The sequence below is a fragment of the Mobula hypostoma genome, chromosome 4 (assembly GCF_963921235.1).
Source record: "Mobula hypostoma chromosome 4, sMobHyp1.1, whole genome shotgun sequence".
NCBI classification, from domain to species: Eukaryota; Metazoa; Chordata; class Chondrichthyes; order Myliobatiformes; family Myliobatidae; genus Mobula; species Mobula hypostoma.
Window position 1 is genome coordinate 168900482 of NC_086100.1, and position 53915 is coordinate 168954396.

Consider the following 53915-nt stretch of genomic DNA (forward strand, 5'->3'; position numbering starts at 1 on the left):
TGGAGGGCACTGGTGCTTTTTTGCTGGTGGGGGGATTCATTGCCTTGCTGCTGCTTATGAATGGGAGAGGGAGTGGGGGGGGCTTTGGGGTTCTGACGTTTAACTGTCATTCATCCTTTGGGGCACTCCTCTGTTTTCATGGATGCTTGTGAAGAAAGTGAATTTCAGGATGTATATCCTATACATTTCTCTGACATTAAATGTACCTATTGAACATATTGAAGTCATCGACATAAATTACAGTTAATGAAGGTTCCAGCACTGATCTCTCTGGTAAACTACTGGTTACAATCTTCAAGTCAGAGGAGCAGCCCTCCAACACTACCCTCTGTCTCCCATCACCAAGATCATTTTAGATCCAGTTTGCCAACACATGTCTAATCCTTTGTTTTTAACATTCTGGCCCATTCTACCACGTGTGACTTCATCAAGTTATACTGAGAATGGACCCACACACACAAAATGGTGGAAGAACTCAATGGATCAGGCAGCATCTATGGAGGGAAATGAATAGTTGATGTTTTGGGCTGAGACCCTTAATCAGGGCTGGAAAGCAAGTGGACCTCTTGGTCAACCTCATGGCTTGGATTGTGAATTTAATGTGAGCAGCTGAGTCTGGGGATTGAGTCCCACAGATCTTTCCTAAACCCCATCCCACTCGCTCACCAAAGACCTCATTGAAGTTGAGAAAAGCCCAGTACGGTGGTTGCTGCTCCTCCTATTGCTGCTGATGTAGGCCTTGTCCTCCTCTGTCTTCTGGTGGGCAGAATTCACACTGCGATTTGTTCAGTCACTGGGAGGAGGGGAATGGGGAAGAATTTGGGAAAGAGCTGCTGACAGCACGGAGCCACAGCTGGACTTGTCTCCTATCAGCAAAATGGTCACAATTACCTTTATGTTTCGATGGAACATTCTCACTTTCCCAGATGTAAAGGTCACGATGGCCAATGTTGCACTTAAATAGGATTAACTTAAACAGAATTGTGGAAATGACTGATTTGACTTTGATAAGATTCACTTAATTTTCTTGCAATTGAAGACTGATTTGATTAAACTTTGCAAATAATTCTAAAATAAATAAGTAAGGCCATGCCAAATATTCCTGTGGTGATTACTGAATGAAGCATTCAAGTTTTCAAAGAATTTTATCACAGCTTCAAACAGCGTGTAAAAGCATCTCAGGCAGTTTCCTTTTGAGAGCCATCTGACTTCTGTGTGCAACAGCAAGCATTCAAACTGTTCATCATTCAAGGAAGTGATAACTCCAAGGTGGCATCCTAGCCTGTCATTGATGGTATCCCATGTGTTGAACAAGTAAGAATGTTGGTGAGTTTGAAACATTTCTTAACATCCCAAAGTACTGACTCCCCTTCCAGTCCTCTTGCAAATAACAACTTTTGAACCATGCTTTCAAATTTTATGAAGTGAATATAACCAAGAAGCAAAGACTCATTGCCTGTAAGTTGACACAGATCAAATTCTGTTGTCCTAAGTATGTTGCGCAATGCGTCTTCCACATTCTTAGATATTTCATCTATTCATCTTTGAACAGAGTTGTCGCTGGAGCAGAATTGCCTTAATTATTTGGACTGGTGACTTATGCAAAATCTCGCTTACTACTGACAGAATCAGTTCTTCTCCAGTTGTATGGGTTTTTCCAGATTTAGCGGTGAGCAATGAAATGTTGTATGAAACATGCAAACCATCACTGTTTTGTTGTGAAGTGCTGCAAACATGTGTTTGAAGTGTTTTGTGTTTCTGAAAAGTTTTACAAAGTGGCTGAAAATAAGCCAAGTTCATGTTTTCTTTATCAAAGTATATTTTCTTCAGATGTTCATCGAGTCTGGATGGTTTCATCACTTCACTTGAAAAAAATCTTTTCACACAACAGACACACTAGCAGCTGTTGGTTGCTTGGGCTAGTATAAATCCATATTTCAGATACTCCACACTATAGCTACACTTCTTATTTTTGTTTGGTCTGCTTCTGGCATTTTCATTATCGATTAACGACCACAATCAATCACCTACTGTTTAAGCTTAACCTCCAGCACTGCAATCAATAAAGAGGAAAGTTACAATATCATCACAGCTCAAGCAAAACCAGACTCTCTGCCTGAAAGTATATAAAGTGGAGCAGTGATATTGTGATTGGGCCATAGGGCAGAGAAATACAGTTAAGACCATTTGAAAGAGCAGGTTCTGAACTTTATCCCACTAATCATCATAACCTAATTCAAAGTTCAAAGTAAATTTATTATCAAAGTACAAATATGTCACCATATACAACCCTGAGATTTGTTTTCTTGTGGGCATACTCAATAAATCCAATAACTTTAATAGAATCAATGAAAGATTCACAGGATCTGCATCACTGCTAACAGTGCACTACAGTAGTGAACAGCAATATTGTGGAGTCCGGGCCCAGAGATAACACGATTTCTTCTGTCCAGATTTCTCAAGATATGCCAAATACAGAAGTGCCACATTGTTTTCCAACAACTATAACACACTTCAAGAAAAATTAAAAAGAGTAGGGGCTAGCAAGAGATAAGGTGATTATATGATCATTGTAATTCATTACGAGGAACTGAGGATCAAATGCTTATAATAAGTAACTTACTTCTTAAATTAAGCCTGTAATCTCTCAACCGCCCCCTTGCAACTAAGCACCATCCACTTTATCTTTATTGCTCCCACTGCCCCCAAGGGGGCAATATCACCCACTTTGGGAACCAAGGTTCTAGAGCAATATAATCATTCATTTGAAATATATTCAGATCAATTTATTCGAAGAGATAAGCTTGTATTTGGTTTAAAAATAAACCAATGAACTTTGACCACAGCAGAATGTTTGTAGCAGAATGTATAGGTTTATGGTATGGAGTAAGAGTTTCGAGGTAATATAAGGAAGGCCTAATGAAAGGCCTAGATAGAGTAGATGTGCAGAGGACGTTTCCAGTTGTGGGAGGGTCTATTACCAAAAGGCACAGCTTTCATTAAGACATCCCTTTAGAACAGAGATGAAGAGGAATTCCTTTAGCCAGAGTTTGTAATTCATTGCCACAGGTGGCTGTAGAGACCAAGTCAGTGGGTATATTTAAAGCAGAGGTTGATAGGTACTTAATTAGTAAGAGTGTCAAATGTTATGGGGAGAAGGAAGGAGCTTGGAGTTGACAGGGGAAGTAAATCAGCTATGATTCAATGGTGGACCAGACATGATGGGCCAAATGGCCTAATTCTGCTGCTATATCTTTTGGTCTTAGGGAAGAATTGTTTTCACCCAGAGGATGGAGGGAGTCCGGTCACGCTGCCTGAGGGAGGGGACAGAGACTCTTACAGCATTTGACAGGCATCTAGAAGGGTGAAGGCATTGAGGGAGTTGTTAAGTGGGGACAGGCGGATATGTACACTGGGCTGAAGGGCTGAAGGGCCCATTCCCTGCTATACACGTCTGTGACTCATACACGTACTGTATATGTTCAACTTATTAAAGGAATTCTTTCTAATGATGACCACAAGTACTCTTGTTACACAACTGAAAGCCAGTGGAAAATTCAGGGGGTTTTAGATCAAGTCCTTAAATTGCTTCACTAATACTGGGAAATTAATCATCTGTGTAAATTGTTGCAGAGGGAAATAGGAACAGTCATAAATCAGATCACATGCAGTGAGTTATCAGAGCGCAGTGTGGACCTGAACCGTCTAGGGTCAATCACCAGTACGACGTTGGGTTGGACAACCTGACCTCATCCCATCACAGACATTCCCTTTGTCTGCTTCATCCCTCCCCCACCCCTGCTGCAAATTAAAACCAACTCATTTGACTCTCTTTCCCAATTCCACCGGCGGGTCTTTGACCTGAAATGACAAGTCTGTTTCAAACATACAAAAAGTTGAGAGAATGTACTACCTGTTTCAAGGGCAGCTTCAATCCCATGGTTACTAGATTCTTGAAGGAATCTCTTGTAAATAAAAGATAAACTCTTTTTCTCTCAACCTACCTCGTTGTAGCCTTGCACTTCATTTATCTACCTGCACTGCACTTTGTCTGTCCCCGTAACTCTATACCTTACATTCTGTTTTCCCTTTCCTCCCTGAATGTACTCATGTATGGAATGATCTGCTAGATGTCGGTCAAACAAAAGCTGTTCACTCTGTCTCTGTACACAGCCAGTTAAACATTCCACAGGTGTTGCCCAATCAGGTTCTGTTGCATGTCTGGACGATTCTGGAATATTCCAATGACTTTTTATAGCATACTGCCCTCTGGAGGAAAACATGATGCAGGGAAACTCCACATCCCTGATCCAAGGATCCAAGCTCACACTCCGTGCAAAGTCTTGCATATTTTGGATTTATGATGCCCACTTCAGGTCCCAGACACCAGGGTGGGTAGTCTGAGTGCCTGCGAAGGGAGATTTATTAGGGTTGTCCCTCCTCTGGTCTCTGTGCATCTATGGCTGTGTCACCACCCACAGCTCCAATCTGCTAATTAAATTTGCAGATGATACTACATTGATTGACCTTATCTCAAAAATAATGAGGCACCCTACAGAAAAGAAGTCATCACCCTGACACAGTGGTGTCAAGAAAACAATCTCTCCCTCAATGTTGCAAAACAAAGGAGCTGGTTGTGGATTACAGGAGGAATGGAGACGGGCAAACCCCTATTGACCTCAATGGATCTGGGGTTGAGAGGGTGAACAGCTTCAAGTTCCTCGGTATACACATCACCGAGGATCTCACGTGGTCTGTACATACCGGCTGTGTGGTGAAAAAAGCACAACAGCGCCTCTTTCACCTCAGATGGTTGAAGAAGTTCGGCATGCATCCCCAAATCCTAAGGACTTTCTACAAGGGCACAATTGAGAGCAACACAAAGTTGCTGGTGAACGCAGCAGGCCAGGCGGCATCTCTAGGAAGAGGTACAGTCGATGTTTCGGGCCGAGACCCTTCGTCAGGACTAACTGAAAGAAGAGCTAGTAATAGATTTGAAAGTGGGAGGGGGAGGGGGAGATCCGAAATGATAGGAGAAGACAGAAGGGGGAGGGATGGAGCCAAGAGCTGGACAGGTGATTGGCAAAAGGGATATGAGAGGATCATGGGACAGGAGGCCCAAGGAGAAAGAACAGTGGGAGGGGGGGAAACCCATACCCCTTGCCCATCCTCTGGGTTTTTCTCCCCTCCCCCTTTTCAAACAGAAACATCCAGTGGGGAGCTGCTCTTTGGGTGAAAACACCTTGTTAATGAGAGAGGTCAGAGGAGAATGGGCAGACTGGTTCAAGCTGACAGGAAGGTGACAGTAACTCAAATAGCCACGCGTTACAACAGTGGTGTGCAGAAGAGCATCTCTGAACACGTGAAATATTGAACCTACAGCAGCGGAAGTCTGCAAACAACATTCAATTACCACTTTATTAGGTACAGGAGGTACTTTAAGGAAATAAGAACAAAACAGAATGCAGAATATAACGCAGCAAGTGTCATACAGGTAAATAAACAGATTGCAAGGGCCATGACTCATTTGATCAGAAGATCAAGAGTTCATCTTTTAGCATATGAGAGGTCTATTCAAGAGTATGATAACAGCAGGAGAGAAGCTGTTCTTGGAGCCTGGTGGTATGTACTCTCAAACTTTCGGATTTTCTCCCAAAACGAAGAGGGAAAAAGAAAGGATGACCAGGGTGGGAGAGGTCTTTCATTATGTTGGCTGCTTTTCCAAGACAATGGGAAGTGTAGATGGAGTCAATGGAACAGAAGCTGTTTTGCATGATGGACTGGGCTGTGTCTGCAACTCTTTATGATTTCTTCTGATCTCAGGAAGAGCAAATGCCATTCTAAGCTGTGATGCATCCAGATAGAAAGTTTTCAATGGTGTATGTATTTACAAGATTGTTAAGTCATCAGAGACATGCAAATTTCCTTAGCCTTCTGAGGAAGTAAAGGCGTCAGTGTGCTTTCCTGGACATACCTTTCATGTGGTTGGGCCAGGACAAGCTTTTGGTGGAGCTGATTGGGTCTCAAGAGCTGGGACCTTGGAATGAGAGAGGTCACATATCATCAGGTACCTGGTGTCAGTTGTCCACGTGTCTGAAACACAGAGGAGAGCAGGGATCACTGGAGTCCGACAGACCATGACATTTGAGCCAGGTCCGAGGTCTTGATCTTCAAACTCTTCTTTCCTCAATCATATGGTGAAGACCACATTCCCTCAGTAGCAGCCTTCAGCCACTTGGAGGAGAGAGTTCTGAACAGGCCTGGTAGTGACCTTCCCTGTGTCAGGGAGGCCCCTGTATTGAAGATGGTCACAATGATGGCGTCTCTGAGACTCTCTGGAATATTCTCCCTTTCCCATGCATGGGTGATGAGGTTGTGGAGTTGTGGATCCTAATCACAAAGCTGAGGCGGGTTTTCTCAGCTCCTTGTTGGTCAGGTGTGGCAGCAGGACCAGTCTGAATAGGTTGTTGTTGAATGGAGTCACAGCTGTGGAGGTCTCTGAAGCTTTCATTCCTTCTTCTCTGTGGGTTAGACCTGGGCATTACAGTGGCAGTAGCCTTTTCCAGTACAGCATGGCTGTCAGCAGGCTCTCTCCACCCCTCGTCTGTTCTTTACATCTTGGGTTTCTGTTGGACCCCAGCGCTAAGAAGCCTGCAGTGTTCATTCCTTTCTCTCGAGAACAGATGGAGCATCCAGTCCAGGAACACCTCACGTTGTGGCTAATTCTCTCCTCGGTATCTTAGTCATTCTGTTAAACCAGTCTAGGTCCTTGCTATAGATTAGTCAAGATCACACACCTTGACAAGTTACAAGTAATGAGCTGAAACACAGGACCATAAGATATAGGAACAGAATTAGGCTATTTGGCCCATTGAGTCTGCTCTACAATTTCTTCAGAACTGATCCAATTTTCCTCTCAGCCCCAATCCCCTGCCTTCTCCCTGTTTCCCTTCATGCCCTGACCAATCAAGAGTCTATTAACCTCTGCCTTAAATATACATAAAGACTTGGCCTCCACAGCTGCCTGTGGCAAAGAATTCCACAGATTCACCACTCTCTGGCTACAGAAATTCCTCCTCATCTCCATTCTAAAAGTCACACCTTTATTCTGAGGCTGTGTCCTCTGGTTTTAGACTCTCCCACCATAAGAAACATCCTCTCCACATTCCCTCTATCAAAGCCTTTCACTATTGGATAGATTTTAATGAGGTTGCCCCTCATTCTTCTGAATGCTAGTGAATATGGGTCCAGAGCCATCAAACACTCTTCATATGACAAGCCATTCAATCCTGGAATCATTTTTGTGAACCTCCTTTGAACCCTCTCTAGTCTCAACATACCCTTTCTAAGATAAGGGGCCCAAAACTGTTTACAATACTCCAAGTGAGGCCTCAGCAGTGCTTCATAAAGCTTCAACATTAATTCCTTGCTTTTATATTTTAGTCCTCTAGAAATGAAAGTTAACATTGCATTCACCTTCCTCATCACAGATTCAACCTGCAAATTAACCTTTAGGGAATCCTGCATAAAGACTCCCAAGTCCCTTTGGACCTCAGTTTGTATTTTCTCTCCACTTAGAAAATGGTCAACTCTTCCATTTCTTCTGCCAAAGTGCATAGTCATAGTCATTGTCATACTTTATTGATCCCGGGGGAAATTGGTTTTCGTTACAGTTGCACCATAAATAATTAAATAGTAATAATAAAACCATAAATAGTTAAATAGTAATATGTAAATTATGCCAGGAAATAAATCCAGGACCAGCCTATTGGCTCAGGGTGTCTGACCCTCCAAGGGAGGAGTTGTAAAATTTGATGGCCACAGGCAGTAATGACTTCCTATGATGCTCTGTGTTGCATCTCGGTGGAATGAGTCTCTGGCTGAATGTACTCCTGTGTCCAACCAGTACATTATGTAGTGGATGGGAGACATTGTCCAAGATGGCATGCAACTTAGACAGCATCCTCTTTTCAGACACCACCGTCAGAGAGTCCAGTTGGCATGACCATACACTCCCCAACTGTATTCCATCTGCCATTTCTTTGCCCATTCTCCTAATCTATCTAAGTCCTTCTGTAGCCTCTATGCTTCCTCAAAATTACCTGCCCTTCTTCCTATCTTCATATCATCTGCAAACTTTGTAAGAAAGCCATCAATTTCATCATCCAATCATTGACATATAACATAAAAAGAATTGGTCGCAACACAGACCCCTGTGGAACACTACGTAATAGGCAGAAAAAGCTCCCTTTATTCCCATTCTTTGCCTCCTGCTAATCAGCCACTGCTTTATTCATGCTAGAATCTTTCCTGGAATACCACAGGCTCATAGCTTGTTAAGCAGCCTCATGTGTGGCACCTTGTCAAAGGCCTTTTGAAAACCTGAGTACACAACTGCTTCTCTATTGTCTATCCTGCGTGGTATTTCTTCAAAAAAATTCCAACAGATTTGTCAGGTAAGATTTTCCCTTGAGGAAACTGTGCTGAGTACAGCCTATTTTATCAAGTACCTCCAAGTACCCTGAGACCTCATCCTTAATAACCAACTCTAGTATCTTCCCAACCACTGAGGTTAGTCTAATTGGCCTTTAGTTCCCTTTCTTCTGTCTCTCTCCCTTCTTGAAGAATGGAGTGACATTTGCAATTTTCCAATGTTCCAGAACCATTCCAGAACCTAGTGATTCTTGAAAGATCGTTACTAATGCTTCCATGGTCTCTTCAGTTCTTTCAGAACTTTGGGGTGTACACCATCAGGTCCAGGTGACTTCTCCACCTTGAGACCTTTCAGTTTTTCAAGAACCTTCTCTCCAGTTATGGTAGCTTCACACACTTCATGCCCCCGACACCTGAAACTTCCATATTACTACTAGTGTCTTCCACAGTGAAAACTGATGCAAAATACTCATTCAGTCCATTGGCTATTTCATTGTTCCCCATTACTACCTCTCCAGCATCATTTTTCAATGGTCCGATATCCACTCTTGCTTCTCTTTTACATTTTATTTAGCTGAAGAAACTTTTGGCTTTTTAAAATATTATTGGCTAGCTTACATTCATATTCCATCTTTACTTTCTTAATAACTTTCTAGTTGTCTACTGTTGGTTTTTAAAGCTTCCCAATCCTCTAACTTCCCACTAATTTTTGCTCTATTACAATACCCTCTCTTTGGCTTTTATGTTGGCTTTGACTTCTTGTCTTACCCATGGTTGTGTCATCTTGCCTTTCAAATACTTCTTCCTCTCTGGGATGTATATATCCTGTGCCTTCTATATTGCTTCCAAAAATTCCAGCCATTGCTCATCTGCCGTCATCCCTGCCAGTGTTCTTTTCCAGTCAATTCTGGCCAACTCCTCTCTCATGCCTCTGTAATTCCCTTTACTCCACTGAAATGCTGATACATCTGACTTTAGCATCTCCTCAAATTTCAGGGTGAATTCTATCATATTATGATCACTTGCCCCTAAGGGCTATTTCATCAATTCTGGTTCATTGCACAACATCCAATCCAGTATAGCTTATCCTCCAGAGGGCTCAATCATGAGCTGCTCTGAAAGCCATCTCATAGGCACTCTGGGAATTCCCCCTCCTGTAATCCAGCACCAACCTGATCTTCCCAATCTATCTGCGTTTTGAAATCCCCAATGACTGTTGTAACATTGGCCTTTTTGCATGCATTTTCTACCTCCGTTGTAATTTATAGACCATATCCTTACTACTGTTTGAAGGTCTGTCTACAACTCTCATGAGGGTCTTCTTACCCTTGCAGTTCCTTAACTCTATCCACAATGATTCAACACTTCCCAACAGTATGTCAACATCCAAACATCCGGCTAGACACAGAGATTCTCCCCACCCTCTTCTGTCAGACAGGATAGAGTTTGACTCTTGGCAGCTTAAGGCTACATTATTTTCTTAAGTTTGTTGTCAATTTCGCTGGCAGTTAGAAATATAGACTGTGGTCATTGGAGAATTAACTGCAGCAATACACAAAGCACTGGAGGGACTCTGCAGGTCAAGCAACATTACAGAGGGAAATAGAAAGATAGATACTTCATTGATCCTCTTCTTCTTCTTCTTCTTGCGCCCTTAACTCCTGGTGGAGTCATCGGGGTGCAGTCATGACAAGCTTTGCACCAGTTTGGTGTACTCATCATGCGGCATGTCCTGGGCATCTGAAACCTGGCGGAGCCCATCCCTCTCCACATTTGACCACAGCCAATTTCCTCCAACTAGGTGGCTCGCCTTGGTCATGAACATGTGGCCGTTGTAGTTCATCTGAGAACCTTTCCATCTGTGCCAGTGACTTCATCATGGAAGTTATTCGCCCAGTGGTGCCGTGTTAACACCACCCCCTCACGTGGTTTAGCCCGCCAGCTGAAGCGGTTTACCGGGGTATGGCGCTTGGAGCCAACACGTGAGAGATTTAGGAGATGGATGAGGACCGGTGATGCCCGTCCACCTTGTCTGGTAGGGAGCAGCGTGCCAGACATCAAAGGTACTACCTCTATCCAGAGCCCCCTATACCCCCACTTTATTGATCCCAAAGGAAATTACAGAGTCACAGTAGCATTTCAAGTGCACAAATATACAAATATTAGAAGAGAAGTAAGAAAGAATGAAAAATAAGTTACCTCAAACAGTCTAACAGGAGGGTGGGGGGGGGTCATCACTTCCTCGGCTATAGATTGACTCATTATGTGGATATTTTGGGTCAAGAACTTTCAGCTGGAGTGGAACGAGAGAGCGGAGATAGCCAGTATATAATGGTCGGAGAAGGGGGTGGAGCAGGAGCTGGCAGGTGATGTCGATTTAGGTGAATAAAAGTATTAAAGTGAAATTTATTTTCAAAGTATGCATATGTCACTATATGCTGCCTTGAAATTCATTTTCTTACAGGCATTTTGTCCTGGGTATGACTCTAAATTGCAACCGGTGATGAGGCTCTGACTGGGGACTTTCAGAGCTTTGGGGAAAGTGGAGTTACCCCTTAGTCATTCATTGCACCCAGGGCCGCTGTGACCCAGAACGGTAGCACTTGCAAGGGTTCCTGCTCAGGATACGAGCGAAGGCCAACGGCAGATCCGGCAGGTTCAGTAACTGAACTTATGACAGAGAAGGCGGATGAGCTATGACCTCAAATGACAACGGTTATAGTACAGGAGGATGAACATTTGGGAAGAGAAATGGTGATTTCTTCAGTTTACCCAACAGTAGGCAATAGCAAACCACCGTTGCTAGATATTAGGTTTCCTAGAATCTATTTGCTAAGAAAACCATGGCCAAACTCACAAAATGTATCACACAACAGTGTCAAGAGGATCTTCAAGACAATTCTGAAGATGCTTCACTCGGTAGAGATGATTCTGGTCAGTAGGAGATCCCCCACCGTCATCAAGCTACTGCTCATAAAATTCAAGTAACACAAAAGAAAATTATTGCCACTTGCAATGTAAGAACCTTATATCAAGCAGGAAGACTGGACAATGTGATAAATGAAATGGAAAGACAAAAGATTAACATCATGGGAATTAATGAAGTTCTTTGGATAGGTGCTGGGACATGTCAGAATAGAAATAAATCACTAATTTATTCTTGTGGAACATCCCATACTAATGGAGTAGGAATTCTTATGGATGAAAACATGGCAAAAAGTGTTTTAGGACATTGGGCAATATCAGAAAGAGTGCTCCTTGTTAGATTCAGAGGACAACCATTTGATTTAGCAATTATACAGGTATATGCACCAACAACAGATGGAACAAATGAGGATATAGATAAATTCTATGAAGAGCTTGAACAAGCAAAGAATGGATGCAAATCTCAAGATATTGTTATCGTCATGGGAGATCTAAATGCTAAAGTAGGACAAGGTGCTGATGGAAATACCATAGGAAAATTTGGACTGGGGGAAAGAAATGAAAGAGGTGAGAAATGGGTAGAATGGTGCAAGATGAATAATCAGGTCATTATGAATACCTACTTTAAAAACCATCCAAGACGCTTGTGGACCTGGAAAAGTCGAGGTGATAAAACCAGAAATCAAACTGACTTTATTACTATAAAGCAAAGATTTAAAAACTCCGTGACTCAATGCAAAACATATCCAGGTGCAGACTGTAATAGTGACCGTAACCCAGTAGTATGTCATGTAAAAGTAAAACTTTAAAAACTAAAGAAGCAAAAACCTGAACAATCCCTTGACTACTCACAATTAATTAAAGAAGAAAACTTAAGACAAAAATTTACAATTGAAGTAAGGATGGAACTTATCCTTGTAAGCGGAACAAGTGCTACACATGCCCTTACACTTCCTCCCTTACCACCATTCAGGGCCCCAGACAGTCCTTCCAGGTGAGGCGACACTTCACCCGTGAGTCGGCTGGGGTGATATACTGCGTCCAGTGCTCCCGATGTGGCCTTCTATATATTGGTGAGACCCGACGCAGACCGGGAGATCGCTTTGCTGAACACCTACGCTCTGTCCGCCAGAGAAAGCAGGATCTCCCAGTGGCCGCACATTTTAATTCCACATCCCATTCCCATTCTGATATGTCTATCCACAGATCTCTTCTATTGTAAAGATGAAGCCACACTCAGGTTGGAGGAACAACACCTTACATTCCGTCTGGGTAGCCTCCAACCTGATGGCATGAACATTGACTTCTCTAACTTCCGCTAATGCTCCACCTCCCCCTCGTACCCCATCCATTATTTATTTATATACACACATTCTTTCTCTCTCTCTCCTTTTTCTCCCTCTGACTATACCCCTTGCCCATCCTCTGGGCTTTTTTACCCCCTCCCCCTTTTCCTTCTCCCTGGGCCTCCTGTCCCATGATCCTCTCATATCCCTTTTGCCAATCACCTGTCCATCTCTTGGCTCCATCCCTCCCCCTCCTGTCTTCTCCTATCATTTTGGATCTCCCCCTCACCCTCCCACTTTCAAATTTCTTACTATCTCTTCTTTCAGTTAGTCCTGACGAAGGGTCTCGGCCCGAAATGTCGACTGTACCTCTTCCTAGAGATGCTGCCTGGCCTGCTGCATTCACCAGCAACTTTGATGTGTGTTAATTGAAGTAAGGAATAGATTTCAAAGTCTAGAAATAGAATCTGTTGAAGATGATGGCAATCATGTAGAAATGAAATTTAACTCTCTAAAGGATGCCTCAGCGGGAGGAGGAGATGGCAGCGCGATGCAGCACGCGCAGCTCTCCGGTGAAATGATATCATATCTGTTAAATAGGGGCAATGGACAATTCTGATTTGATGAAGACCGACGTGAAAGCACAGAGGAACATCTGGAGAAATTTCTGAAATGCCAGTTCGCTGCCATTGTTACTGTGCGATCGAGAATCTTCTGGAGGGAAGGCCTCAAAATCCCCGGCTTTGCCTGCTGCTGGCAACCGAGGCTGAGGTCGAAGCCTTCGGATAGAGATGGTGCTCGGTACTCGGTGTTGGAGAGCTGATCAGAGGCTCGAAGTTTTCGGATGACTCAGAGTCGGACTGTGGTCGGGTAGGGCAGGGAGAGTTTTCTTCCTTCTCCTGTCTGTGTGAGATGTGGGACATTCAAGAGACTTTGAACTTTTTTACTGTGCCATGTCCTGTTCTTCATGAAGTTATGGTATTGTTGCACTGTTGTAACTATATGTTATAATTATATGGTTTTTGTTAGTTTTTCAGTCTTGGTCTGTGTGTTTCTGTGATATCACACCAGAGGAATATTGTATCATTTCTTAATGCATGCATTACCAAATGACAATAAAAGAGGACTGCGTGTCCTCATAATCTAATAATCTAATCTAATCTAATCAGCAATGTCAGTGATTCCTAAAAAAGCACAAAGAATAAATGGATGACAGATGAAATCAAAAATCTAATGGAAGAAAGGAGACGGAAGAAAGCAAATCCTACAGAATATACGTCCTTAGATAAAAAAGTTAAAAGCTTATGTCAAAAAGCCAAAGAAGAACGGTTAAACCAGGAATGTGAGCAAATAGAAAGAATCCCTATTACTGATCCAAAAAGGTTACATCAACAAATCAAGAATATCACTGGTAAAAAGCTTCTCTGTTCTTCAGGTGGATGTTTAAAAGCAAAGGACAGTACCATTATCATGGAAAAAGATGAGATTATGAACAGATAGACTGAGTATATTCAGGAATTGTTTATAGATGATCGAGGCGACAAACCAGAAATTAAGAAAAACATTGAAGGTCCAAGTATTTTAAAATCTGAAGTTCGTAATGCTATAAATAAGATGAAGAAAGGAAAGGCAGCAGGTCCTGGTGAATTAGTAATAAAACAAATTATTGCCCTTGAAGATTATGGGATTGAAAAACTTACTGATTTAATCAATGACATTTATGAGACTGGAATAATACCAGAAGAGATGAAAAAATCAGTATTTATCACTCTTCCTAAGAAACCTGGAGCAATAGAATGTGAATTACATAGGACCATAAGCTTACTGAGTCATATCACCATGATACTTCGAAGAATTTTGATAATGAGAGCTAAAAGTAAGATACAAGCTGAAATAGGTAAAGAACAATGTGGTTTTGTGAAAGACAAGGGTACAAGAAACACAATATTGATGTTAAGGATACTATCCAGAACGAGCTATTCAAGTGCAAAATGATTTGTTTGTTTGTTTTATCAGCTACACAAAAGCATTTGATAAAGTGAAGCACAATAAGTCATTTGAAAATAGAAAACTCTAGATCTAGATTCGAAAGACCTCCGCCTAATCAGAAATCTGTTCCGGGAACAAACTGCAGCTGTAAGAATAGATGGAGAAGTGAGTCAGTTTACGAAAATCAAGGGGGGCGTTAGTCAAGGGTTTGTTTTCTCCCCTGATTTGTTTAATGTGTACAGTGAAACAATATTACAAAAAATTAAGAGACGTCTTGGGAATCAAAGTTGGCGGTAAAAACATCAATAATTTCAGATATGCAAATGACACTGTATCAATTGCAAGTACAGAGGAAGAACTACAAAACTTAATTGATATAATTGAATTGAAGAAAGTGCAAAAGTGAGTCTATCTATCAATTACAAAAAGACAGAATGTATGGTGATATCTAAAAAGAAGGAGAATCCTATCTGCAGGCTGAGAATAAACAGGAAAGACATAAAACAAGTACAGAACTTTTGCTACTTAGGAAGCTGGGTGACATCAGATGGCAGGTGCTACTTGGACATCAAAAGAAGAATAGGGATGGCAAAAGACACCTTTACGAGAATGAAGAGTATACTGACCAATACTAAACTAGGCATGACAATCCGTCTCAGAGTACTGAAATGTTACGTTTATCCAGTTATGTTATATGGCTCAGAACGTTGGACAATATCTAGTAACATAAGGAAACTAATTGTAGCAGCAGAGTTGTGGCTTTTGAGGAGGATGCAAAGAATATCATGGATGAAACAAATACCTAATGAGGATGTCATGAACAGAGCAAACACAAAAAGAGAAATAATGTATGAGATCATGAAAAGGCAACGTAACTTCATTGGACATGTGATTAGGAAAGAGCAGTTAGAATGCACGGTAACTATGGGAAAGATTGAAGGGAAGAAAGCAAGAGGAAGACAAAGACAAATGATGATGTAGACAGCAGCCAGAGAACTGGAAATGAATACCAATGAATTGATCCGCTTGACCCGAAACAGGAGTGTGTGGGCCATGGCAGTCAAAGCTCAAACTGGGCATGGCACCTGATGATAATGACAGGCATTTACAAGAAAATAAAGAAATACAATAGAATTTAAGACAAAAGTATACACAAAACAAAGACACAAGAGATTCTGCAGATGCTGGAAATCTACAGCAACGCACACAAAATGCCAGAGAAAGTCAGCAATTCAGGCAGCATCTATGGAGAGGAATAAAGGGTCAATGTTTTCATCAGAACATACATAAACAAAGACTGGCAAACAACCAATGTGCAAAAGAGGACAAATTGTGCAAATAAAAAAAAGAATACTGAGAACGTGAGTCGTAAAGAATCTCTGAAAGTCAGCCTGCAGGTTGTGTTTGGTTTTGTAGCTCCAAATTATAAAAACTACTTGCAAGGTAAAGAAGGACCCAGGAATGCGAGACTACCTTCGTTTTTACTTTGAGCAAGACGCGCATGTGGTAGAGTGATTACATATGCCATTCACGTCTTCGTACGTACAGTATAACCTCAATGAATTATGTAAACAACAAGAATGCTGAATCAAACAATATATTTACAAGATTATTCGAATAATACAGGTTTCCCCTGCCATCCGAAGGTGGAGCATTCCTTTGAAACGGTTTGTAAGCCGGAATGTCGTAAAGCAAAGAAGCAATTACCATTTATTTATATGGGAAAAATCTGTGAGCGTTCGCAGACCCAAAAACAACCCACCAAATCATGCCAAATAACACATAAAACCTAAAATAACAGTTAACATATAGTAAAAGCAGGAATGATATGATAAATACACAGCCTATATAGATTAGGAATACTTCTCTACAATGATTGCCTGCACTGTTCTCTGTAGCAAAAATCTCACGCAAGCGCTCTTGGCAGAAACACTCTCTCCAGTAACCTTTAAGCTATGAAGTTGCCAAATCATACCAAGTAACACATAAAAATACATAGCCTATAAAGTAGAAATAATGTATGTACAGATAGTATCACTTACCGGAATTGGGAACAGAGCACCGAGCACACTGATGATGGTGTGTTAAGCTGAGTTGTCGGAGGTTGGGGTGGTGCAGTGGCCCCCACCCTCTGGGCAGCGACCCGATACCGATCTGCAAAGCATGCAGGGGTACAGTGGCAGACAGGACACATCCAGCGTATCTTTAAGAAAAAAGCCGAAATAATCAAGCTAATTAATTAGGTGCCACCTGGCACGTAATTAATTAGCTTGTTTATTTCGGCTTTTTTCTTAAAGATGTGCTGGGTGCGTCCCGGCTACCGCTGCATTCTCCGGGAATCGGTATCTGTCCGCAGCCTGGGGGTTGGGACCACTGGGGTGCGGGACACGAGGGTGTCATCTCATCGTCAATCAGGACAGGCAGGTCATCTTCTTCTATGTCTGTCTGCCTCGATGTCGAAGGTCAGGGTTCATCTGCTGTGGCTGATGTGGAAGGCTTGAAAAACGACAGTATGTTTGACTACTAGCCTCGCGCATTGTTAGATCATATAGTTCTTTGTAAACCATCCTGCAAATATGCCCTAAACTGATATGCCCTTTCAAAATTAAAGTCGTACTTTATCATTGCAGCGAAAATCTCACGCAGTTGCTTCACGTTCAGTTCCTGGACAACTTCACTTCCGGACCGTTCGCTACTGCATTCGGTTTCGATTGTTATCCTTTCCACGTCCAATTGCATCAGCTCTTCATCTATCAGTTCTTGGTCATGGGATGCCAAAACCTCTTCAACATCATCTTCGTCAGCTTCCACAAGCCAAACTCACTTTGTCCTTACTTCGTTTATCACAATCGAAACGCTTAATTATGACTAGTTTTACACTAAGTGTAACACCCTTACGAGCTCTTTTAGGCTTTTCCGATACCTTAGAACTCACCTTGCAAACGGCTGCTCACAGGCTCGTGTTTAAGCAATGGCGGCGAGAATTGCCGTTCCGAATCCGCGGGAGAGCGGCTGCTCGGGGCGCGCTGCCTTTTTTTTCACGCGCTGCTTTTTATCGCGCGCTGCTTTTTTTGTAACAGTGAAAACACCTTCTGTTAGCGAAAACAGGTAACTAATATAGGTCTTTCGTAACAGTGAGGTTTCATAAAGCAAACGTTTGAAATCGGGAGACACCTGTACTGAAATATTAAGTGACACAACAGATTATAGAACCAGCCCAGAGTTGTGGTGAGGGAAGTTATCCATGCTAGTTTAGGATCCTGATGGCTGTGAGATTAGATTTATTTGTCACATATATGTAAACAACAAAACATCAAGACATACAGTGAAATGAGTCATTTTATGTCAAATCAAATCAGTAAGGATTGTGTCAGGCAGCCTGCAAGGGCCAACATAGTTTGTCCACAATTTACTAACTCCAACCCGTACGTCTTTAGAATGTGGGAGGAAACCAGAGCACCCAGAGGAAACCCACAGAGTCACGGAGAGAACGTACAAACTCCTTTCAGACAGTGGTGGGAGCTGAACCCTGATTGGTGATTGCTGGCACTGTAACGATGTAACACTTACTGCTTTGCTACATGCAACACCCCCCCCCACCCTGTCCCACCACATGGTAGATTAATAATTGTTCCTGAACCTAAGGCTTCTGTACCTTCCCCCGATGGTAGTAGTCAGAAGAAAGCGTAGCCTGGACGCTGGTGGTGGGGATGGGTTGATAGACAGGTGAGGGAGTGGGAATAAAGATAAAAATCTGGAACATAATTAGTACAATTAATTAACAGCTTTAATTGTCAAATGATTAATAGACATTTTTCAGTAAAGCCTTTGCCAATGTCCCACAAGAAAGCCTGGTTTGCAGATGGCAGAAAGATTAGTGGTGTTGTAGATAGTGAGGACAGTAGTCATCAGCTACAGGATGGTAATGATAAGATGGACATAGAATCAGCAGAATGTCCAGGGAATATTGGAGAATGGAGAAAACTCGATGTACAAATCCAAGAATTCCTGAAGGTGGCAGCACAGCTAAATAAAATGACTAGGAAGATGATTTTGCCCACCCCCAGGAAGAAACATGGGGACTTGTCTTCAGAAGTTAGGATACTGAATATGAGAGGAAAGAGTTTATGGCATGACTTTATCGAAGTAATATTAGGGCGCAGCTGAAGAACTGCGTACAAAGATTGCACTGAAGAGGGTGCAGAGGAGATTCACTCAGTTGTTGCCAGGCACGGAGCATTCAGTGATGAGGAGACACTGTAAGACCGGTTGTCTTCTTAAGTAGGTGGCCTGATGGGGAGTGACAAAATATTGAGGGGTGTAGATCGGCTGGATGGTGGACAACTTCTGTCCATCAGAAGGGTGCAAAACCAGAGGGTATAATTTTAAGGTAAGAGTAGGAATATTTTTCACCCAGAGGGTGGTTAGAAACTGGAACACACTGCCTGAGGGGGTGGTGTATGCAGAGACTCCCTCAACATATAAGAGTATTGTGATGACACAGAAAACTTTGGTGATGATGAATGGGATGGCTTCCTAGATGCGGTGGGTCGATTTCCATGCAGTGTGACCGGGTGTTGTGTGAGGGGACGATCACCATAGAAACCATGTGCTAAGCGTCTAACTACTCACGTCCCTCAGGGAAGGTCTGAGGCAAAACCCAATGACCACCTGATGAGGGTATATGGTCTGGGTAGCAGCAGCTGGGGATTTGGGCTCAGATTCAAACTGCGAAAGCAGCTTCTGCTCAGAGAGGAGACAGCTTTTGGCTGGCCTATCGAGGTTCAATGTATGAGATGAGACATGTGAGTCTCACAACCCAAGTTAAATTACCATCTCCCCACACGACTCTTGAATTAAGAAGAATGAGGGGGGATCTTGCTGAAACCTATCGAATATTGAAAGGCCTGAGTAGATGTGTTCTTTTTTATATAATTTTGAATAAGTTATGCTTAGGTTTTTCTTATAAGTGCATCTGTGATGCTAAGTACCTGGGATGCTGTTGCAAGTACGTTTTTCACTCTTCCTAAGTTTATATGTACTCGCGTATAGGACAGTAAACTCAACTTTCGACTTTGACTTTGAAATCAGGATGATGTGCAGTTTTCAGGGGAGCCTGAAGGTGGTGGTGTTCCCCTCTAGTTGCTACCCTGGTCCTTACTGGGAAGGGTCACAGGTTTAAGAGGTGCTGCTGGACTTGTCTGTGTGAGTTACTGCAGTGCATTTTGTCCATGGTGCACACAGCAGCCCTTGTGTACCCATGGTGGAGGAGGTGAATATTTAGGATGGTGGATGAGTGGGCTGTTTGCCCTGGATAGTGTCAACATTCTCAAGTGGTTTTGAAATCGAACCATCCAGGCGAGTGGAGAGTGTTCCATCACACTCCTGACTTGTGCCCTGTCAGTGGTGGAAAGGGTTTGAGGTATCAGAAGGTGAGTCATTACCACAGGGAACCCAGTCTATGACCAACAGAATTACAATTCAAAAGCATTATATTACTTCCTGGTAGGCTCAATTGCATTCAACAAAGTATTTTGGTGCATCAAATACTAACAGATACTGTATGTACGTCAATGGCTGAAACCTCAGGAGATTCACACTCAATGTTTTAGGAACAGCTTCTGCCCCTCCATCGTCAGGTTTCTGAATGGCCAATGAACTAACCAACTGGCTCTATCTGTCCATCTATCTCCATCACAACATATACAAAATGCCGGAGGAACTCAGCAGGTCAGTTCTGATGAAAGATCTCAATCCAAAACGTCGACTGTACTTCTTTCCACAGATACTGCCTGACCTGCTGAGTTCCCCCAGCATTTTGTGTGTGTTGCTCAGATTTCCAGCATCTGCAGACTTTCTTGTGTTTGTTCTCTATATCTATCTATTTGCTTGTTTATTTGTCTTTCTAGATATTCAGTTATTTATCTATTTATTTGTTTGTTTAAGTATTTATTAATCTATTTATTTATTTATTGCAACTTACAGTAATTTTTATATCTTGCACTGTACTGCTGCCACAACCCAACAAATTTCACAACATATATCCACAATAATGAACCTGATTCTGATTTTGAGAGTTGATATGCAGAAGGGGTAGAGTTCACAGCTCCCTGAAAATGGCCACACAAAAGAGATAAGGTAGTAAAAGAGGCATTTTTTTAAATGCCTGCCTTCATTAAATATAAGACTTGGGACGTCACGATGCAGTTCTACAAAACACTGGTCACTCAGCACTTGGAGTTTTGTGTACAGTTCTGGGTGCTGCACTATAGAGGGAGTGCAGAGAAAGCTTGCCAGGGTGTTGCCAGGAATGGAGTTGTAAGGAGAGATTGGATAGGTTGTGTTTATTCGCTCTGGAACAAAGGAGGCTCGGGGTGACTATATAAAGGTTTATGAAACTGTGAGGAGCATAGGTGGGATACGTAGTCAGAGTCTTTTTCTTAGGGTGGGCGTGTCTAAAATTAAAGGGCACAGGTTTAAGGTGAGGGGGGAAGAATTAAAGGCTAACACTCACAAAATGCTGCAGGAACTCAGCAGGTCGGGCAGCATCTATGGAGAGGAATAAACAACTGATGTTTCGGCCCGAGGCCCTTCATCAAGAGTAAAGGGGATCTGAGGGGCATGTGATTCACACAGTCAGTGATTGGTATATGGAATGAGCTGACAGAGGAGGTGATAGGCAGGCACAATTATTGTGTTTAAAAGGCATTTCGACAGTTACATGGATAGGAAAACAAAGGAGGGATACGGACTGAATGTGGCGAATGGGAATAGTGTAGACAGGCATCACGGTCAGCATAGCCAAGGTGGCTGTAAGGGCGGGGTTCTGCGCTGTACCCATCGCTGACTCAGAGGGTCTCTACCGAGAACATCTTGTACATTGCAGGTTCTACCAGATCACTGATTTCTGCAGGTACACAGGGTGAACATCACATGGTTCAGCTGCACCAGTAGTGACAATGTGGTTTCCTCCTTAATCTGCACTGCTGCACAGAAATAGGGAGGCCCTTCAGCCCATCAAATCAATGTCAGTCCTTCACCACCTTGTAACATTCCCAAATCTCCTGCCACCCACCTGCAATCAGAGTGATCCTCAGCCGTGATATTCTATCTTTGAAGTTCCTCCAGAGGAAGGCCTGACAGTCACTGGGAGAACACAGAGACTCCTAGTGTTCGTCACCCCTGGTCAGAATCAAACCATGTCTTTGGGGCTGGGAGGCAGCAACACCCAGTGTTGCTCCCGATAGTGCTGGTTTCATCGTGGATCGTTGAAGAATGCTGATAAGTTCAGTGTCGTAACAGGTGCAGATTCTGGGGCAAAACATGCAACAAAACAAAGTTTTATTGACTTCACAGATTTGTGAATGAGAATCTACAGCTATAAGTGTCTTCCTATCTGCACTCTTTCCCTCCTTTGTGCTTCATTTCCTGTGGAGTGAATACTGCTCTGCCTGGTCTGGAGGATCTGACTTAAGGAGAAATTAAATATGATAGGGCTTCCTTGGAACACAGAAGACTGGAGGGAGATTTGAGAGAGGTATACAAAATTGTGAGGGATATAGGTAAGGTAAATGCAAGCAGTCTTTTTCTCCAGAGGATGGCTGGGAGTACAGCCGGAGGGTTTGGGTTAAGGGTGAAAGGTGAAAAGTTTAAGGGGAACATGAGGGGGGAGCTTCTTCACTCAAAGGGTCGAGAGAGTGTGGAACGAGGTGCCGGGGCAAGAGGTGCATGCCAGTTCGATGTCAGCGTTTACGAGAAGTTTGGGTAGGTATATGAATGATAGGGGCATGGAAGGTTATGGTCACTGTGAGGGTCGCTGGGAGTAGGCAGTTTAAATAGATTAGCATGGACTAGATGGGCCGAAGGGCCTGTTTCTGTTCTATGACTCAATGACTCTATTCCTCTTTCGGAATTCAGTCAGTGTTCTGGTCCCAACTGGCTGAAGAACAACCTGGTGCATTGCTCAGAAGCCAATATCTATAAAGCGTTTGTGTCTCTGCACGTGTACATTATACAGGGAGAAGCCACAAGGACTCTGGCTGATGAATTTGGTGATTAACACTCCAGGCATTAGTCAGCTGGGACTTACTTTCATTCCAGCTTTGCTGACTACACAGTAGGGTTTATGTACAGTATGTAAACTTATAATTCATCAGATTTACTAAGTTTCCAGTTTAAGGGAATTTAGACTCTGACAGTACCTTCCAATGTTTAGGAAGATCACTCAGCCCTTCTCAACAATTTTGTCCATAAGACCATAAGATACAAGAGCAGAAATAGCCCATTTGGCCCATTGAGTCAGTTCTGCCATTTCATCATGGCTGATCAATTTCCCTCTCAGCCTCAATCTCCCACTTTTGCCCCGTATCCCTTCATGCCCTGACCAGTCACGAATCCATCAACCTCTGCCTTAAATATACAAACAGACTTGGCTCCACAGCTGCTTGTAACAATGAATTCCATAGATTCACCACTGGCTTAAGAAATTCCTCCTCATCTCCATTTTTAGTTTATGTCTCTCTATTCTGAGGCTTTATCCTCTGGTCTTAGACTCCTACGCCATAGGAAATACCCCTACTTCTTTAACATTCGATAGGTTTCAAGGAGATTCCCCCACCTCCTGAATTCCAGTGAGTACAGGTCCAGAACCATCAAACAATTCTCTTATGATAAGCCTTTCAATCCTGGAATCATCTTCGTGAACCTCCTTTGAACCCTCTCCAATGTCAACACCTCTCCTTTCTTAGATAAGAGGCTCAAAACTGCTCACAATACTGAAAAATCATTACTAATGCCGCTCCAATCTCTTTAGCCACCTCTTTCAGAGCCCTAAGGTGTAGGACATCTGGTCCAGGTGACTCATCCACATTCATACCTTTCCGTTTCCCAAACATCTACTCCGTAGTAACGGCAATTTAACTCATTCTGCCCCCTACACTCTCAAACTTCCAGCATACTGCTAGTCTCTTCCATGGTGAAGACTGCTGCAAAATATGTATTTGATTCATCTGCTATTTCCTTGTCCCCAATTACTACCTCTCCAGTATAATTTTCCAGCTGCCCAATATCTACTCTTGCAACACACATCAAAGTTGCTGGTGAACGCAGCAGGCCAAGCAGCATCTATAGGAAGAGGCGCAGTCGACGTTTCAGGCCGAGACCCTTCGTCAGGACTCTTGCATCTCTTTTACACTTTATATATCTGAAGAAACTTTTGGTATCCCTTTTAATATTATTGGCTAGTGTACCTTTGTATTCCAGCTTTTCTTTCTGTAGTACTCTTTTAGTTGTCTTCCCAATCCTCTAACTCCCTACTAATTTTTGCTCTATAATATGCCCTCTGTTTGACTATTATGCAGGCTTTGACTTCCCTTGTCAGCCACGACGTATCATCCTGCCTTTAGAATACTTGTTCTTCTTTTGGATGTATCTACCCTGCACCTTCCAAACAGCTCTCAGAAACTCCAGTTATCGCTGCTCTACCATCATCCCTGCTAGTGTCCCCTTCCAATAAACTTTGGCCAGTTTTTCTCTCTCATGCCTCTGCAATTCCCTTTAATCCGCTGTAATACTGATACATCTGACTTTAGGTTCTCCTTCTCAGATTTGCAGAGTGAATTCTTTCATATTATGATCACTGTCTGCTAAGGGTTCTTTTACATTAAGCTCTCTGATCAATTTCAGTTCATTGCACAACACCCAATCCAGAGTAGCTGATTGCCTATGGCTCAACCACCAGCTGCTCTAAAAAGCCAACTCATAGGAATTCTAGAAACTCCCCCTCTTAGGATCCAGTACTAACCTGATTCTCCCAATCTACCTACATATTGAAATTCCCCATGACTAGCATAACATGGCCCTTTTGATGTGCATTTTTTACCTCCCGTTGTAACTTGTAGACCACATCTTTGCTACTGTTTGGGGGTCTGTATATAACCCCCATCAGAGTCTTTTTATCCTTGTTCTACCCACAACATTTCTGCACCTTGCAATCATATGTCACCTCTTTCTCATGATTGGTTTCATTTTTCATGAACAGAGCTACCCCACCCCCTCTGCCTACCAGTCTGTCCTTTTGATACAATGTGTACCCTTGGACATTAAGCTCCCAGCTATAATCTTCTTTCAGCCACTATTCAGTGATGCCCACAATGTCATACTTGCCAATCTGTAACTGCGCTACGAGTTAATCTATTTTATTCCGTATACTGCACACATTCAAATATAACACCTTCAGGTCTGTACCCATCACCTTTTTCAATTTTGTCCCTTTTACATTTCAACTCATCTCGTTGACTGCAGTTTTGCCCTATCATTAGCCTCTCCTTGCTAGCAGTCTCACTACACACTGACTCTGTTTATAAACCAACTACCCCATCCTCAGCCCTATCACTCCGGTTCCCATCCAAGTTAGTTTAAATCCTCCCAAAAAGCTCCAGCAAACCTGCCCGCAAGGATATAGGTCGCCCTCGGGTTCAGGTGTAATCCATTCCGTTTGTACAGATCATACCTTCCTCAGAAGATATTGCAATGATCCATAAATCTGCACCCCTGCTTCCTGCACCAGTTCCTCAGCCACACATTCACCTATCCTAACCCTCACTGGCACAGACAGGATTACTGCCCTAGAGGTCCTGCTTTTTAGATTTCTACCAAGTTCCCTAAAATCTGTCTTCAGGACCTCCTCACCTTTCCTACCTATGTCACTGGTACCAATATGTACTGACATCTGGTTGCCCATCCTTCCCTGTGGACCTGATCCGAGATATCCCTGACCCTACCACCCGGGTGTACCTATCTCCAATGGTTTCTAATGGTCCCCAGGTCCTTGCCCATTGATCCAGACCTTACATAAAGTTTGATCAACCTTCATTTCAATTCCAGGTGTGTTTCCATCCTGACCACAAGAAAACAGTTGTCTCCAACTATATCACTGACTCAGATGAGTAAAGGGTGTGGTGTGAGGACAATAGTTTGTAGCTTGCTTTTCTGTTCTGGTTACTGAACCAGCAGAGAGCAGGACCAGACTGTTGCTTAATACACTTTCAGACGGAATAATGTTCCCCATATCCTTGCTTCAGTCTCCTCCTTCTCTGCAATTTCATGACTATAACCACACCATCATTGGAATGAAGCTTGCAAGTTCCACTCCCACTAATAGCACAAGTCCTTCCTCCACAGACAATGAGGTATCCAGATACAGAGAGAGGCTCCCTGTTACCTTCTCCCAGGGATCATTACCACAATCTCATATTCAGGCTAATGGAGTGGTGCTGTCTGAGTTGTGGGGAGCGTGTTCACAGGCAGAGTAATCCCAGTTCTTTTCACAATACTGGTCCGTTTGAGTAAAAGAAAGATGAAAGTGGATATCACACCACTGGAAAGGTAGTAATGGGGAGCAAAGGAATGGCAGATAAACTTAATAAGCCTTCACTCTAGACGTTCTGGAGTTTCAGGGGGCAGAAGTGAGTGTAGTTATTATTACTAAGGAGAAGGTGCTTGGGAAGCTGTAAGGTCTGAAGATAGATAAGTCACCTGGACCAGATGGTCTACATCTCAGGGATTTGAAAGATGTAGTTGAAGAGATAGTGAAGGTATTAGTAGTGGTCTAAATTCTGCAATGGTTCCAGAGGACTTGAAAGTTGCAAATGTCACTCCACCCTTTAAGAAGGTAGGAAGGCAAAAGCAAGAAATTTTAGGCTAGTTAGCCTGATTTCAGTGGTTGGGAAGATGTTGGAGTCCATTATTAAGGATGAGGTTTTGAGTACTTAGAATCACTTGATAAAATAGGCCAAAGTCAGCATGGTTTCCTTAAGGAGAAATCTTGACTAACAGATCTGTTGGAATTCTTTGAGGAAATAACGGACAGCATAGAGAAAAAGGAGTCAGTGAATGTTGTTCACCAGGATTCTCAGAAGACCTTTTACAATGTGACACACATGAGACTGCTAAACAAGATAAGAGTTCATAGTATTACAGCATGGATATAGCATGGATAGAAGATTGGCAAGAGGCAAAGATTGAAAACAAACAGAGCCTTTTCTGATTGACTGGTGGTGTTCTACAGGGCTGGGACTGCTTCTTTTCACAATATATATCAATGTCTGGATGATGGAATTGATGGCTTTGCCACAGAGTTTGTGGATGATGCAAAGATACATGGAGGGGCAGGTAGTGTTGAGGAAACAGGGAGTCTGTAGAAGGACTTAGAGAGGTTCGGAGAATGGTCAAAGGAGTGGCAGATGGAATACAGTATAGGGAAGTGTATGATCATGCATTTTCGTAGAAGGAAAAAAGGCGTAGAATATTTTCTAAATGGGGAGCAAAGTCGGAAATCAGAGGTACAAGGTTTCCTAAAGGTTAATTTGCAAGTTGAGTTGGTGGTGAGGAAGGCAAATGCAATGTTAGCATTCATTTTGAAAGGACTAGAATATAAAAGCAAAAATGTAATGCTGAAGCTTTTTAAAGGATTGATCAGACTGCACAGAGTATTGTGAGCTGTTTTGGGCACCTTATCTAAGAAAAGATATGCTGACATTGAAGAGGTCCAGAGGAGGTTCACAAGAATTACAAATGAGGATTATTTTAGGCTCTGGGCCTGTACTCACTGGAGTTTAGAAGAATGAGGGAGGATCTCATTGAAACCTATTGAATATTAAAAGGTCTAGACAGAGTGGACATGGAGAGGATGTTTCCTATAGTGGGGGAGTCTAGGACCAGAGGGTGCAGCCTCAGACTAGAAGAATATCCCTTCAGAACAGAGAGAGGAGGGTTTTCTCTCACCAGGGGGCTGTGAATCTGTAGAATTCATTGCCACAGACAGTTGTGGAGACCATGTCATTGAGTATATTTAAAGTGGATGTTGCCTGGTTCTTGATTAGTCAGGGTGTCAAAGGTTATGATGAGAAGGCAGCAGAATGGGTTTGAAAGGGATAGTAAATCAGCCATGGTGGAATGCTGGAGCAGACTCAATGGGCTGCGTGGCCGAACTCTACTATGTATTTTGGTCTTACCAAGGGAACAGGTGTTATGAAGAGAAGGAATAGAACTCCTCAAATGGACCTCCAATATGTAAACAGTGGTGAAAGTAACTGAGGTCAGCCCACCCCTACTCCCTGGCTTGGCCATAACAGAAATACCAAACACCAGAAGGAATGTTTTTATTTGAGGGGGTGGAGAATTTGATTTGATTTGAAAGGCCATGTGAGGGACAAGTTTCTTACAGAGTCATAGGGGCCTGAAATGGGTTACCAGGGGCAATAGTGGAAGCAGGTTGTTTGGTGGATTTTAAGACGTTTTTTAGATCCACGAGTTCCCAACATGGGCTCCACCTTGCTTAATGGTGTTGTCCATGGCATGAAAAGGCGGGGAACATGAAGGAAATAGATGGATATTGATGATTCAGGGAAGTGGACATTGAATTGGCGTCAGAGTCGGGGCAGCATCGTGAGTCGAATGGCCTGACCACTGATGAACTGCAATATCAACCCCTCACGTTGCTGAGTTGGCCCATTTGTCCTAAGAGCGGTGAATCTCTACCCTCACCCCGCCGCCTGTCGAATGATCTGCACGGTGTACACCGGGCGATGAATGACAGACGCAGTTTTATCTCAAGTAAAATTGCACTAAACCTTCTCTCGGTTGCAAAAGTGTGAAATGACGAAATAATGGCTAAAACATAATTAATATCTAGATTCTAAGCAAGTTTGGACTGGGGCGCTTTTATCTCCGAGTGACTGCTGTCTGGAGGGGAGTGATGACTGTATCAGCCCATTGCCGCCCCTTCACTGAGCAGCGATTGGCTGTGGTCAGGAGCGTGTGGAGGATAAGTTCCAGGGGCGTGAGGACCCTGCTCACTGTCGGGGAGTTCGAGCCCAGCTGGAATCTAGAGGGAAGTCCGGCTCACACCTCCTTCAGCCCAGCATCTCCACAGCGGACAGGTAATGAGGTTAAACTCCGCCAACTTCTGGCAAATGACCGAGCCTAGACCGAAACTGCAGAGATTGGAATGTCTGTTTTAAAGTGTTGAGGATGCTGGCTGGGTGGGTGATATCTTTGAAAAGGCTGTCGTTTGCTGAAGATGCAAGAGGTGAGCATCAGAGAACAGCCGGTGTGTGGCGCGCTACAGGCGGGGTGAGATTCAGTGACTGCCCCGGGACGGGCTACTGATCACTACAAGTTAGTTTATTTACACTCTTCCAAGCAGTAGATTCTATCTTCCTTCCTTATTCGCGGGCAGAAACTTAATTTTGTCTGTCTAGGTGTGGCGTCTGAGGTACAAAGTGCTGGAAACACGCGCCAGGTCTGGCAGGGGCCGAGGAGAGAGGAAATAAGGTAACAGTTAAGGTGGGAGACTATTATTTGCGTTCTTCTCGCAAACTGCAACGAGAAGTGTTTCATTAAGTTTGCAGGCGGTGGGGGTACTCTGTGACATCGGGCAGCGATCTCCCTGCTCTAACTCCAAATCTGTCCCAACCGGTGAGGGACTGCTTATTTCACCTGTTTCACCTTCCCTTCTCCGTCAGGAGTGTTGTGAATTTGCCGAAGAGATTCTTACAGGTATTGGGGTGTGGTTCAAACTAAGCGGGGCTGGCCCAGTCTCCAGGACACGGGGTTGTTGTCGATCAAAAGGACTCAGTATTTGACTCATTGAATGGAAACGGCAGAAACGTGGCGAGATTAGTGCTTGGGTAAGCGATGCGAGATGGTCCCGTGTTAGCAAATAAACGTCGAATTCCTGCGATTCATAAAAAGTGGAGTTATTCTGCAGCGTTCGGCCCCCATCGCTTCCCCGTGTTAATGAACACAAGGTTCACTGCAGATGCTGGAAATCCAGAGCAACGCACAACATGCTGACTGAAGGGTCCTGCCGAAGGGTTTCAGCCCGAAACGTCGACTGTACTCTTTTCCTAGACGCTGCCTAATCTGTTGAGTTCCTCCGGCATTCTGTGTGTTGCTCGGTGTTGATGAACTGTGTTGTTCGTCCGGGTGCACCGTCTCATCTGTCACTAATCCTCTACCACACCCCGCCACCGCTCCTTCACTCCACCCAGCTGCTCCCACAGTATCGGGAGCGCCGCTGGCCGCTTTTCGCCTGTCACTGGTCCGGGCTTTCCAATTACCGATCTCGAAACCACTGCACTGGGATCAGATGGAAGGAAACATTAACGGGGCGATCCTTGGGGTAAGAGTAGTTGGGATAAATGTGGCTGGGGTCTAGGGACAGTAAACTTCTCACCTAGGTCGGTGAGGATGAGCAAACCCGGCGCTCAGGGAGACGAAACGCGCCTTCCCACTTTCGGACTCTCCCCGGCCCCGACATTACCGGCGCCGCTAGACACAGACCGGGACGGTGCATGGTTTCCCTGAGGCTGCGAAGGTGGGGGTACTTTTATCCACACAGGACGCCCGAGTTCAGTTCGCCGTCTGCGACCCGAGGAGACATTTAGAACCTGGGAGAGCGCGGCCAAGGAACGCGCGCTCCCCAAAAAGGGCGGTAGACAGCTTCACCGTATCCTCCGCAGCGGAGGGTGCATCGCCTACGAGCTGTTTAGCGTTCCTCAGTGGAGTTCAGGAGTCCCGGGAGAGGGGGATTTCAGACCTGGGAAAGGACGAGGAGAATAGAAATTCGGCCCGGCGAGCTGATGCTGACCATCAGCCCCCCATTAATCCCATTTTATTCCCCCCACGCCCACCCACCATCAATCTGGTGCACATGTGTACCACCTCTATCCACCACAATCACCTCTCTGTCCTCTCGACCCCCACCCCCCCCTTCACTGCAACTCAACTCTTGCTTCATTTCCAACTTTACCCAGTTACCATGACAGGCCATTGACAGGAAACATAAACTCTCCTTGTCTCTCCACAGACGCTGCCTGTCCTGTTGAGAACGTCCAGCATTCCCTGTTTACATTTCAGATTTCCAGCATCTGCCTCGGCTTGCTTTTAGCTTTGCCCTTTCTGAGCAAGCAGATATGATAGTGGCATTTAAGAGGCTTTAAGACAACATAAATGACAGGCACAGTAAGGACTATGTTCAAGTGGCCCTAGTGAGATTTAATTGTGGTTGGTGCAAACATGATGGAGCGAAGGGCCTGTCCCTGTGCTGTGTGGTCTGCGTTTCCAGCCTCCATTTTCAAAGTCTGACAAAGCCTCAGCCCTTACCTCAGTGGCCAGCTGTACTGAGGTGTCCCCGACTGTGGCCTGGTGTGGGAATCAGTGATATGTGGTCTTGTTCTCAGCTGGAGCTCCATCTCCAGGCGTGCAAGAACAGCGTGCCTGAGATGTCTTTGCAATGATGTCCTGCACTGGGACAGGGGAGCTTCACTGGGTCACAAGTTGTAATGCTTCTGATGATGCACACCTCCTTCTTAAAAAGAAAGCTCAACATTTCTCTTAACACCTCCAGGATTTTCCACACACTTGCAGCCAACAAAGTACTTAGATTTTAACCACTGTTCCAAATGTTCCAAATCGTGCACAGAAAGCTCCCTTAAAAATTTCCTCCTCTTGACTTTGCAGATCCTCACTAGGGCAAATGGCCCTGTTTTACAATGATGATCATGACAATGATTTTAGCAATATTATTGTTGCCTAAGTGTTGGAGAATGAAGGGAGAGGTACACAGAATTGTGAGGCGTGTAGACAGAGGAAATGCAAGCAGACTTTTCCCACTGAGGGTTATTGAGACTAGTTCTAGAGGTCATGGGTTAAGGGTGAAAGCTGAAATGTTTAAGGCAAACATGAGGAGGGACTCCTTCACTCAGAGTGTGGATGCAAGTTCAGTTTCAAAATTTAAGAGAAATTTAGATAAATACATGGATGGGGGTGGGGGTGGATTTGGAGGGCTATGGTCCAAGTGTAGATAGAATAGACAGAATAATAGTTTGACACAAACTAGATGGGCTAAAGGGCCTTTTGTGTGCAGCAGTGATCTATGACTCAATGACTCAATTAGCATTAGCCTCAGAACCTCAGCCGTAATTACCTGGCAGTAGTCTCAGGGATATTCTCCATCTATGATGGGACCTTGGCTGAATGAGAAGCAGCAGTTGTACAGTCCTCCTTCAGTACGGCACCAGCATGATTTCTGTGGTCCAGGCTTCGAGTGGAGTTTGAATCCGTGACCTGTCTCAGCTGCAGGAGTCCTACTGATAGCCCCTGCTGCCAACGTTCCCAGCCTGAATGGTTCCTCTGTGTGGTTTGATAATGGCCATAACTTTGACTTGTTTATTCTGTTCCCAGTTTGAAACTCTATCTGGTTATTTGCCCATTTATATTCAAGGCCATAATTTAGACCCAGTTACATCTCACAGCTTGCTACAGGCAAACCATGAACTCCTTCATTGCAACTATGAATAAGTGTGGGTGTAGTTTAAGGACAGAGACATTCTTGCCAATGACTTGCCCCAGTGGATTCATACATCTCATCTAGTGTGGCAAAGTCAGTCATTCAGTTCACCAGATCCACACTGGTGCTCCTAAGAGCATATGACATAGGAGCAGAATTAGGCCATTTGGCCCATTGAGTCTGCTCTACCATTCCATCATGGCTGATTGATTCTCCCTCTCAACCCCATTCACATGCCTTCTACCTGTAACCTTTGACATCCTTTCTAATTAGGAACCTATCAACCTCTGCTTTAAATATATCCAATGATTTTGACTTCACAGCCATCTGTGGCAATGAATTCCACAGATTTACCAAAGTTCAAAGTAAATTTATTATCAAAGTACAAATATGTCACTATATACAACACTGATTAATTTTCATTTTCTTGCAGGCATACTCAATAAATCCATAATTGAATCACTGAAAGACTGCACCAACTTGGGCATTCAAACCAGTGTACAAAAGACAACAAACTGCAAATCCAAAAAAAAAGAAATAATAACCACCATCTGGCTAAAGAAATCCCTCCTCATTCTGTTCTAAAGGGACATCCCTGTATTCTGAGGCTGAGACCTCTGGCCCTGGACTTCCCCCACTACTGGAAACATCCCTCTATGTCTACTCTGTCCAGACCTTTCAACATTCGGGAGAGTTCCCCCCCCCATGCCATTCTATTTCACTGATGTTCGACAATGCTCTCTGTGCCCTGATGAAGAGAATTCCTGTTTTGCAGGTGGTTCCTCACAAAGATGAAAGTGGTGGTTCTCAGCAGTTGCCTCTTGGCCGTGGCCTTGGCTGCTCCGGTAAGCAACAGTTTTCAATAAAAACAACTACTTATTGTCAGCACCCCACTGGCCAGTCAGACTGAACTCAGTCATGGCCTCTCCTTGTCTGTGCCTGTCTTGGCCTGACTCATTCTACAGTGAAAGCTATGAGCCTCTATTTCTACATGAAGAGAATTTCACTCAATGATAAGACCATAAGATATAGGAGCAGAAGTAGGCCATTCATCCCATCGAGACTGCTCTGCCATTCAATCGTGGCTGATCCAATTCTTCCAGTCATCCCAATTCCCCTGCCTTCTCCCCTTACCCTTTGATGCCCTGGCTAATCAAGAACCTATCTATCTCTGCCTTAAATGCACCCAAAGATTTGGTCTCCACAGCCGCTCGTGGCAACAAATTCCACAGATTTACCACCTGCTGACTGAAGTAATTTCTCCGCATCTCTGTTCTAAATGAACATCCTTCAACCCTGAAGTCGTGCCGAATTGTCCTAGACTCCCCTACCATGGGAAATAACTTTGCCATATCTAATCTGTTCAGGCCTTTTAACATTCAGATTGTTTTAACATTCCGAATATAGACAGCCCGATTCAGAGTACAAGATTTATTTCACTGCAAAATGAACATTGGGTAGCTTCAATCCACCTACTACCAAAACACAACTTCATTCTCGCTACCAATGGCCAAGCTTGGCCACTAGCTGAAAGTGAACCATATTCCAAAATCACACCCCATCTTAGCCAAGTATTATGTGCAGTTCTGGTCAAACAAGGCTGTACCAATTTGTGAAATGGTGCACCCACATCTAACTACCCAGATTAAATGCAGCCCCATTCTCTCCTAAACAACTTGTAAAGATATTAAAGAGCCACCAAGATTCATTACATTGTGTCAGGCACTCTCCCGACCACAGACCTTTGGGCTTCAGAGCTGTGGGGAGAGGAGGAGAGTGTGGGTTAGTTACCTGATCTGCTCCTTATCAGGAGGACTGGTGGCTTATAGCATTTTCAGTGATAGGACAGGGTCAGGAAGAGAAAAAAGGTAAGAAACAATCATCAGACCTCGGCTACCTCGGATGGGAAGAGAAGAATAACAGCAGCCTTTTAGGAAATCTCTGGGAACAGAGCATGCCCCACCTAGAGCCAAGGAAGTGGAAGGAGTGAGCCAGAGACAGAGGGTGTTCACCAAAGGATAGAGAGCATGTTACTTGTGGCAATGGTGACCAGGTATCAACATCATCATTTCCAAAATGTTCAATAGTTGTTTTACTTTTAATTTCCCAGGTGTGGAAAGCCAGAAGTTGGAATAGTGGCAGCAACGAGGTAAGTCTGATACTACCTGTGATAGTAAAGTCAATTTCAGTTACTCTGGAAAGTGGAAGAGGGGTTACAACAAGATGATGCTGAGCTCCGGGATGGGATGTTCGGGGAACTGTTGTGAAGCCAGAGAACTGGGTTCATGAAGGTGGTGGATAGGAGTTGGGAGAGACATCCAATCAAGATCAGAACTAGAAGGGCTGGGAGTGGAAGCTAACAATCCCATGGGGCCTGGAAAAGGTGAGGTGGAGATTGGTGGATGTGGGGAGGACACTGTTGGTGCTAAGTCCCAAAGTCCCTGAGCATGAGTCGTTTAGAGTGGAATCGCCACCCAGCGCTGATCCATGGTCATCCAGCTGAAGTTGTCTCTGGTATTAGTTGGTCCATAACCCCAGCAGAATGTTCCAAGGGAACACCTCTCCCTGCAATCAACAGGCCCAGGAATAAAGCAACAACTCAGTTGAACATTTGACATAACATCATTCAACATGACAACACCCATTCAGACTGAGATAGAACAAGTTAGGACATGTATTAAACCTCAGGTAATGATAAGGTTTTGATAATGAACCTCTTTGATTTTTAATTACAGCGATACAGTCGTTACTTTCAACCTTTTTACCCATCTTATTACCCCTTTTCACCATACCATAGATTTCCCTTCTACCGACACCCCAAATTTCCTTACTTTCCTGGATTCATCTATCCTGGCTATGGACAGGTACCTGTATTTAACGATTTTGAAAGACATGTCAATCCTGGGGCATCAAATGTGAAAGAGAACGATGTGGAAGAAAGTGCCCCAGAGGAATATTCCATGGTCAATGGAGCTAGTATCAGCTCTGAAGTTTCCCTTGAGGACTCCAGCAGTGTTGAGGATGATTACAGGATGACCTTTGTGAATGTGCCAAGTGAGTTACCAGATGACAGGTATCCTGGTGTGCCAGATTACACATACCCTGGGGTGCCAGATTATGAGGGTCCCGTAACACCTGATGAAGAGTTCCCCAGAGTGCCAGATTACGAGGAGCCTTTCATACCAGGAGTCGATACAGGAGTGGATGTTGACTTTCACCAGCAAAGCTCCAAGGACACAGAAGGTGTAGAGGAGCCCACCGGTGTTCTACCGTACTCAGACTCCTTGCAGAATTTTGATTCACTCGGATTAACCCGGGAAGATAATGAGATGGTTGTAGGCAGTAATGAGGATGATGGTCATCATGAAGCAGTCCGTGAACCCACAGAAAAGGATGCTGATCAAGGGGAAAGCTTGAATAGCCAGGAATATGTGGAGCAGCAAAGGACTAATGAAGACTTGGCCGAGGAACCACAATCCCATGAGGTAGGTTTTCTCTTCATCTGTTTACTGCCCAGCAGACTGTTCAGTGAGCTGACCTCCAGCTGAGGGCACTACCCATCTTTTACGATGCTTTCAAGCCACTTTATCCACGGTCTTTCAGAGGGTGTGAATAATATGCTTTCCAGTACAGAATGAACTTTCTTCCATGTTTCCTCAGCTGTCATTTCCACAATTATTCCCACTCCTTTAGAGCATCTCAGTCCAGGATTCTCTAGTTTTGTTGAAAATATATTAAGAAGTCCAAGAATTGTTTAACACGAGATAGTCTGACTTGGGTAAGTTAGTCCTGAGGTAGCTCACTCGTACGTTGCTAATGACCCAAAACTATTTTTAAAACAATGATTTTTTTGTTGGCTTCTTCTGACATAGAATCTGACTGGTGTATATAGATTTTTAACAGCTCCAACAGTAATTTGTCACCCTATGCTGATGTTTCTATTGACACAGGATGTTGATGCCAATCTAAGGGATACGGATTTTACCCCCCATAATAATGATGAAGATGGTGACAGTTATGAAGGTGATGATAATTATGATGATGATTATGGTTTTGCTGACAATAACCAAAATCACAGTGATGGAACTGAATCTGAATTCAACGAACCAGATTCCAATCAGAAAATTTCATCAGATTCAGATGAGACTGACTTCAATGCCGGTGGAATTGAGTTCAATGAGAACAACAGTGATGATGAGGATTCCAGTGAGGATGTCACCAGCAAGGGCACTGCTGAAGATGACAGTGTACTTGACGACTGTAAGTATCCCCACACTGCAGATTTATCAGTAATAATTTCTAAAATTCACCTACATGGGTGGTAGTTCTCCTAGTTGGTGAATCTGGATGTATCATCTGGTGAATGGCAGGAGGCAACTTGCTTTCATCACCTCTACTTGACTTTAGTGACAATCTGCAGCCCTTATCTTCTTTTACTTGGTTAGTAAGAACGCCAGGTCTAAGTGCCTGCCTATACGGTCAAGCAGTATCAGGGTCAAAAGATTAGCACAGCATTGTGGGCCGAAAGGTAGGTACTGTGTTGTACTGTTCTATGTTCTAAGGCTTACACCACTGTGGTACTGCACAGCCTAGGAATGTATACAGAATTTGAAGGCCGCCTGGTGAATATTGTTGAAACTAACCCGTGGCATTATTTTTTGTTGCAGACAGCGAAGCCAACTTTTTCTTCTAATGTGCTGATGGACGTGCCAAAGATGTTGGATTAAAGTGATTCTTTATACCTTTTACAATCTTTGAACAGTAAAATGGAACTGATGGACAGAATGTGTTAATTTCATCATTGGAGATGTTAAACATGCAAATTATGGACTTTTTGCTTAACTAAACTCACTTCATTCGGGGGGGGGGGTAAGGTTTTCTGACATTATATAGAATATATATTTCACACTATTGGCCAAACCATCAGGGATCTTTACCCTAAGCTGATGATACATCTAGAAGAATCTAAACAACTGTGTACTATAAAGCAATCTCTTTTCAAGCTATTTGTTCTTGGTACATGGGCATTGATTGCAAGATCCATATTATCCCCCCATCCCCAAAAAACCATTGAAAAGGTAATGGAGAACCACTGGAGACACATGTAGTGAAGGTGTTAGCTTTAGGAAGGGAGTCTCCGGATTTAGACCTAGTTATTACAAAGAGGCAAATTCGTACTTCTGAACTAGGATGGTGTTCGATTTGGAGGGTTATAGTGCTCTCATGACCCAGTTACCCCTATCCTCCTTTGGTCCTTAGCGGTTGAGTTGCAGGTTTGGAAGGTGCTGCCAAAGACTCTTGGCAAGTTGCTACATTTACATTCATCGTTCCTTTGGCACGTCCCTTTCGGGAAGTTCCTGTACTGATTCATTAGAGATCAAGGGATCTAAATATTTTTATTCGACACAGCGATGCTGCATTTATCTGTACATGTTTTTATTTTTTATTTATATGTATATGTGAGGGAGAAAGGGTTTTAAGCAGTCATTCCTATATTGAATTCGGTTGTGCAAATTGGTTGTGTTGGCTGTTTTTAAATCTATTTGAAAAACTGCTCAATTCCTATAAATAAAGTACCTTGAAAATAATTTTTCTGAGGAGTGATTTAATTGCATTGTTTCAATTCAGTATCTGGAATATTGTAAAGATTCCCTGCGAGTACCAGGATCACACATTGCTGAGGTTCTGTTTTTGTACATATCATGCCTACTGAGAGGATGAATGCATCAACTCTCCAGCTTTCTGGATTTACGATTCTCAGCCTAGTGCAGTTCCAATGAAAACTGTGAGGTCTGAATGAGAGTGGACTGTGAATTGTAGAGTTGTATCCAGTCAAACCCTACTGGGAGCACAAAGGGGAAAAAGACAGACCACCTCCAGCTTTCACAGTCAAAAGAACTGTCAGTTACCCCTCTCCATTGAGGATGAATGAGCACAGAGTCTTCACCCTTTTACAAATTCTCACAGGACTGACAAAAGTATAACGGGTTATGGGTAAAACACTACAAATGGGACTTGCTTAGGTGGGGCAACTTGCTTGGCGTGGTCCAGTTGATTCACCCTGCTTGGCATGGTCCGGTTGATCCGCCAGGGCCTGTTTTCATGCTGCATGGTTCTATGACTCCGAGAGAAGAGTGTGACAGGTGAAGGCCACCATGACTGGAACATAAAAGGGGTTGCTATTGGAGGGTGAGCATTTGTCATTTTGAAGAAGAGGGTCAAAGTAGGTGAAGGAATTCTAATCTGTAATTAATACAGGGAAAGCAGGGATGGTGATTATCCCAAAGTTGAAAGTCAACATTGAGTCAGGGAAAATGTCAATGTGTCTGGTCAGGGGTTGAGGTGCTATATCTGGAGCTTGGGCTGAGAAATGCAGAAGGGTAGGAGTGGGAAAATTAGGATGAGAACCAGGTTGCTGGGAGCTGCAGAATTATATTAGCTGATGATGTTTTGGACAGATTCCAAAATCACTTTATCTTGCTCCAGATTCGTATTGCCTGATAACTCTATAACCTGGAGTATGACAATCACAGACTAAAACTTGTCTGCTCAGTAACAAGGATTGATTCACACCCAGAGCCATCAGCTAGTTTTTAATGAAGGGTGTTGCATCCCTCCATCTCACCTTTCCCATCCTCAGCTTGGCCCAGTACTTCGTCAGGAACTGTTCAAGCGGGTGAGGACAAGGTTTTCAAGGTTTTCATTGACAGGAAAGATACTGCAGGATGGCTTCAGAAGCAGGAGCTGGGGATTTGCAGAAGAACCGGCTGAGTGGAAGGGAAGAAGCTGAAAGAGCAGTCACTGATCTGGTCCCATCGGCTGCCCCTCATCCGTCTGAGCACTTCAATTCGTGCTTTAGTGAGAAAACCACATGGCTCCACTAATACACATTCATCACTCATCCTAATTTTTTTTGTGGCGTGTGCCTGTGTGCGTGCGAGTCTGTGTGCGCGTCCATGATGATGTCTTTTTCATGGCTTTTACAAAGCGCGGAGCGCGCGAAAGAGTCACTCCTCACATCGACATTTTTCGCAGTGTTTTCGCTTTATTTTACGAGGTCAAGCTGCGACCTCGACACTCAACCCGGCACGGATGGAAAGCGTACTTGGTAGCGGACCCCGTTAGTTTCGAACCCGGGAACTTCCGCTCCCAGGTCCGGCGCCGATGTTGTTGCGCCACCAGCCGGCCCTCAGCATCCAAATTAAATCCCCTCACCAGACATACAGGACAACAGCCAGAAGAAAGATTACTTCCTCCCCATTGAGCCTAGAGTAATACAGCATAGACATCCTTCAGCCCAACTAGTCCATGCTGACCAAGATGTCCATCAAAGCTAGTCCTGTTTGTCCATGTCCTTCCTATCCATGTCCCTGTCCAAATGTCTTTTAAAGCTGTTGCTATACCCGCCTCATCCACTTCCTCTGGCTTCTCGTCCGTATACTGACCACCCACTGGCCAAAACTCTTGTCCCTCAGGCTCCTATTAAATCTTTCCTTTCTGTCCTCTAGTTCTTGATCCCACAACCCTGGGGGAGGAAAACAACAGTGTCCGTTCATGCTATTGTGCCTCTCATTTCATATGGTTGGGCCAAAGGGCTTGTTTCCATGCTGTATAAAGTCAAAGTCCAGTTTACTGTCACATGGACAACTGCATGTATGTAAACGCGCAATGTAAAGATTACTTGCAGCAGAATCATATCCACATGCAACATTCCTTACTACTGTTAGTGGGTCTGTACATAACTCCCATCATGGTCTTTTTTACCCTTACAGTTCCTTAGCTCTATCCACAATGATTCAACACCTTCCAACCCTATGTCACCTCTCTCTAATGATTTGATTTTGCTTTTTACCAACAGAGCCACTACACCCCCTGCCTACCTGCCTGTACTTCCGATACAATGTGTACCCTTGGCCATTAAGCTCCCAGCTACAATCTTTTTTCATCCATGAATCAACGGTGACCACATCATGCATGTCAATCTGCAACTGTGCTACAAGTTCATCTACCTTATTCCGTATACTGCACGCATTCAAATATAACACCTTCAGTCCTATATTCACCCTTTTCGATTTTGTCTGCCTTTTACGTTGCAACTCATCCTGTTGACTGCAATTTTGCCCTATTATCAGCCTCTCCTTGCTCGCTCTAATTACTTCATCCTCAGCATTATCACTCCAGTTCCCAACCCCTACCAAATTAGTTTAAACCTCCTGAACAACTGTAGCAAACCTGCCCGCAAGGATATTGGTCCACTTCTGGTTCAGGTGTAATCGGTCCCTTTTGTACAAGTTGTTCTTAACCCAGAAGAGATCCCAATGATACACAAAATCTGAAGCCCTCCCCGAACCGGTTCCTCAGCCACGCACTCACCTGCTAAATCATCCTATTCTTACGCTCATGGGGTCGTGGCATGGGCAGCAATCCAGAGATCAGTACCTTGAGCTTTCCCTCCTGAGCCACAGTACCAGAGATCCGGTCACTGCCGATCCCCCCGGCACGTCGACAGCTCAACAGTATCGAAAGTGGTATACGTGTTACTGAGGGGAATGGCTACAGGTGTACTCCTTCTCCTGACAGTCTCCAGTTACCTGTCTCCTGCAGTCTAGGGGTAACCCCTACCCTGTAGCGCCTGTCTATCACCTCCTCATTCTCCCACATGAGCTGAAGCTGTAGTTCTTCATGTTTTCTGAGGAGCTTCAGATGTGTTTATCCAGGAGGCTGGAGGTCTCCCAGAATTCCCACATCTCACACACATTACAAAATACTGCTCCTTGAGTCATTCTCACTCCACTACTATGCTCGAACAGATGAGGAATGAAGAAAGCCACTCCAAACAATGACCCACTCACAACAATGTTCTTCTACGTGCTGCTTCTACGTGCGTTATTTTTATTCGCCCTTTCCAATGATCCTGTGCGGTGATTGGTCGCAGTCCAACTCCGAAAAACTCCCTCGAAGTTTTGCCTTTTTAATCTTGAGTACTGATTGAAAAGGTAGCGATCTTCACATACTCCCGCTCAGTGAATGGTCACAGTCCAACTCCTTTTACTGAGGCATATAGCAAAGTCCAAAGACTCAGATGCATGGGGTTCATGGTGACTTGGCCATTTGGATTTCGAATTAGCTCATCCATAGAGACAGGAAGTAGTGATTCTGGCTGGAGGTCCTTGACCCGTGGTGTTCAGCAGGGATTTGTGCTGGGACCTCTGCTGTTTGTGATATATACAGTATTTATAATTTTCCCTCAATCTTGGGTCCTCTACCAGAGGCCTGGGAATCTGAGGGATCAGCACAGTATCCTTTGCTGTTCCTAGTAGTGCGCTCTTCTGGACCGAGATCTCAGATGGTTTTCCTGGGAACTGTTGGAGCCACTCTCCCAGTCCAGCTGTCACACTCCAAGTGCTCCTATCACCACGGGGATTACTCTGGCTTTAACCTTCCACATCCTTTCTATCTGCTCTTTCAAGCCCTAGTATTTCTCCAGCTTCTCGTATTCTTTCTTCCTGATGTTACTGTCCTTCGGGATTGCCACAGCTATCACTATTGTTCTCTTCTGTTCCTTGTCCAGTATTACAATGTCTGGCTGGTTGGCCAGTACCTGCTTATCAGTCTGTGTTTGGTCTGAATCCCACAGGATCTTAGCTCTGTCGTTCTCTGCTGCCTTCTTGAGTGTTTCCCATTTGGATTTGGGATTGTCCAATCCATACTCAGCACAGATGTTCCTGTACACAATTCCTGCAACTTGGTTATGCCGTTCAGTGTATGCTCTTTCTGTATGCATCTTGCACCTTGCTACTATGTGCTAGATGGTTTCAGTAGATTCCTTGCACAGTCTGCATCTTGGGTCTTGTCTGGTGTGATAGACTCCTGCTTTTGTTGCTCTTGTGCTCAGCGTCTGTTCCTGTGCAGCCATGAGCAGTGCCCTCTGTGCTGTCCCTCAGCCCTGCCATTTCCAGCCATCGGTAGGACTTTCTGATGTCAGCCACCTCTGATATCTGGTGATTGTACATCCCGTGCAGTGGCTTGTCCTGCCATGGCCTCTGGTCCTCTGGCTCTGCTTCACCCACTTCCACTTCCATGTCCCCTGCCTGCTGTCTGAGGTATTCTCCTAGCAGGTCGTCACTAGGGGCTACCTTCCTGACATACTCATGGATATATCACTTTTCTTCCAGGACTGTGGCCTTGACACTTCCAAGTCTCTGTCCTTCTTTATTCTGACAAGTGTACAGTCGCTCAGTGTTGGACTTTGGATGGAACCCTCCATGTATTGTTAGTAGTTTCCAGGTATCAATGTCAGCGGTTTCCAGTTCATTCCTTAGCCAGCACACTATTGCGGCTGGGTATCTGAGGACGGGTAGGGTGAATGTGTTGATGGCTCTGATCTTGTCCTTCCCATTCAGCTGGCGTTTTAGGACCTGTCTCACTCTTTGGAGGAACTTGGATGTTGCAGCCTTCCTTGTGTCCTCATCGTGGCTTCCATGCACCCACAGGATCTCCAGGTATTTGTAGCTTCCTGTACCTCTGGTATGTGGTCTTCAGGTAACTTGGCTCCTTCAGTCTGGATGAGTTTGCCTCTTTTCACTACCATCCGGCTGCACTTTTCCAGTCCAAAAGACATCCCGAGGTCTCGGCTGTACACCCTTGTCAGGTGGATAAGTGAGCCAATGTCTCTTTCATTTCTGGCAGACAGCTTGATGTCATCCATTACAGGAGATGACTGATGGTCACTCCACTCTTGAACCTGTACCCATATCCACTCTTTGAAATGATCTGGCAGAGGGGGTTCAAGCCTCTGCAGAACAGCAGTGGGGATAAAGCATCATCCTGGTATATTCCACATCTGATGGTCACTTGTGCTATTGGCTTTGAGTTAACTTCTAGCATTGTCCTCCAATGGCCCATTGAGTTCCTGATGAAGGTCCTTAGTGTCTTGTTGACAGAGACAGGCATTCCAGGATCCACGTGTGGGGCGTTGAGTCGTGTGTTTTCTAGTTGTCGATCTAGTCTGTGCTTAGGTTGGTCTACCTGGTCTTGGAGTCTAGCATGACTGCTTTGTCTACCGGTAGTTGGTGCCTGGAGCCTCTGGGTCCATTACCCATCCCCCTCTGAGCAGGCCAGGAATTTACACACATTTCTTCAGCTTGGTGGCTATGAAGCCTGTTAGGAGCTTCCATGTTGTTGACAGACAGGTGATAGGCTGGTAGCTCGATGTTGTTGCTCCTTTGTGAGGATCCTTCATTATGAGTACTGTCCTTCCTTGAGTTAGCCAGTCAGGGTGGGAATCTGCTTCAAGCAGCTGGTTTATTTGAGCTGCCAGCCGCATATGTAGGCGTGGATCATGTCGGGCCCTGGTGTTGTCCAGCTCTTCATAATTGCTACCCGTTGCTGGACATTTACTGCTGCGATGGTGACTGGTTCTTCCTCCGGGAGATTGCACAGACTTGCTTCAAGATTTTTCAGCCATTGGGCATTGGTGTTATGTGATACTCTTCCAGTACTCCTCAGTTGCTGTTTTGCTTGGTTCAGGAACCGGCAGGTTGTTGCTCTGGAACTGTGTGAATACTTTTCCTCATTCTTTGGGAAGAGTGTACTTACTTGCTTGGCCTCTGTGTCCTTTGTGTACCTCCGTAATCTGGTAGGTGAGTGGGTTAGTAAGTTTCAGATGGTACAAAGACTGGTGGTGTTGCAGATTATATAGAATATTACTAAAAATACAGCAGGATATAGATAAGCTCCAGAAGTAAGTAGAGAAATGCTAAATGGTGGCTAAACAGGCCAGATATGAGGTGTTGAGCTGTTGGTGATCAAACTGGCCAGAATGCTGTTAATTGTAACACTTAACAATTGTGGAAAATTGTTAATAAATTTGGGAATAAACGGGACCTTTTCAGAATGGCAGGCGGTGACTAGTGGGGTACCACAAGGCTCAGTGCTGGGACCCCAGTTGTTTACAATATATATTAATGACTTGGATGAGGGAATTAAATGCAGCATCTCCAAGTTTGCGGATGACACGAAGCTGGGCGGCAGTGTTAGCTGTGAGGAGGATGCTAAGAGGATGCAGGGTGACTTGGATAGGTTGGGTGAGTGGGCAAATTCATGGCAGATGCAATTTAATGTGGATAAATGTGAAGTTATCCACTTTGGTGGCAAAAATAGGAAAACAGATTATTATCTGAATGGTGGCCGATTAGGAAAAGGGGAGGTGCAACGAGACCTGGGTGTCATTATACACCAGTCATTGAAAGTGGGCATGCAGGTACAGCAGGTGGTGAAAAAGGCAAATGGTATGCTGGCATTTATAGCGAGAGGATTCGAGTACAGGAGCAGGGAGGTACTACTGCAGTTGTACAAGGCCTTGGTGAGACCACACCTGGAGTATTGTGTGCAGTTTTGGTCCCCTAATCTGAGGAAAGACATCCTTGCCATAGAGGGAGTACAAAGAAGGTTCACCAGATTGATTCCTGGGATGGCAGGACTTTCATATGAAGCAAGACTGGATGAACTGGGCTTGTACTCGTTGGAATTTAGAAGATTGAGGGGGGATCTGATTGAAACATATAAGATCCTAAAGGGATTGGACAGGCTAGATGCAGGAAGATTGTTCCCGATGTTGGGGAAGTCCAGAACAAGGGGCCACAGTTTGAGGATAGAGGGGAAGCCTTTTAGGACCGAGATTAGGAAAAACTTCTTCACACAGAGAGTGGTGAATCTGTGGAATTCTCTGCCACAGGAAACAGTTGAGGCCAGTTCATTGGCTATATTTAAGAGGGAGTTAGATATGGCCCTTGTGGCTACGGGGGTAAGGGGGTATGGAGGGAAGGCTGGGGCGGGGTTCTGAGTTGGAGGATCAGCCATGATCATAATAAATGGCGGTGCAGGCTCGAAGGGCCGAATGGCCTACTCCTGCACCTATTTTCTAAGTTTCTATGTTTCTATGTTTAACAGTGTTGATGTAAAGAGAGATCTTGGGGTTCAGGCCCATAGCTCCCAGAAAGGGACTACACAGGTAGGTGGGGTGGTAAAGAAGGTTCATGGCATGCTTGTCTCTATTAGTTGAAGTACAGCGTTCAAGAGTCAGCAAGTTATGTTGCAGTATTCTGACTGGCTGCATCACAGGCTGGTATGGGGAGGGGGGCTACTGCACAAGATTGAAATAAGTTGCACAAACTTGTAAAATCAGTCAGCTCTATCATGGGCACTAGCATCAGTAGTATTTAAGACATCTTCAAGGAGCAGTGCCTTAGGAAGGCTGCATCCATCATTAAGGATCCCCATCACCCAGGACATGTCCTCTTCTCACTGTTACCATCAGGCAGGAGGTACAGAAGCCTGAAGGCACACACTCAGCAATTCAGGAATAGCTTCTACCCCTCTGTCATCTGATTTTTAAATGGACATTGAACCTATGAACATGACCTCACTATTTTTTAAATTTCTTTTTCTGCACTACTTATTTAAACTATTTAATAGACATATATATACTTAATATAACTCATTTTTTCCTCTATATTTATTTAATTATCATCTATTTCATCAGTCTGTAAAGTTAACTAATTTCACAACATATGCCGGTGATATTAAATCTGTTTCTGATCTTGACAAAGTTCTAGTTAGACTATACCTGGAGTTTTGTCTTCAATTCCTGTCGCCCCAGTATAGAAAGGAAACGGAGACCTAGGAGAGTTTGCAGGAAAGGTTTACCAGAATACTGCCTAGATTAGAGGTATGGAGATCGGACAAACTTGGGTTGTTTTCTCTGGAATGGTGGAACCTAAAGGGAAGCACAATAGATTTTGAATTAAGATTTTGAATGGCATAGATAGGTATCTTTTTCCCAAGGTTGAAATATCTAATTATCACATGTATTTAAAGTGAGACAGGTAGGAAACTTAAGGTAAGGTATTTATGATGATAAAGATTTAGAGGATTGCTTTGAGTCAGTGGACTGGGCCGTGTTCAAGAACTCATCCGAGGACCTGAATGGCTATAGCAGGGTGGTTACAGACTTCATTAAAACAGCTGTGGATGAGAGTGTCCCCACATAATCGTTCAGGGGTTTCCCCAGTCAGAAGCCCTGGATGAACAATGAAATCTGGAACCTGCTGAGAGCCTGATCAGAGGCACTCAAGTCTGGAGATCAAGAATGCTACAAGAGGTGCAGGTATGATCTCCGGAAAGCCATCTCTCGGGCGAAGTGGAATCAGCAAAGGATGTTTAACAACTGAGGTAGGGTTTGAATGCCATAAGCTCCTACAAAGCTAAATCTAGCAATATAGATTTTGCTTCCAAATGAGCTCAATGCCTTCTATGCTCACTTTGACCACCAGAACAGGGAGGAATTATCCCGCATCTCCATGGATCCCCATGATCCTTTGGTCTCAGTATCTGAAGGTGACGTGCCAGCCTTCAGCAGAGTGAATCCAAGGAAAGTATTCGGTCCAGTCGAAGTATCTGGCCAAGTACTGAAGACCTGTGCCAACCAACTGGCTGGTGTATTCACGGATAACTTCCCCCTCTCGCTCTGGCAGTGTGTGGTACCCACCCTCTTCAAGCAGGCTTCAGTTGTACTGGTGCCCAAGAAGGGCATGGTAACCGGTCTAAATGACTATCACCCAGTTGGCACTTGTATTCACAGAGATGAGAGCCTGGTGTTGAAGCATATCAGCTCCTGTTTGAATGGCAACTTGGGTCTGCTCCAATTTGCCCACTGAAGCAACAGGTCTACAGCAGATGCCATCTTGTATCTTCACACAACCCTGGAACATCTGGACAGCAAAGATGCATACATCTGGATGCTCTTTATCGATTACAGCTCAGCATTTAACACCATCAACCCCTCAAAACTAATCAGCAAATTCCAAGACCTGGGCCTCAATACCTCCTTGTGCAATTGGATCCTGGATTTCTGCACTTGCAAACCCCAGTCAGTTCAGATTAGCAACAACATCTCTTCCACAATTTCCATCAGTACAGGAGCACCACGGGGATGTGTGCCTAGCCCCCTGCTCTACTCACTTTACACCACTGACTGTGTGGCTAAGCACAGCTCCAACTCCATATACAAGTTTGCTGATGGCACCACTGGGGCGCCCAGGCACGACTTGAGTAGCAGCAGTACTCTCAATGGGTGCAATTAAATATCCCCGTTTCAGCCTGTTACAGCTAAAAAGCACAACTGCTTCCAAGGTCAGTACAGTCAACAAACATGTCTTAATACGTTTAAATGAACTATCACTGCTTAAAACCAGCAGAAACACCACCGACTGTGATCAGTGAAAACCAGGTATGATCTGTGGAGGGCTATTTCAAGGGCGAAGAGACAATTTCGAACGAGGTTGGAGGCTACATCGGATGCACGGCAACTCTGGCAGGGTCTGCAAGACATTACTTCCTACAAAGTGAAACCCAATAGCATGAATGGCAGTGATGCTTCACTACCAGATGAACTCAATGCCTTCTATGCACACTTTGAAAGGGAGAACACAACTACAGCTGTGAAGATCCCTGTTGCACCTGATGACCCTGTGATCTCTGTCTCAGAGGCCGATGTGAGGCTGTCTTTAAAGAGAGTGAACTCTCATAAGGCGGAAGGTCCCGATGGAGTACCTGGTAAGGCTCTGAAAACCAGTGCCAACCAACTGGCGGGAGTATTCAAGGACATTTTTAACCTCTCACTGCTACTGGCAGAAGTTCCCACTTGCTTCAAAAAGGCAACAATTATACCTGTGCCTAAGAAGAATAATGTGGGCTGCCTTAATGACTATCGTCCGGTAGCACTCACATCGACAGTGATGAAATGCTTTGGGAGGTTGGTCATGACTAGACTGAACTCCTGCCTCAGCAAGGACCTGGACCCACTGCAATTTGCCTATCCCCACAATATGTCAATGGCATATGCAAGCCCAGAATACTCTGCAGATGCTGGGGTCAAAGCAACACTTACAACACGCTGGAGGAACTTAGCAGGTCGGGCAGCATCCATTGAAACCATCAGTCAATGTTTCAGGCCGGAACCCTTCGTCAGGACCTGCTGAGTTCCTCCAGCGTGTTGTGAGAACGGCTGACACAATCTGAATGGCTCTCCACATGGCTTCAGACCACCTGGACAACACAAACACCTACGTCAGGATGCTGTTCATCGATTATAGTTCAGCATTTAATACCATCATTCCCACAATCCTGATTGCAGAACCTGGACCTCTGTACCTCCTTCTGCAATTGGATCCTCAACTTCCTAACCAGAAGACCACAGTCTGTGCAGATTGGTGATGACATATCCTCCTCGCTGATGATCAACACTGCCACATCTCAGGGGTGTGTGCTTAGCCCACTGCTCTACTCTCTATATACCCACGACTGTGCGGCTAGGCATAGCTCAAATACCATCTATAAATTTGCTGACTATACAACCATTGTTGGTAGAATCTCAGGTGGTGACGTGAGGCCATACAGGAGTGAGATATGCCAACTAGTGGAGTAATGCCGCAGCAACAACTTGGCACTCAATGTCAGTAAGATGAAACAGCTGGTTGTGGACTTCAGGAAGGGTAAGACGAAGGAACACATTCCAATCCTCATAGAGGGATCAGAAATGGAGAGAGTGAACAGCTTCAAGTGCCTGGGTGTCAAGATCTCTGAGGATCTAACCTGGTCCCAACATATCGATGCAGTTATAAAGAAGGCAAGACCGTGGCTATACTTTATTATCAGGACTTTGAAGAGTTTTGGCATGTCAACAAATACACGCAAAAACTTCTGTAGACGTACCGTGGAGTGCATTCTGACAGGCTGCATCACTGTCTGGTATGGAGGGGCTACTGCACAGGACCAAAAGAAGCTGCAGAAGGTTGTAAATTTAGTCAGCTCCATCTTGGGCACCAGCCTACAAAGTACCCAGGACATCTTCAAGGAGCGGTGTCTCAGAAAGGCAGCGTCCATTATTAAGGACCTCCAGCACCCAGGGCATGCCCTTTTCTCACTGTTACCATCAGGTAGGAGGTACAGAAGCCTGAAGGCACACACTCAGCGATTCAGGAACAGCTTCTTCCCCTCTGCCATCCGATTCCTAAATGGACATTGAATCTTTGGGCACTACCTCACTTTTTTTAAGTATACAGTATTTCTGTTTTTGCACATTTTTAAAATCTATTCAATATACGTAATTGATTTACTTGTTTATTTATTATTATTATTTTTATTTTACTTTCTTTTTCTCTCTGCTAGATTATATATTACATTGAAGTGCTGCTGCTAAGTTAACAAATTTCACATCGCATGCTGGTGCTAATAAACCTGATTCTGACTGGGTTGTATCAAAGGAGGTGATGAATCAGCATACAGGAGGGAGATTGCATACTTGGCTGGGTGGTGTAATAACAACAACCTCTCACTCAATGTCAATAGGACCAAGGAACTGATTGAAGACTTCAGGAGAGGGAAACCAGAGGTCCATGAGCCAGTAATCATCGGAGGATCAGAGGTGGAGATGGTCAGTAACTTTAAATTCCTGGATATCACTATCTCAGAGGACCTGTCCTGGACCCATCATATAAATATTATTGTGAAGAAAGCACGACAGCACCTCTACTTCCTCAGGAGTCTGCGGAGGGTCATCATGAAATGGAAAACCTTGACAAACTTCTATAGATGTGGGGTGGAGTGGTGCTGACTGGCTGCATTATGACCTGGTAACAGTTCTTGAACCTGGTGGTGTGAGGCCTGAGGCACCTGGACCTTCTACCTGATGGCAGCAGTGAGAAAAGAGCATGGCCTGGGTGGTGAGGATCTTTGATGATGGATGCTGCTTTTCTACGGCAATGTGTCGTAAAGATGTGCTCAATGGTTGGGAGGGTTTTATCAATGATATACTGGGCCCAATCCACTATCTTCTGAAGAATTTTCTGCTCAACGGCATTGGTGTGCAATACATCACAGTTAAAACTCTGCCAACCATTGAGCACATCTACACGAAACATTGCCGTGGAAAAGCAGCATCCATCATCAAAGATCCTCAGCACCCAGGCCATGCTCTTTTCTCACCGCTGCCATCAGGAGAAGGTACAAGAGCCTCAGGACTCGCACCACCAGGTTCAAGAACAGTTACTACCCCTCAACCATCGGCTCTTGAACAAAGGGGGATATCTACGCTCATTTAAGGACTCTGTTATATTGACGGATGTTATATTGTTATTTCATGCTCATTATTTATTTACAGTTTTCAGTTACTGTTCTAATAGGTTTTGCTAAGTATGCCTGCAGAAAAAGAGAGAGAAAAAGAATTGCAGGGTTGTATGTTGTGACATGCATGTACTTCGATAATAAGTTTTACTTTGAACTTTGAGAGAGGTTGTATTCAAAGGAGCTGTGCGGAGCAAGTTTTGTTTGACAGACTGAGTGTCTGTAACGCGCTGCCAGCAGTAACAGTGCAGGCAAATAGAGTCGATATATATTTAAGAGGCTGTTAGAAAAGTACATGAACGTGCAGAGAATGGAAGGATACTGACATTGTGTAGGTGGATGGGATTTGTTTGGTTAGGCATTTAATTACCAGTTTAATTAGTTCAGCACATCGTACACTGAGGGCCTGGAGCTGTGCTGTTGTGGCCTATGTTCTGCATGCAGCCTCATGTTTCACAGCTGGCTGTGGGCACAGATTGAACTAATCTGTCAGAATAATTCGCCCTCTCAAAGCCATGGTAGCACTTTGCTATCCACAACAGCCACAGAATGTCTGGTAATTATTGGTTTCATATAACGATTCTTCTCCAGGTCAGATCTGTGCTGGTTCAGTCTCCCTGCTGAAATTATTGGTGAGGACTGGGCTGACAGTTAGAATTCAGGGATCAATGCCCCAAAGCCACAGGATCACAATGAGATGGTGAACATGTTGCCCCATCGAAGATTTCACCACTCTCCCTAGCAACCATCCATTTTTCCAACCTCTCAACCAGAACCTTAACCTTCTTGTTCGGTTGTCCCTCCCCAGTAATGTCCCTCCATGCAAGCGGCCAAAGTACTATACCTGCCCATTCACCTCCATTCAGGGCCCAAACAGTCCCTCCAGGTGAGGCAACGCTTCACCTGCTAATCTGCTGGGTCACCTATTGTATACAGTGCTTCTGATGTGGCCTCCTCTACAATGGTGAGACCTGTGGTAAACTGGGTGACTGCTTGGTCAAGCACCTCTGCTCCATCGGCCAAAAGCAAAGCTTCCTGGTGGCCAAACATTTTAATTCTGATTCTCATTCTGACATGTTGGTCCATGCTCTCTTCTTGTGCCACGATGAGAAGCAACACCTTATATTCCAACTGGGTAGCCTCTAACCTGATGGCATGAATATTGATTTCTTCTTCTGGTTAAAAAAATCCCCCCCCCTTCTATTCCTCACTCTGCCCTCTCACCTCTTTCTCTACCTGCTTATCACTTCCCCCAGTGCCCCTCCTCTCTCCTATGGTCAACTCTCCTCTGCTATCAGATCCCTTCTTCCCCAAACCTTGATCTTTCCCACATGCCTGGCTTCACCCATCACCTTCAAGCTATTCTCCTTTCCCTTGGCCACTTTTTTATCCTGACATCTTCCCCCCTTCTTTTCCAGTCCTGAAGAAAGGTCTTGGCCCAAAACATTGCCTGCTTGTTCACTTACATGGATGCTGTCTGATCTGCTGCATTCCTCCTGCATTTAGAGTGTGTTCCTTTGGATTTCTAGCATCTACAGAATTTCTTGTGTTTCATTTATACTCTTTTTTTTTGGTGAGAATCACAAGTTGCTAGTGATTGTGTAACAGGAGAGGAGGGGAATGATAAATTTCTGGAGCGAGAAGGATCCTTTGTACCCTTCTGGTTGATGGAATTATGTGTTTGCTTCAGTTATAGAGGCATGCAACATTAATGAGGATGAGATATTAAACTATTGATACAACTCATTGTTATTAGTCCAGATCAGAACAAAATGAGGGTAGAACACTACTGTAATACAGGTTTGACTCTGTTCACAGGTGTGAAGTTTCAAGTCAAGCGTAGCAGCGCAACGATATTACAGCTCGGGGCATCCGAGTTTGGAGTTCAATTCTGACGCCGTCTGTAAGGAGTTTGTACGTTCCCTCTGTGAACACGTGGGTTTCCTCCCACTTTTTAAACACGCACCAGTTAATGGATGGATTGGTCATTGTAAGTTGCCCTGTGATTAGGCTTGGGTTAAATAAGAAGGTTGCTGAAGGGTGTGGCTTGTTCGGCCAGAAGGGCCTGCACCTCTAAAACCTGGGGTCCGTGGACCGCTCAGTTAGTGCTAGGGGGCCATGGCATAAAAAAGGTTGAGTACCCCTGCACTAAATAAAGTAATACAAATTAAAGAAAGTGCCACGCAACATCTTCGCCATTGCACAACGTCCCAGACATTTCAGAGGAAAATTTATTCGAAAAAGATGACACCGTTAATATAAGCTGTCAAGGCAGCTGACCAAAGGCTATTCAAGGATGAGGGTCAAAGGGGGGGGTGTAATTTTTTTATCCATCAGGAGGATGACTAAATTCAGGGAGGACCAAGACCACCAGAGCTGGAAGGGTACAGAAGTCACTGCCAGTCGTTGGGTTGGAGAGGTCACAGAAAGTGAGCACTGAGAACGGGGAGAACTTGAACAGCGAACTTTAAAACTGAGTGTCAAAGGAGCAGAGGGAGGTAATGTGGGCAGCACCGGGTGGATAGCTCACGCCGAGACACAGTCAGCGAGGAGCTTTGCCAGCTTCTCACCATGGAACTTAGCATCACTTAGCTGCATTACGTTTTTACCTGAAACATATGTTTGCTGTGCTTTCAATATCAATGATTTACTGGGATATCACTTTCCGTCAGATCTTCAAACCAAATAATCAGCTGGGCAGGGCTCCACAGAAAAAGTGAATGGGGGAGAATTTTAAAATGATTCCAGATCACCTAAAGCTAATAAGTTTTGTAATGTCAATCATCTGTGGATAACTGCTTCTTGATCTGGGCACACACAGTCTGCCAACATTGCCACAGGAATGATTTTATAACATTCAATCATTCATTGCCTCTGTAAACATGCCTTCAGTCTAGACACAAGGGTGTGCGTGTGTCTTGTGACACCAAGCTGCCATATTCTGCAGTCTGTAGTGAGAGAGGAATTACTTCGTAAATTTCCCTTTATAAAGCCACATTGGAAGCCATTTATCCCAATTAATAGTCCCGTTTGAATCATCTGTTTGGCAGCTCTCCAGCACCAGCTTCCCCACATGGGTTAGACCCATTCTGGGAGCATCTCATTTCCAACTGTCCCCCTGTGAAGCAACCTTCCGGCTAACTTGAAGAACTTTAACAGCCAAGATAAATAGATGCACACAGAATGGTCACCACCTACACAATCCAGTTCAATTTCCAAGGATCTCCTCGCAGTGTGGGCGTAGTGCATCCCAGAGGTCTACATCCATTTCCCGGAGAATCCGGGATAACCATGGAAGGCTAGTGCCCTGGGTTGCCAGTGAAACTCTAAGCAGCCATTTATGCTCCTTGCTTCCAGTCTGATCAGTCTGCTCCGAGTTCACCAGCGCCCAGGTTCAAAACTCTTTGTAAACATGACCGATTGTGGCTTTAGTGTTGCAATGTGGAGTTCAGCTATGAGGTCAGAGCTCCAAAATAAACCCCGGGAGGTGACCTTAGATTTAAGATTCAAGGTTGTTTAATATCATTTGCAGCTCACAAGTGTAAAGGAGAACAAAAAAATTGTTACTCCAGATCAGATGCATCACAAAAACACAATAAGATAAAGAACAGAATAATAAAAAGTCACAATAAATACACAATAAATGGCATTTATAGCGAGAGGATTCGAGTACAGGAGCAGGGAGGTACTACTGCAGTTGTACAAGGCCTTGGTGAGACCACACCTGGAGTATTGTGTGCAGTTTT

At 44.3% G+C, this 53915-nt stretch overlaps 1 protein-coding gene across 1 annotated transcript; it reads left to right on the plus strand.

The window, feature by feature from the left end:
* The first annotated feature begins 29235 nt into the window (after positions 1-29235).
* Positions 29236-37545, plus strand: LOC134344969 (protein starmaker-like). The gene is made up of 6 exons (XM_063045101.1): positions 29236-29323; positions 32762-32831; positions 34097-34135; positions 34722-35471; positions 35937-36246; positions 36654-37545. Exons 2-6 carry the CDS (start codon positions 32778-32780, stop codon positions 36677-36679), a joined length of 1179 nt encoding a protein of 392 aa, XP_062901171.1. The 5' UTR covers positions 29236-29323; positions 32762-32777; the 3' UTR covers positions 36680-37545.
* Positions 37546-53915: the final 16370 nt, after the last annotated feature.

What these genes read in the sequence shown, in the direction of transcription:
- LOC134344969 (XM_063045101.1), top strand. Translation starts at nt 32,778, where the DNA reads ATGAAAGTGGTGGTTCTCAGCAGTTGCCTCTTGGCCGTGGCCTTGGCT. An exon ending in GGAATAGTGGCAGCAACGAG is followed by an intron (nt 34,136 to 34,721) that starts GTAAGTCTGATA and finishes TTTTAATTACAG; the next exon opens with CGATACAGTCGTTACTTTCA. An exon ending in TGACAGTGTACTTGACGACT is followed by an intron (nt 36,247 to 36,653) that starts GTAAGTATCCCC and finishes TTTTTGTTGCAG; the next exon opens with ACAGCGAAGCCAACTTTTTC.